The 72,089-nt window shown below is 32.3% G+C and overlaps 2 protein-coding genes across 2 annotated transcripts; one reads left to right on the top strand and one right to left on the bottom strand.

The window, feature by feature from the left end:
• Positions 1-24,175: 24,175 nt before the first annotated feature.
• On the bottom strand, positions 24,176-41,899 carry LOC127734899 (regulator of nonsense transcripts 1-like). Its single transcript, XM_052244930.1, has 23 exons — positions 41,574-41,899; positions 40,570-40,727; positions 39,380-39,469; positions 38,157-38,366; positions 37,470-37,682; positions 36,725-36,897; positions 36,383-36,481; positions 35,319-35,427; positions 34,462-34,669; positions 33,900-34,046; positions 33,277-33,480; positions 32,749-32,892; positions 31,896-32,109; positions 31,394-31,511; positions 30,865-31,021; positions 29,981-30,123; positions 29,527-29,569; positions 28,704-28,835; positions 28,333-28,405; positions 27,606-27,770; positions 26,950-27,077; positions 26,272-26,388; positions 24,176-25,905 (listed from the first exon to the last, which is right to left on the bottom strand). Exons 1-23 carry the CDS (start codon positions 41,745-41,747, stop codon positions 25,786-25,788), a joined length of 3,339 nt encoding a protein of 1,112 aa, XP_052100890.1. The 5' UTR covers positions 41,748-41,899; the 3' UTR covers positions 24,176-25,785.
• A 3,319-nt stretch (positions 41,900-45,218) lies between these two features.
• On the top strand, positions 45,219-69,939 carry LOC127734903 (poly(A) RNA polymerase GLD2-like). The gene is made up of 13 exons (XM_052244934.1): positions 45,219-45,307; positions 47,451-47,910; positions 48,817-48,919; positions 49,206-49,320; positions 49,913-50,004; positions 54,804-54,867; positions 55,655-55,721; positions 56,106-56,182; positions 57,422-57,550; positions 58,681-58,727; positions 62,728-62,858; positions 67,088-67,194; positions 67,785-69,939. Exons 2-13 carry the CDS (start codon positions 47,456-47,458, stop codon positions 67,922-67,924), a joined length of 1,527 nt encoding a protein of 508 aa, XP_052100894.1. The 5' UTR covers positions 45,219-45,307; positions 47,451-47,455; the 3' UTR covers positions 67,925-69,939.
• Positions 69,940-72,089: the final 2,150 nt, after the last annotated feature.

Here is a 72,089-nt window from a genome sequence, read left to right as displayed (position 1 = left end):
GATTTTTTTAGTAAATGCGGTACTACTAAAAAGGGCCTGAAGATAATGTCCACTTTCTCGAATGATTCTTTATATGTCATCAAGTACTGATTATATTGATACCAAAACCGATCCTATATGTAACTACTACGGTAAATTTTGAACAACAGTTTTAAATGAAACCATTTTCGTATAAAAGTACATTTTTGAAACAGACTATAGCATTTCAAAATATGAAAAATGTGTAAATATTGGTGTTTAAACATCGAAAACTATTCGTTAACTACAAAATGTCATGTCTATTCTAATTTTTATAGTTTGTCATTCGAGTGAACATTTCAATGATCGAAGGGGACCATTTCTGTACATTTTCACTAAATTTGGTAATTTCGATAACAGCACTTGGGTCGATACTGTCATGTTTGAAAATCGATTTTTATATCTAAACTCTAGATGTGTACGTGCTTTTTTCAAACAAATCAGCAGAAGTTCAGAAAATGACATATTCTCTACACAGTAAGTCAAAAGTCGAGCCCACCCTTGTTTCCAAGGTAAAACGCAATACAAATATGAAACAGACTATAGCTTAAAAACTAGTTAATCAATAATTCATTTATCACCAAAAAATACGGTTTCACATCAAATTTCAAATAAAACAACTGTTTTTGACACTTTTTGAGCACTATGATTAAGCAATGTCGACTCTTTATAGATTGAAATAAACAATTAATTTCCCCATAGGCGACAATGATAGCCTTTTTTGAGATACAGACTTTAGAAAGTTGATTTTTTTAACGAAACCTTGCTAGAATTACAGAAAAGTTATTCGGACAGTATTTTTTGGTCCAAAAAATATAGGTTCGCGTTGCTTTTCTTAACGTATTTTGTACTTATCTCCCATGCCTATCAATTTTGCACTTAAAAATACGTGTCTCGTCCTAGCGTTAAAAAGACATCTCATTTCCGTTAGGGCTAAGGAAAATAATTTGTTTGGCCTTTGATATAATGCAGAATGCACGAAGTCTCTAATAATAAAAAATAACGGGCGCACATATCAATCAATCAGGATTAGCCATACTCTTAATTCTGAATACCATGTTATGCTCATAAAATGGCTGCGCCCATACAATCTAATGGTGTATTGTAACCTATACGGTATTTAATACTTTCTAGAATCATGCAATTCATAGTGCGTTAGATGCACAAATATATATGCCACATATAAATCAGCTTCAAACCGTTCTGGCATTACTCTCTGAATTTTCACAATTTTTTTTCAGAGGTGACCCCAGTCGAAAAATGTGAGAAAAAAAAATCAGATTTTTTTAGTAAATGCGGTACTACTAAAAAGGGCCTGAAGATAATGTCCACTTTCTCGAATGATTCTTTATATGTCATCAAGTACTGATTATATTGATACCAAAACCGATCCTATATGTAACTACTACGGTAAATTTTGAACAACAGTTTTAAATGAAACCATTTTCGTATAAAAGTACATTTTTGAAACAGACTATAGCATTTCAAAATATGAAAAATGTGTAAATATTGGTGTTTAAACATCGAAAACTATTCGTTAACTACAAAATGTCATGTCTATTCTAATTTTTATAGTTTGTCATTCGAGTGAACATTTCAATGATCGAAGGGGACCATTTCTGTACATTTTCACTAAATTTGGTAATTTCGATAACAGCACTTGGGTCGATACTGTCATGTTTGAAAATCGATTTTTATATCTAAACTCTAGATGTGTACGTGCTTTTTTCAAACAAATCAGCAGAAGTTCAGAAAATGACATATTCTCTACACAGTAAGTCAAAAGTCGAGCCCACCCTTGTTTCCAAGGTAAAACGCAATACAAATATGAAACAGACTATAGCTTAAAAACTAGTTAATCAATAATTCATTTATCACCAAAAAATACGGTTTCACATCAAATTTCAAATAAAACAACTGTTTTTGACACTTTTTGAGCACTATGATTAAGCAATGTCGACTCTTTATAGATTGAAATAAACAATTAATTTCCCCATAGGCGACAATGATAGCCTTTTTTGAGATACAGACTTTAGAAAGTTGATTTTTTTAACGAAACCTTGCTAGAATTACAGAAAAGTTATTCGGACAGTATTTTTTGGTCCAAAAAATATAGGTTCGCGTTGCTTTTCTTAACGTATTTTGTACTTATCTCCCATGCCTATCAATTTTGCACTTAAAAATACGTGTCTCGTCCTAGCGTTAAAAAGACATCTCATTTCCGTTAGGGCTAAGGAAAATAATTTGTTTGGCCTTTGATATAATGCAGAATGCACGAAGTCTCTAATAATAAAAAATAACGGGCGCACATATCAATCAATCAGGATTAGCCATACTCTTAATTCTGAATACCATGTTATGCTCATAAAATGGCTGCGCCCATACAATCTAATGGTGTATTGTAACCTATACGGTATTTAATACTTTCTAGAATCATGCAATTCATAGTGCGTTAGATGCACAAATATATATGCCACATATAAATCAGCTTCAAACCGTTCTGGCATTACTCTCTGAATTTTCACAATTTTTTTTCAGAGGTGACCCCAGTCGAAAAATGTGAGAAAAAAAAATCAGATTTTTTTAGTAAATGCGGTACTACTAAAAAGGGCCTGAAGATAATGTCCACTTTCTCGAATGATTCTTTATATGTCATCAAGTACTGATTATATTGATACCAAAACCGATCCTATATGTAACTACTACGGTAAATTTTGAACAACAGTTTTAAATGAAACCATTTTCGTATAAAAGTACATTTTTGAAACAGACTATAGCATTTCAAAATATGAAAAATGTGTAAATATTGGTGTTTAAACATCGAAAACTATTCGTTAACTACAAAATGTCATGTCTATTCTAATTTTTATAGTTTGTCATTCGAGTGAACATTTCAATGATCGAAGGGGACCATTTCTGTACATTTTCACTAAATTTGGTAATTTCGATAACAGCACTTGGGTCGATACTGTCATGTTTGAAAATCGATTTTTATATCTAAACTCTAGATGTGTACGTGCTTTTTTCAAACAAATCAGCAGAAGTTCAGAAAATGACATATTCTCTACACAGTAAGTCAAAAGTCGAGCCCACCCTTGTTTCCAAGGTAAAACGCAATACAAATATGAAACAGACTATAGCTTAAAAACTAGTTAATCAATAATTCATTTATCACCAAAAAATACGGTTTCACATCAAATTTCAAATAAAACAACTGTTTTTGACACTTTTTGAGCACTATGATTAAGCAATGTCGACTCTTTATAGATTGAAATAAACAATTAATTTCCCCATAGGCGACAATGATAGCCTTTTTTGAGATACAGACTTTAGAAAGTTGATTTTTTTAACGAAACCTTGCTAGAATTACAGAAAAGTTATTCGGACAGTATTTTTTGGTCCAAAAAATATAGGTTCGCGTTGCTTTTCTTAACGTATTTTGTACTTATCTCCCATGCCTATCAATTTTGCACTTAAAAATACGTGTCTCGTCCTAGCGTTAAAAAGACATCTCATTTCCGTTAGGGCTAAGGAAAATAATTTGTTTGGCCTTTGATATAATGCAGAATGCACGAAGTCTCTAATAATAAAAAATAACGGGCGCACATATCAATCAATCAGGATTAGCCATACTCTTAATTCTGAATACCATGTTATGCTCATAAAATGGCTGCGCCCATACAATCTAATGGTGTATTGTAACCTATACGGTATTTAATACTTTCTAGAATCATGCAATTCATAGTGCGTTAGATGCACAAATATATATGCCACATATAAATCAGCTTCAAACCGTTCTGGCATTACTCTCTGAATTTTCACAATTTTTTTTCAGAGGTGACCCCAGTCGAAAAATGTGAGAAAAAAAAATCAGATTTTTTTAGTAAATGCGGTACTACTAAAAAGGGCCTGAAGATAATGTCCACTTTCTCGAATGATTCTTTATATGTCATCAAGTACTGATTATATTGATACCAAAACCGATCCTATATGTAACTACTACGGTAAATTTTGAACAACAGTTTTAAATGAAACCATTTTCGTATAAAAGTACATTTTTGAAACAGACTATAGCATTTCAAAATATGAAAAATGTGTAAATATTGGTGTTTAAACATCGAAAACTATTCGTTAACTACAAAATGTCATGTCTATTCTAATTTTTATAGTTTGTCATTCGAGTGAACATTTCAATGATCGAAGGGGACCATTTCTGTACATTTTCACTAAATTTGGTAATTTCGATAACAGCACTTGGGTCGATACTGTCATGTTTGAAAATCGATTTTTATATCTAAACTCTAGATGTGTACGTGCTTTTTTCAAACAAATCAGCAGAAGTTCAGAAAATGACATATTCTCTACACAGTAAGTCAAAAGTCGAGCCCACCCTTGTTTCCAAGGTAAAACGCAATACAAATATGAAACAGACTATAGCTTAAAAACTAGTTAATCAATAATTCATTTATCACCAAAAAATACGGTTTCACATCAAATTTCAAATAAAACAACTGTTTTTGACACTTTTTGAGCACTATGATTAAGCAATGTCGACTCTTTATAGATTGAAATAAACAATTAATTTCCCCATAGGCGACAATGATAGCCTTTTTTGAGATACAGACTTTAGAAAGTTGATTTTTTTAACGAAACCTTGCTAGAATTACAGAAAAGTTATTCGGACAGTATTTTTTGGTCCAAAAAATATAGGTTCGCGTTGCTTTTCTTAACGTATTTTGTACTTATCTCCCATGCCTATCAATTTTGCACTTAAAAATACGTGTCTCGTCCTAGCGTTAAAAAGACATCTCATTTCCGTTAGGGCTAAGGAAAATAATTTGTTTGGCCTTTGATATAATGCAGAATGCACGAAGTCTCTAATAATAAAAAATAACGGGCGCACATATCAATCAATCAGGATTAGCCATACTCTTAATTCTGAATACCATGTTATGCTCATAAAATGGCTGCGCCCATACAATCTAATGGTGTATTGTAACCTATACGGTATTTAATACTTTCTAGAATCATGCAATTCATAGTGCGTTAGATGCACAAATATATATGCCACATATAAATCAGCTTCAAACCGTTCTGGCATTACTCTCTGAATTTTCACAATTTTTTTTCAGAGGTGACCCCAGTCGAAAAATGTGAGAAAAAAAAATCAGATTTTTTTAGTAAATGCGGTACTACTAAAAAGGGCCTGAAGATAATGTCCACTTTCTCGAATGATTCTTTATATGTCATCAAGTACTGATTATATTGATACCAAAACCGATCCTATATGTAACTACTACGGTAAATTTTGAACAACAGTTTTAAATGAAACCATTTTCGTATAAAAGTACATTTTTGAAACAGACTATAGCATTTCAAAATATGAAAAATGTGTAAATATTGGTGTTTAAACATCGAAAACTATTCGTTAACTACAAAATGTCATGTCTATTCTAATTTTTATAGTTTGTCATTCGAGTGAACATTTCAATGATCGAAGGGGACCATTTCTGTACATTTTCACTAAATTTGGTAATTTCGATAACAGCACTTGGGTCGATACTGTCATGTTTGAAAATCGATTTTTATATCTAAACTCTAGATGTGTACGTGCTTTTTTCAAACAAATCAGCAGAAGTTCAGAAAATGACATATTCTCTACACAGTAAGTCAAAAGTCGAGCCCACCCTTGTTTCCAAGGTAAAACGCAATACAAATATGAAACAGACTATAGCTTAAAAACTAGTTAATCAATAATTCATTTATCACCAAAAAATACGGTTTCACATCAAATTTCAAATAAAACAACTGTTTTTGACACTTTTTGAGCACTATGATTAAGCAATGTCGACTCTTTATAGATTGAAATAAACAATTAATTTCCCCATAGGCGACAATGATAGCCTTTTTTGAGATACAGACTTTAGAAAGTTGATTTTTTTAACGAAACCTTGCTAGAATTACAGAAAAGTTATTCGGACAGTATTTTTTGGTCCAAAAAATATAGGTTCGCGTTGCTTTTCTTAACGTATTTTGTACTTATCTCCCATGCCTATCAATTTTGCACTTAAAAATACGTGTCTCGTCCTAGCGTTAAAAAGACATCTCATTTCCGTTAGGGCTAAGGAAAATAATTTGTTTGGCCTTTGATATAATGCAGAATGCACGAAGTCTCTAATAATAAAAAATAACGGGCGCACATATCAATCAATCAGGATTAGCCATACTCTTAATTCTGAATACCATGTTATGCTCATAAAATGGCTGCGCCCATACAATCTAATGGTGTATTGTAACCTATACGGTATTTAATACTTTCTAGAATCATGCAATTCATAGTGCGTTAGATGCACAAATATATATGCCACATATAAATCAGCTTCAAACCGTTCTGGCATTACTCTCTGAATTTTCACAATTTTTTTTCAGAGGTGACCCCAGTCGAAAAATGTGAGAAAAAAAAATCAGATTTTTTTAGTAAATGCGGTACTACTAAAAAGGGCCTGAAGATAATGTCCACTTTCTCGAATGATTCTTTATATGTCATCAAGTACTGATTATATTGATACCAAAACCGATCCTATATGTAACTACTACGGTAAATTTTGAACAACAGTTTTAAATGAAACCATTTTCGTATAAAAGTACATTTTTGAAACAGACTATAGCATTTCAAAATATGAAAAATGTGTAAATATTGGTGTTTAAACATCGAAAACTATTCGTTAACTACAAAATGTCATGTCTATTCTAATTTTTATAGTTTGTCATTCGAGTGAACATTTCAATGATCGAAGGGGACCATTTCTGTACATTTTCACTAAATTTGGTAATTTCGATAACAGCACTTGGGTCGATACTGTCATGTTTGAAAATCGATTTTTATATCTAAACTCTAGATGTGTACGTGCTTTTTTCAAACAAATCAGCAGAAGTTCAGAAAATGACATATTCTCTACACAGTAAGTCAAAAGTCGAGCCCACCCTTGTTTCCAAGGTAAAACGCAATACAAATATGAAACAGACTATAGCTTAAAAACTAGTTAATCAATAATTCATTTATCACCAAAAAATACGGTTTCACATCAAATTTCAAATAAAACAACTGTTTTTGACACTTTTTGAGCACTATGATTAAGCAATGTCGACTCTTTATAGATTGAAATAAACAATTAATTTCCCCATAGGCGACAATGATAGCCTTTTTTGAGATACAGACTTTAGAAAGTTGATTTTTTTAACGAAACCTTGCTAGAATTACAGAAAAGTTATTCGGACAGTATTTTTTGGTCCAAAAAATATAGGTTCGCGTTGCTTTTCTTAACGTATTTTGTACTTATCTCCCATGCCTATCAATTTTGCACTTAAAAATACGTGTCTCGTCCTAGCGTTAAAAAGACATCTCATTTCCGTTAGGGCTAAGGAAAATAATTTGTTTGGCCTTTGATATAATGCAGAATGCACGAAGTCTCTAATAATAAAAAATAACGGGCGCACATATCAATCAATCAGGATTAGCCATACTCTTAATTCTGAATACCATGTTATGCTCATAAAATGGCTGCGCCCATACAATCTAATGGTGTATTGTAACCTATACGGTATTTAATACTTTCTAGAATCATGCAATTCATAGTGCGTTAGATGCACAAATATATATGCCACATATAAATCAGCTTCAAACCGTTCTGGCATTACTCTCTGAATTTTCACAATTTTTTTTCAGAGGTGACCCCAGTCGAAAAATGTGAGAAAAAAAAATCAGATTTTTTTAGTAAATGCGGTACTACTAAAAAGGGCCTGAAGATAATGTCCACTTTCTCGAATGATTCTTTATATGTCATCAAGTACTGATTATATTGATACCAAAACCGATCCTATATGTAACTACTACGGTAAATTTTGAACAACAGTTTTAAATGAAACCATTTTCGTATAAAAGTACATTTTTGAAACAGACTATAGCATTTCAAAATATGAAAAATGTGTAAATATTGGTGTTTAAACATCGAAAACTATTCGTTAACTACAAAATGTCATGTCTATTCTAATTTTTATAGTTTGTCATTCGAGTGAACATTTCAATGATCGAAGGGGACCATTTCTGTACATTTTCACTAAATTTGGTAATTTCGATAACAGCACTTGGGTCGATACTGTCATGTTTGAAAATCGATTTTTATATCTAAACTCTAGATGTGTACGTGCTTTTTTCAAACAAATCAGCAGAAGTTCAGAAAATGACATATTCTCTACACAGTAAGTCAAAAGTCGAGCCCACCCTTGTTTCCAAGGTAAAACGCAATACAAATATGAAACAGACTATAGCTTAAAAACTAGTTAATCAATAATTCATTTATCACCAAAAAATACGGTTTCACATCAAATTTCAAATAAAACAACTGTTTTTGACACTTTTTGAGCACTATGATTAAGCAATGTCGACTCTTTATAGATTGAAATAAACAATTAATTTCCCCATAGGCGACAATGATAGCCTTTTTTGAGATACAGACTTTAGAAAGTTGATTTTTTTAACGAAACCTTGCTAGAATTACAGAAAAGTTATTCGGACAGTATTTTTTGGTCCAAAAAATATAGGTTCGCGTTGCTTTTCTTAACGTATTTTGTACTTATCTCCCATGCCTATCAATTTTGCACTTAAAAATACGTGTCTCGTCCTAGCGTTAAAAAGACATCTCATTTCCGTTAGGGCTAAGGAAAATAATTTGTTTGGCCTTTGATATAATGCAGAATGCACGAAGTCTCTAATAATAAAAAATAACGGGCGCACATATCAATCAATCAGGATTAGCCATACTCTTAATTCTGAATACCATGTTATGCTCATAAAATGGCTGCGCCCATACAATCTAATGGTGTATTGTAACCTATACGGTATTTAATACTTTCTAGAATCATGCAATTCATAGTGCGTTAGATGCACAAATATATATGCCACATATAAATCAGCTTCAAACCGTTCTGGCATTACTCTCTGAATTTTCACAATTTTTTTTCAGAGGTGACCCCAGTCGAAAAATGTGAGAAAAAAAAATCAGATTTTTTTAGTAAATGCGGTACTACTAAAAAGGGCCTGAAGATAATGTCCACTTTCTCGAATGATTCTTTATATGTCATCAAGTACTGATTATATTGATACCAAAACCGATCCTATATGTAACTACTACGGTAAATTTTGAACAACAGTTTTAAATGAAACCATTTTCGTATAAAAGTACATTTTTGAAACAGACTATAGCATTTCAAAATATGAAAAATGTGTAAATATTGGTGTTTAAACATCGAAAACTATTCGTTAACTACAAAATGTCATGTCTATTCTAATTTTTATAGTTTGTCATTCGAGTGAACATTTCAATGATCGAAGGGGACCATTTCTGTACATTTTCACTAAATTTGGTAATTTCGATAACAGCACTTGGGTCGATACTGTCATGTTTGAAAATCGATTTTTATATCTAAACTCTAGATGTGTACGTGCTTTTTTCAAACAAATCAGCAGAAGTTCAGAAAATGACATATTCTCTACACAGTAAGTCAAAAGTCGAGCCCACCCTTGTTTCCAAGGTAAAACGCAATACAAATATGAAACAGACTATAGCTTAAAAACTAGTTAATCAATAATTCATTTATCACCAAAAAATACGGTTTCACATCAAATTTCAAATAAAACAACTGTTTTTGACACTTTTTGAGCACTATGATTAAGCAATGTCGACTCTTTATAGATTGAAATAAACAATTAATTTCCCCATAGGCGACAATGATAGCCTTTTTTGAGATACAGACTTTAGAAAGTTGATTTTTTTAACGAAACCTTGCTAGAATTACAGAAAAGTTATTCGGACAGTATTTTTTGGTCCAAAAAATATAGGTTCGCGTTGCTTTTCTTAACGTATTTTGTACTTATCTCCCATGCCTATCAATTTTGCACTTAAAAATACGTGTCTCGTCCTAGCGTTAAAAAGACATCTCATTTCCGTTAGGGCTAAGGAAAATAATTTGTTTGGCCTTTGATATAATGCAGAATGCACGAAGTCTCTAATAATAAAAAATAACGGGCGCACATATCAATCAATCAGGATTAGCCATACTCTTAATTCTGAATACCATGTTATGCTCATAAAATGGCTGCGCCCATACAATCTAATGGTGTATTGTAACCTATACGGTATTTAATACTTTCTAGAATCATGCAATTCATAGTGCGTTAGATGCACAAATATATATGCCACATATAAATCAGCTTCAAACCGTTCTGGCATTACTCTCTGAATTTTCACAATTTTTTTTCAGAGGTGACCCCAGTCGAAAAATGTGAGAAAAAAAAATCAGATTTTTTTAGTAAATGCGGTACTACTAAAAAGGGCCTGAAGATAATGTCCACTTTCTCGAATGATTCTTTATATGTCATCAAGTACTGATTATATTGATACCAAAACCGATCCTATATGTAACTACTACGGTAAATTTTGAACAACAGTTTTAAATGAAACCATTTTCGTATAAAAGTACATTTTTGAAACAGACTATAGCATTTCAAAATATGAAAAATGTGTAAATATTGGTGTTTAAACATCGAAAACTATTCGTTAACTACAAAATGTCATGTCTATTCTAATTTTTATAGTTTGTCATTCGAGTGAACATTTCAATGATCGAAGGGGACCATTTCTGTACATTTTCACTAAATTTGGTAATTTCGATAACAGCACTTGGGTCGATACTGTCATGTTTGAAAATCGATTTTTATATCTAAACTCTAGATGTGTACGTGCTTTTTTCAAACAAATCAGCAGAAGTTCAGAAAATGACATATTCTCTACACAGTAAGTCAAAAGTCGAGCCCACCCTTGTTTCCAAGGTAAAACGCAATACAAATATGAAACAGACTATAGCTTAAAAACTAGTTAATCAATAATTCATTTATCACCAAAAAATACGGTTTCACATCAAATTTCAAATAAAACAACTGTTTTTGACACTTTTTGAGCACTATGATTAAGCAATGTCGACTCTTTATAGATTGAAATAAACAATTAATTTCCCCATAGGCGACAATGATAGCCTTTTTTGAGATACAGACTTTAGAAAGTTGATTTTTTTAACGAAACCTTGCTAGAATTACAGAAAAGTTATTCGGACAGTATTTTTTGGTCCAAAAAATATAGGTTCGCGTTGCTTTTCTTAACGTATTTTGTACTTATCTCCCATGCCTATCAATTTTGCACTTAAAAATACGTGTCTCGTCCTAGCGTTAAAAAGACATCTCATTTCCGTTAGGGCTAAGGAAAATAATTTGTTTGGCCTTTGATATAATGCAGAATGCACGAAGTCTCTAATAATAAAAAATAACGGGCGCACATATCAATCAATCAGGATTAGCCATACTCTTAATTCTGAATACCATGTTATGCTCATAAAATGGCTGCGCCCATACAATCTAATGGTGTATTGTAACCTATACGGTATTTAATACTTTCTAGAATCATGCAATTCATAGTGCGTTAGATGCACAAATATATATGCCACATATAAATCAGCTTCAAACCGTTCTGGCATTACTCTCTGAATTTTCACAATTTTTTTTCAGAGGTGACCCCAGTCGAAAAATGTGAGAAAAAAAAATCAGATTTTTTTAGTAAATGCGGTACTACTAAAAAGGGCCTGAAGATAATGTCCACTTTCTCGAATGATTCTTTATATGTCATCAAGTACTGATTATATTGATACCAAAACCGATCCTATATGTAACTACTACGGTAAATTTTGAACAACAGTTTTAAATGAAACCATTTTCGTATAAAAGTACATTTTTGAAACAGACTATAGCATTTCAAAATATGAAAAATGTGTAAATATTGGTGTTTAAACATCGAAAACTATTCGTTAACTACAAAATGTCATGTCTATTCTAATTTTTATAGTTTGTCATTCGAGTGAACATTTCAATGATCGAAGGGGACCATTTCTGTACATTTTCACTAAATTTGGTAATTTCGATAACAGCACTTGGGTCGATACTGTCATGTTTGAAAATCGATTTTTATATCTAAACTCTAGATGTGTACGTGCTTTTTTCAAACAAATCAGCAGAAGTTCAGAAAATGACATATTCTCTACACAGTAAGTCAAAAGTCGAGCCCACCCTTGTTTCCAAGGTAAAACGCAATACAAATATGAAACAGACTATAGCTTAAAAACTAGTTAATCAATAATTCATTTATCACCAAAAAATACGGTTTCACATCAAATTTCAAATAAAACAACTGTTTTTGACACTTTTTGAGCACTATGATTAAGCAATGTCGACTCTTTATAGATTGAAATAAACAATTAATTTCCCCATAGGCGACAATGATAGCCTTTTTTGAGATACAGACTTTAGAAAGTTGATTTTTTTAACGAAACCTTGCTAGAATTACAGAAAAGTTATTCGGACAGTATTTTTTGGTCCAAAAAATATAGGTTCGCGTTGCTTTTCTTAACGTATTTTGTACTTATCTCCCATGCCTATCAATTTTGCACTTAAAAATACGTGTCTCGTCCTAGCGTTAAAAAGACATCTCATTTCCGTTAGGGCTAAGGAAAATAATTTGTTTGGCCTTTGATATAATGCAGAATGCACGAAGTCTCTAATAATAAAAAATAACGGGCGCACATATCAATCAATCAGGATTAGCCATACTCTTAATTCTGAATACCATGTTATGCTCATAAAATGGCTGCGCCCATACAATCTAATGGTGTATTGTAACCTTAAAGAGGCACTAGCTGTCAAATTCATGTTCACCGATTTGACTCAAATTCTCAGATTTGATTTATAACAATGTAAAACATCTATCCAAATTATAAAAAGTCTAAAATGAACAATATACCGGGCATGGACTCGATAATATGTAGCTTCGTTTCGTGTGTAATTTAGTGTAGACGCCATCTAATTAACCGTTGTCGAGTTGACCCCCGGAGACCTCCGATTGCCATATAAGCGATATAAACATAAATATAGATATTAATAGATATCAGCCTCGTTCATTCATATTTTTCTATGTTTGTTTAATTTCACATAATAGATTAAAAATATATGTTAATCAGAATGATTCATGCGGTATCCATCTCTAGCTAAGGGGTTAAGTTCACATGAATACGGATTCAATGAGGTCGAATTATTCACTTGCAAGTGAATAATTCATCATCAATGTTTCTTAGTTTATTTTGACAAAATTGAACTATACTGACTGCTAAAAGCGACATATCATTTCACTATTTCACTTTCATTAATGATTGAACAAAAAAAATCATACTGTACATTTATTATATATCTCGTAGCTAGTGCCCCTTTAAAATACCAAGTTATAAACAAAAAACAAAAATATCATTTGATTCAGTTTTATTGTGTAATATGACAATTAACAATCGACAACGTTTGTTAAAGTCGGAAGAAAGGTCAAAATGCCAGATAGACTAAGTCAGACATGCAGTGCGCAGTTCATCCTTTGTACATTTTATATGCAGTCAAGGTCAGTGGCAAATATACGAGACAAAGATCCTTATAACGTTGATTGAATCAGAGACATATAATACAAAATTGTATTATATATCTCTGATTGAATCCAACAGGTTAACAACTAATGCTTATTTTTATAGTTATGAAAATAGGTACATGTATACAAATTGTTAAGTTGAAACCCCTCTAATCTGGAATCAGAAACTAGTATGTGCACATGTCTGCACTGAGTGAGCAGTGGAAGAAGAGACATGTCTCTGACATAAATTGAAATACAGCAAAATTTTGAAAATAATCTTCATTTTTCCATATTTTACTGATAAAAGGACTGGGTTTTTTGGCAGTTAAAACTCAGATACAATCAGCTTGGGTTAGAGTTATTTTTTTTTCAACTTAAGACATCAACTAATTTGTCAAATTGTCATAGAATTCTATGAAAATTGGCAGAATCTAGCTTTTTCATGAGTAAGAAGTAATGTCTGAATCAAAATTGTGAAATTATTTTTTTCATTTTTCTATTTTTTTGGCAGTTATCATTATTACAGACAGTCTGGGTTTACATTTTTTTAGATATCAATTACAAATGTACTTAAATTTGATTAATCTTCATGAAATGTTTTGAAATTTTGAATTTGCTCCAAGATCAAGAAATAGCATCTGAAGAAAACAGGTTCGATTTTTCTCCTTTATTTTACTTATCCGCAGAACCCTTTACGAATGTTTACTGTTTTGTTTCCATCTATTGATATTTGTTTTCAAACTACAAGGCAAAAATGCTACAATTTGTCAAAGAAAGTCATTTAAGGTACTAGTGCTAGGGGTGTTTAACGACCTTGACTATCCATGAGGGTCTCGCACGGTCGGCCTGGCTTACGCCTTTTGGGACATTTAAATAATTTATTTTTACCTTATGGGATCAAAATTCATTTAAGGCCAACATCTCCTATATATGGTTTCAGTCTTTTGGCAATGTTTGTGTATTTTTGTGTAATATTGTCTTCATATGTAAAAACCATTATTTGCAATGTCTCACAACAGAGCTTGGAATAAATAGAACAACTGGTAATCCTACATATTCTTTAACATCATTTACCAAGGATGAAATTTTACAAAATCACAAATCTGTCCTACTTTCTTTTGGTATCAACATCAAAGAAAACGAAGAAAATTTACCGTCATTATACTGGATACCAAAACTTCACAAAACTCCATATAAATACGATACATAGCTGGGTCATCAACAGGTTCGACTAAACATCTTTCTAAAGTACTGACTACTATTCTTTCTACAGTTAAAAATGGACTTCAAAAGTATTGTGATGATATATATTCTACCAGTGGTGTTAACCAGATGTGGATTCTCAAAAAATCGAAAGATCTACTGCTTGATCTTCGATCACAATCTTTGAAATTTTGCAGCAACATAAAGACTTTTGAATTTACTACGCTTTACACTACTATTCCCCATGCTCAGTTGAAAGATCGACTTCACCATCTCATTAAACAGAGCTTTTTCTATAAAAATGGGAATCGTAGATACAAATTTCTTGTTTTGGGTTACAATAATTCATATTTTGTGAAGAACCACACTGAATCTACAAGAAAATATACTGAAGATGATATTATCAAAATGCTGGACTTTTCGATCGACAATATTTTTGTTGAGTTTGGAGGATTGATATTTCAACAGACAGTCGGTATTCCAATGGGTACTAATTGTGCACCCCTACTGACCGATTTGTTTCTGTACTCGTATGAAGCAGAATTCATTCAGAGCCTTCTAAAAGACAAAAAGCAAAAGCACCTTGTGAAATTCTTTAATTTTACTTTCAGATATATTGATGATGTCCTATCATTGAATAACCCATATTTCAGCCAATACTTACATCTCATATATCCCAGTGAACTTGAAATTAAGGATACTACTGATACTAGAAGGACTGCTTCATACCTTGATCTTTTCCTCAATATTGACACAGATGGACGACTTCACGCGAAAATCTATGATAAACTGGACGATTTCAACTTCCCAATTATCAATTTCCCATTTCTCAGCAGTAACATACCCGCTGCCCCTTCGTATGGTGTTTACATATCTCAGTTTACACGTTATGCTCGTGCATGTTCACACTATACGGACTTCATATACAGGAGTGTGCTCCTAACGCAGAAACTGCTCCAACAAAGTTATGAGTGGACACATTAAAAATGACACTCCGTAAATTTTATGGACACCATCACGAATTGGTTGATTCATACGATGTGTCTTTGTCCAAACTATCAAAGGACATTTTACCACGTGTTAGATTGTGGTTTGCCATTACGTCGTCTGATCTTTTAAGTACCAAACGTGACTTATTCCCGATTGTGACTGTTTTGCTGAGTGTGAATTCTCATTGCTATAAGACGTGTCACGGTATTTTTCTATCCAAAATCCATGTATTTAGTTTTGATGTTATATTTGTTATTCTCATCGGATTTTGTCAAATGTCTTATCGTTTGTAGTTGTAAATTTTATTTTTTGCTGTTCTATTCGTGTGTTACGGTAAAGATAATTAATGACCCAGTTCATTTATAAGATTTTAGTTTGGGTCAATTAAATTTATACGATGTATTTGGTTTACAGTTTGATTTAGAAGAAATACCGACATAGCTTGTTAATACAATTAATTATCTAATTACTACCACAATTTTATATTAATAAGTATTGTAATTTTCATTGTTATTAATACATGTTATATCAGTATTACAAACCTAATATTGAATTCTATCCTATTTTTTGGAAATTTATAGAAATTTAAATGTGACGTCACATTGTGCGTCGATCTCTTCGGCTAACATATAATACGTTGTTCGGCTGTGCCTTTTTTATGTGCTGATTTAGGTTGTTTTACGTATTCGTTTTTATTCTGTAGTTAGTCACCACATCTGTGTTAACATGTATATCTATTATATAGTCATTTTTATAAATTTAATGTTTGTAAAAGTATGAATTATTCTAAATACTAAGGATTTTCTTATCCCAGACATATAACCTTAGCCGTATTTGGCACAACTTTTTGGAACTTTTGGCCCTCTATGCTCTTCAACTTTGTACTTGTTTTGGCTTTCGAACTTTTTTTATCTGAGCGTCACTGATGGGTCTTATGTAGACAAAACGCACGTCTGGTGTATTAAATTATAAGCCTGGTACCTTTTGATAGCTATTATTTGTGTTTGTCTCTGTCCTGTATGTTCTCCCATTTATTTGTATTGTAGTCCTGTCATGTAATCTTGTCATTTTAATGTTATATTTAACATTGCCATAAAAGCGGGAGGTTTGGCTAGCCACAAAACCAGGTTCAACCCACCATTTTTTTCTTAAAATGTCCTGTACCAAGTCAGGAAAATGGCCATTGTTATATTATAGTTTGTTTCTGTGTGTGTTGCATTTTAGTGTTTCTGTTGTGTCGTTGTTCTCCTCTTATATTTGATGTGTTTCCCTCAGTTTTAGTTTGTAACCCGGACTTGTTTTTTTTTCTCAATCGATTTATGAATATGGAATAGCGGTATACTACTGTTGCCTTTATTTGTATTGCTGATTAGTTTTTGTTGATCTATCATGACTTTCAAGATAATATGAACTAAAGCTAAAATTCGTTAAAAAGGTCTATTAAGGGCAATAATTCCTCTAAGAGTTAATTTACAGGTACTGCAATCCTATTGTCTGTTTTGTATATCTTGTGTCGATGTTAAAATTCAGCTGGTTACAGCTTCCGTCCAATGCATTAAAGTTTTCTAATAAATATGCAAAAATACTAAAATTGGTTAAAAATCTTCATGTAAGAGCAATAACTCATATAAGGAATCCTCTGGTAATTTTCGTAGATATTAGGCAAATCTTGACATTGAATCTGAAAATTTTGCACATGTCAGATTTTCTCTATATCTATAAGTATTCTGGTTTTCAAGGTATAAGACAACTAATTGCATTTAATTTACCCCTATGCTCTATTTCTAACCTGGCTTCCGTGTTGGTTAATGGATCGTAACATACTTCACAAACTATAGACTATTTAGACACCTGAGAGTTTTATATTGAATTAATTCAGGAGTTGCGGAGGAAAAGACCTTTGAAAAAGTTTATGACTGAAGACGGAGAAAAATGAAGACAAAATATAACTAGAGGCTCTAAAGAGCATGTGTCGCTGACCTTGGTCTATGTGCATATTCAACAAAGGACACTCTCCAACATTGTAGACAGGAATAGAATTCATGACAAAAATCTCTGTTTTGTTGATCTTGTACTGCTGATCATTTAGTCTGTTTAGTTTCTCTCTATCTTCTTTAGTTTTTGCTCAAAACACAAAAGAGGGTACAAAACATATCCCAATTTATGGGCAATCACTCCTATAAAGAGTGACAGTATACTAACTATATTGGCAAAATTTGACTTGTTAGTAGATCTAGACTTGCTGATCATTTTTGTGAATTAAAGTGTCTATTTATCTAATATAATTTCTATTACATAGAGCAAAAAAAGTGGTAAAAATCGTCATAAAAGGGTAATTCTAATAAGGAGATGTCGGACCATTTCCTCCATATTGTCTTACATGTAGATCTTGTCTTGTTCATCATTTCTGCTGATTTAAGTTTCTATCTATCTATTATAATTTTAAAGATATAAGGCAAAAACGCAAAAAGTTGGTAAGAATCGAAGGGCAATAACTCTAATAAGGAGTCGTTTGATGATTTTGACTATGCAGACTTATTTGTAGAACTTGTCTTGCTGATCATTTTTGCAATTTAGAGTTTCTCTCTATCTATTATAGTATTCAAGATAAAAGGTAAAAATGAAGAAAAAAAAAGGGTAAAATTTGGCATTTAAGGGCAATTACTCCTATATGAAGTCGTCTGACAGTTTTGACATATATTAACATTTGGTAGAGCTCAACATTCTGAACATTTCTGCTACTGTCAGATTATCTCTATTTATGACGGTTTTCAAAATAATAGACAAAACTTGCATTTTACCCTTATGTTTTATGTTTAGCCATGTCGGCCATCTTAGTTGGCGGGCGGGGTCATTGGACACATTTTTTTAAACTAGATACCCTAATGATGATTGTGACCAAGTTTGGTTAAATTTGGTCCAGTAGTTTCAGAGGAGAAGATTGTTGTTGAAGTTAACGGACGGCGACGGACGCCAAGTTATGAGAAAATTTCAAATAAGAAGATGTGGTATGATTGCCAATGAGATAACTCTCCACCAGAGACGGACTGACGTAGAATTAGCAACTATAGGTAACCGTACGGCCTTCAGCAATGAGCAAAACCCATACCGCATAGCAAGCTATAATAGGCTCCGAGACGAAACATGTAAAACAATTCAAAGTAGAAAACTAACAAACGAATCTGATTAAAATACACAGGAACTGTATTTTAATCAGATCACTAACGGCCGGATTTATGTACAAAACAATTAACGAAAAACAAATATGATATACAACAACAAACGACAACCACTACATAAGACATTCCTAACTTAAGACAGGCACATATAGAGGGGTTACACATGTTAATAGGCGTCCAACCCTCCCCTAAAACATTGGACAGTGTTATAACAGAACAACACGCAAAGAACAAAACTGTACAAAACAATAAAAGAAAAACAAATATGATGAACAGCAACAAGCGATAATCACTCAATGACAGGTTCCTGACTTTTGACAGGCATAGAATGTGGCGGGGTCAAACATGTTAGCGGGAACCCTACCATCCCCTTAAACCCGGGACAGAACAACACGTCAAGAACCAACTATACAAAACAATGAACGAAAAACAAATACCTTATATATGATAAACTTGCCTTGAGACAGGCACAAATAAAATGTGAGGAAGTTAAACATGTTTTCGAGTGCCCAACCCTCCCCTATCCTGAGATAGTGGCGTAACAGAACAACATAAGAACAAACTATAACACAATGGTTGAAAAGAGCTTAACTTATCTGATCGATACAAAGCACAAAAACAACTAACATAAACACAAAAGACACAAAGTAAGGATCTGAGAGTACTGAAAAGATCTGAAAACAGTCCGAAAAAAACATGATAATGCAAAAATGAATGTTAAAATATAGGTATCGACATAATGTAGAACCGTGAATGTAAATATGTGTAAAGAGATAATAATTAGTTGAATTTATTGATAACAAATCGATATTCATACCGATAAAAACAATATTAAAAGATCTAATTATAGTGTTACCATGGGTTTTTGTACCAGATGGACCAAATATGTAGAAGATACCAGAGGAGTAATCAAAACCCTAAGTAGAAGAAAACCATGACCAAAAACGACGAAGAAAAGCCATGACCAAAAACGACGAAGACAAAATAGTCTACAAAACACCACACAGAAAACTGAATCTTAAAGAATCATCCAATGGTTTCGGTCATATTGAAATTTTTGTAGATCTAATATTGTATTGCTGATTTTTATTGTTGCTATAAACAGTTTCTACCCATTTATCGTCATTTAAGGGCAATAACTCGTAAAAAGTTATCTGATAATTTTGGTAAACATAGGAATTAGGTAGATCTTGCAATACTGATCATTTTTGTCTTATCAGATTTAAAAATTTTTTAAAGATATAAGACAACTAATCCATTTACCCTTAATTTTTTTTTTTATTTAGGCCACGGGGATATGTTGGTTGGCTGACAGTTATTAAAAATATGAACTTTATACTAGGGTACCATAAGGATCATTCGCCCACAGTTTGGTTGGAATTGATTCATTAGTTTCAGTGGAGATCTTTTAAACGGTATAGGACGGACTCCAAAGTTAGTCAAAAATTGTCATCTAAGCAAAGTAACTCCCTAAGGAGTCATCCAGTTGTTTCGGTTGTATTAGCATTAATGTAGATATTGTATTGCTGATCATTTTTGCTGTTCTGCATATCGGTTTCGAGATAATGGACAAAATCAATAAGATCAGTCTAAAATCGTCATTTAAGGACAATAACTCCATAAATAGAAAGAAGGCAAATCTTGACATTCAGACAATTTTTGTTCTGTCAGATTTTCTCTATCTATAATGGTTTTTAAGATATTAGATAATTGATGCATTTAACCCTATGTTCTATGACCGTGTTTGTTGAATGGCCGAAATAAAAAACACATTTTATACTAAATAACCTAAGGATCATCGGGCCAAGTTTGGTTAAAATTGATTCATTAGTTTGAGCGAAAAAGATATGTGTAAAAATTCACGACGGACAACGGACACCGGACGTCAAGTGCCAGCAAAAGCTAACATGACATTTTATGCAAAAAGCCTAGTAAACAAGTCAGCCAAATGAGTACTAGGTAATTTACCAAGTGATAATTCACAATTAAAATTATATAAAAAATTGATGCCAGGAATTTAATAAATTCCTCATTGCGTTAGGCTGTAGATTTAGGCATAGGCGCTTGGATTTTGACTTCCCATGTTGGCTCATGGAAATGGTAGGTTATATCCTCGAAAGGAATATGTTAGGAACCTTTGTTAAAGTGTCAGACCGTTTGTGGTCGGAGCGATTTAATTTTATTGAAACAGAGAAATTCATCCGAGAGCCACCAAAAATTTCAGTAGGAATGCTGAAGACATCAGGACATGGCAAGTGTTTTTTTTCATTAAAATTGTTTCTGTGGTGCTGTAGAGCATTTTTGGAAATAATTCAAATTTTACTTTTCACCTTTCCGAGTTGTTTAAATATGTTTGTTTGCAAACTGAAGCTTGAAAGCGAGCATGGTGATCTATAATTTTTATTATATTTTTGAAAAATAACATGTTAAAAACATCTTACTGGCAAAGTATAAAATAATTCTGTCACTTTTGTGTATACCCCATACAACCTTAACATACATAGTCCTGAAGAACATCTTAACACTGTATCATGAAATTTAGGTCAAGTTCGTATGACAAATTTCAGCCGCCAGTGGCGGATCCAGAACTTTTCATAAAGGGGGGGGGGACTGACTGACCTAAGGGGAGGGGGGCCCGCTCCAGTCATGCTTCAGTGATCCCCTATATTATCAACCAAATTTTTCCCACAAAAGGGGGGCCCCCTGGATCCGCCTATGGCCGCTCATGTACATCTAACCAATCCACACTCCAAATATTGCTGACATAATGTATAATTATGGAAGAACAGACACCAATCCAGAAAACTTGAATTAATCACTCGAACATTAATGAGTTCAAGGTCAGGTGACAAAAATGTTTGACAAGATCACATTATAAACCATATCCATAAAATGTATTCAAGAACAAAATGAACCAGGTTAACTAACAACCGACCGATGAACCATGAAAATGAGGTAAATGTAGTTTGAAACCAGACCAGATGGACATGAACACCTTACAAACATTCCCTACACCACATGTAGATGACCTTTTGCTTATAGTATCTGAGAAAAAATACAATTATGAAAACTTAACCTTGATCACTGATCAATGAAATGAGGTCAAGGTCAAGTGAACCCGGTCTGAGGGACATATAGATCTTGCAAAGGATCCCAAATACCATATATAGTTATCCTATTACTCATAATAACTGAGAAACACATATGACAAAGAAATATAGTTTTTTTATCAGTCCCTGAACAATGTCAATGAGGTCAAGGACAATGGACATGTGGCAGACAGAAACTTCGTAATATAAGGCATCTGTAAAAAAAGTATGAAGCATCCAGGTCGTCCAACTTCTGCAGCCATGTTGATGTTATATGATGCAACCCTGCTCTAAGAGGGAGGACTGAGTTGAGGGAGATAACTCAATAAAATAAATCAATTTCGTCAATTTTTAATCATTCATGTGATACAGAATTAAAACTAGAATTAGATGATCTGGTGATCACAGAAATCCCTTTCCTTGCAGGAAAACTCTTTAAAACGGTTGATGCCAAAACCGAAATTCAAATTGAATGTGGCCTGCATATTATGTTTCATAACAATGTTAAATTCTAAAAAGATTTCATTAAATAGTACTTTCATTATAGCATGGAAACCATGATTTTTTTAAGGTAACTAAGGGGAATAACTCACATAAATTTCAAAATCAAACTTAATATGTAGTTTATGATCCATGGAAATCATGTTCAAAGTTCTAAAGATTTGGTTGAGCAATCCTTTATCATACCGAATAAAAAATCGAATTTTTAAGAAATGTAACCATCATAATCATATTTGACATATAATAATTTATGATCCAGGATATTGTGTTACAATTTCAATTGATTTTGTCATGTGGGACTTTTATTACCATCCAGACACCAAAATACCAATTTTGAAGGTAACCAAGAGAATAATTCTTGAACGGTAAATGTAAGAACCTTCAAAGTTGAACTTGATCTGCAGTGTATAATCCATTACGTTGTGTATAAATTTCAGTCAAGTATTACTTTAATAAGGGACAGTCTATACTAAGTATAGAAAGTCCCTGCTTTAATTTTCATTAATAAACAACAACAAAATTTGTTAAAGGCAACTAAAGGACATTACTCTAACAGAAAATATCAAAATTACCATAATCATACTAGACATGTAATGTATGGTCCACAATATTGTGTTAATATGTCAAAAGATTTGGTCAAGTGGTACTTTAAGTATCATCCTGAAACCAAACTTGTGATTGATTGACTAGTGAAATATGAATAACTATATTCCTGGTTAAATAATCTGTGCTAAATAGATGACTGATTGTTGTTTAATGTCACTGTCAGCACTATAGGCCACATAGTGTTTTTATTGGTGGAGGAAAGCTGGAGAGATCTATGGACTTCAGCAGGTAAAGTGACTATCCTAGTCAAATAAGATTGGAGTCGAATGACTATCCTAGTCAAATGAGATTGGAGTCGAATGACTTTCCTAGTCAAATAAGATTAGAGTCGAATGACTCTCCTAGTCAAATAAGATTAGAGTCGAATGACTTTCCTAGTCAAATAAGATTGGAGTTGAATGACTATCCTAGTCAAATAATATTGAAGTCGAATGCACCTACTACATGCTAGGTTCAAACTCACCTCAGCATAGACAGGCTAATGATACAGTAGATCAACTACTTAGACACTCCACCACCAAGGCCCTGTGTTAGAGGCTTAGAATATATTTTTGAAACAGATGTTCCAGTGATTTTAAAGACTTTATATCCTTTAACCTAGATCCACCTCCTTAAACTGTACTATACTGCAGGCAATCCAACACTTTTCAATATTTATGTTAATTTCCCAATGTCTTCTTTGAACATTGCTAAGACCTAAAACCAGCATTGTGTAATTTTTTGACCTGTTAAATTCAATTGGTTCTTATTTTCAATTTTGATGATAAAAGTATGTTTCCAAGACAATGCTGCTTACTTCAAAATTAATTCCTTCTGTCTAATTACCATGGTTCCTATGCAGTACAAAATAAGTGAAAATTTACAGGATATAAAATTGTGATTACTTTCTTTAATGTAAAATATCTGAACAAGTCATTGCTCATGCTGTATTTGGTTTCAATTGACTAGGACTTAAACCCAAGATCTACCCATCTCAAGGTGAGCATATTACCATGAGAATACAGTGGCAGTTTTCTACAAAAAGAAATTACACAATAAATTTTTCCGTTAATTTTTATTAAGCAAGCTCATTCAGTGTTCCATAATAATTTCCTCAAATTACAATAACATTTTTAAACTAAAGTTACACATTTAATAAAGGAATTAATACCATTAAAAACCACAGAGTTTGTCTTTATTTTCAAGAATGTTTTCAAACAAGTGTCAACTATCTTGATCAAATAATATACATATAAGTAACCTTTATGAGAAAGTGAAACAGCCTATTTTACAGGAGTTTTGTGTACAAGCCTAAACACATCTATATTAACAGAGTTATTTCCCTTAGATCAACCAACTACAACTTTCCAGAAAAATTATTGCAATGTATTACTACTGTGTAGAAATTTAATTGGGAATTTTGAATGGATAATAAAGAAATAAAATAAGAATTTCAATTCATATGAAAATTTCGTCAAACAGTTTATATGACAAGTTAAAACATGTTTTAATAGTGATAAGGTGCAAGACATACAATTCATCATTTCTACTTTACATAAATAACTTTAAGGTCAAGATTGTATATGACACTATATATAACATCATTACTCAACAAGTTTAAACACTGTGCATCAACTTAAGTGCGAAAGATCTTCAAATTGGTGAAACACACAATAGATAAATACAAATATTTTTCTTTTTTTTATATTTGTTTATAACCCACTTCACAAATCGTAACAAACTTTACAATAACAACTGTCCTTATACAACATGTCAATCATTATCACATTTCGCTTTCAAAAACACCTATCATAGTTATTGGAATCAGTTGTTTGAATTATGGGCAAGTCCTCTTCAATTTCAAAATAAGCCAGTTTCTGTTTCTCTTATAACTTTCTGATCTGATATCAAATGAATTTATTATATAAATTTATAATTTCATATCTAGTTTTCAGTTCCTTATAAATGTCTGTCCTTGTGAAATATATTTTGAATAGGCTGAATTTTCTTCTTAATACTCTAGCTCAGATGAGCTGAATCTTCAGTTAATCTCCTGTCTTTCTATTTTCCTTTTGAATTTTATCACCATAAAAGAAAAATAAGCAAATATATACGTTAGAATCTTTTTCTATTCCAAATCTTTTATCTTTTTTTTACACCATAGGATGAAAAAAACTGATTTACACAAAAAAAATAAAACCAATTACAATTACATGCACATTAAAATAATTGAAACCAAGCAAACAAATATGTAACCATATAATGATACAAGGGGGATACGGAAAAAAAATATACATACTAGTACTAACTATAGATTATTTCAAACATTGGATCTGGTAGCAAAAATGTTCCAGATAGAAAAAAAAATCATGGTAAACAAAATGATTCGTAAAATAAGTAATCATCATCGGTTTCCACAGTTCACTGTTCTGCAGTGTCCGTTGTCTTCGTCAGAGTCGATTCGAGCACCACCTGTTGACAAACATGGCTGGCAGCTTATGTGCCTCGTGTTTGGAGGTTTCTCAGCACATTGTTGTTATGCCAGTGAAGGCGGCTGGGTTTGTTTCAGGTAGGCCCCATACATACAGACACTACTCCACACCGTATCATTTATTTATGTTATTTGTCCATTGTTTTGCTCCAGTGTTACTGCTGTGCTGCAGTTCTCACCTAGTTAAATGGACCCTGGGATAGCTGAGAAGCATAGAACATACGATCTCCCTGGTATGTAGAATCCTGGGAAAGCATGCCATCTGCTTGAGACTTGAAGTCATCAGCTAAGTAGCTATCCTGTTAAGACAAAAAGAAAATGTTAATCTTTTAATATTCTATGTTGAGAGTTTTCTTTAAGATTTCTTTTCTATTCTTTCTTTTTTTTTTTTTTTTTTTGCTTTTCTCTGCCTTTTCTGCTTTTATGATTTCCATTTTCTCAAGTGTCATAATTTGCTTTCTTATTTTGTTACAAAAATACTTTTATATAAAGCCATTCAAATTTTGGAGTTAAAAAAGTTAATTATTCCACTGATTAAAAATTACTTAAATTTTCTATTTTATTGGCCTTTGTCAAATACTTGAAAGATGTACAATCAATTACAGTGCTAACAATAACAGGAAACTTTCAACTAATAAATATTTGTAAAATATTGGGAAACATACCTGTGACAGTTCAGGTTGTGAGAGACCTGAGAGTCCAGGCTGACTCATCTGGAAAGGCTGACTCATCGACAATTGTCCTTGGGTCAGAGGACCCTGAGAGAACGACTGGCCCATCTCCTGAAATATTAGATTGTGTTACATTTCATCATTAAAAAACATATAACTTTCATTTTCACATACAGTATAGGATGTTTAGTAATTATGACTTATTTCTATATCTGTCCATATGTTTGGCTTGCTTATATACTATTAAATATTAAGATTCAAACATATGACCTGGATTCAAACATGATCTTGTATAAATCAGTTACAAAAAAAGTAATAAATGCTACATGATTTAACCAAAACTGGAAATATTAAGGCACATGTCTATTTCAACATTATTGAAAAACCATTAAAATTAAATCATCAACACATATTAAAGTTTTATCCTATTTTTTTGGAAATTTCTTTACACTCTAAATCAAATGCTTTGCTAAACGTTTTCCCCCTCTATCTTGTAAAAGAAAGAACACAGGACAATCTCATAAAATACTGGTAAGAAGCCCTATACCCAAGGAATATCACAATTCTGTTGTTCTTGATCTGGACTGTGGCTGGAAGCCTTTACCTATGAAATGCAGTGTTCATACCTTACAGCTAAATCCAGCTATCACTCTCCATTTAAGGTGTACATACCTGACTAGCTTGACTCTGACTCATATTCTGACTCAGGGGCTGTTGTACTTGTGTGTTACTGTAACGAGGAGGTTTCTGTCGACCACCTCTACCTTTGTTGTTGAAACGACCTGGCATCACCTTGTTACCTATAATTACAATAATAGAAGTTAAATACACAAGTATACATAACTTTTTTATCACATACAAAGATCAAAAAGGTCAACTTAAAATTAAATCATTGAAAAATATTGTATTTTTCCATGAAATTTTATTTGCTGAATTTTGCATAAAATGAAGATAAATGTTATAGTGATTTCAGTGTGCATCACACATGATTTTGGAATAACCATCACTAGGCAACCTCAAGACAAACTATTGGGAAATCCAAATATATAAAACATCTAAGTTAGAAAGAGGGCCTAAAAAGAACACCAAAAGCAATCCAAGGTCATCTTTGCTTGAGGGAGTTAAAACTTTAGTATTTGTACAATTATGTAATTTATGTAACAAGAAATTTACACACAAAATGTATCATTTAAATCATGCCAATGCACTTAAGTACTGGTTACTGGGCAGATGGTACCCCTAGGGATCGAGAGTCCACCAAATGGGGTACAATCCAAGTGGTAGTAAATAAAACAATGTGTGATACTGTAAAAGAATCAAGGACTGACCCATATGCATTGGTGGTTGTCCATTGAAGTTCTGTGGCATGGCTGGTGGTATAAACATGTTAACTGGTACTGGCAGATTAACTGCTGGTCCAGCATAGGCTCTCTCTGGTCCAATATAACTCATCTGGTCATGGGTACGTACAACTGGTTCCCTGTAAGCTTGACCTAAAAGATCAATGTAACAATAGTCATTTTATTACTGTCTACATATACAGAAGAAACAAAAAAGCCTGAAATCTTTAAACATAATATTTGTTTGCTGGTTTATGCTCTAAGTTATAAGTATTGCATGTCAGGTTAACCAAGGCTAAATTATAAGTCATACTTTTAAGTCATTTTGAAGTCAATGGAGGAAATTACCAGAAACAACAATGGCTCCCTTAGAGAAAAAATATGCATCCAGAATGTGATTCCTCCCCTTAACAAAGAAAATGAGACATAATATCAACAGTTTAATAAAGTAACATATTTATTTCTATAAACATTGGAATCATGTGCAAAACAAATAGTATTTGAGACATTGTCAATAATTATCTACAATAACTTTACTGAAAATAATGGGCAACACAAACTTTGAAAAAACAAATTGAAAATGCAAGGGCTAGAATCACACTCACTTTGCCTAGTGTGGTGAGCCCTGGATTATGGGTTGCAGTATATCAAGCACAAATTACTAAAGTTATTCTCCTGATACAAGACTTACATGCTGTTATTAAACACAACTTACTTCTATCATACACACTTCCTGGTATCAAGACTTCTCTGGCATCAAACATGATGTTACTCATAAATCTTCCTCCCTGTAAAAAAAAAACAAATTACATAAACAGGACATTCTCTTATGCATGTTAACTTGAGTTTTCCTAGTTGGAAATTGTGAAGTATTGTTTGACTTTTCATCACTTTTTTTCTGGCCATGGGAACTGCCACCAATCTTCGACTTAATTTTTGATTGACCACTGGCTTTATTCTTAATTTTTTATTGTGTACGGTTTTTCATTACTCTTTAAATTTTCATCTCTTTTGAAATGCTGCACAAATGAAGAAAAAAAAAATGAATGAATAATGTGATTTAAACAATATCATTATGCTACTAACTGGGTTTGAGGTGTTGACCAATTTCCTTGGCTTGCTGAACTGTATCATGCTCTCCTTCAAGTTGTTTAATGGTCCCTCTACTAAACATTTTTGCTCTTTAAAGTAGGTCAGTAAATGGTTCCATAGAGGTTGCTGTAAAAATAACAAAAAGTTAAACCAATCATTATAAACTATATAGTAGGACTTTAATAACTGGATATAAAACAGTTAGATGCATGGTGATACCCTTCAATTTAACTTTACTTGTCCAAGTTTGTTCAACAATAAAATAAATGCAGTTATATTTTCTAAAACAATTTGCACTGATTTCTTTTATTTCAATGATATGCATGCATTCAAGCTTTGTGAATCACAAATAACAATAAAAATTGTTTTGGGCAATGGCTGATCTCAATTCTAATTGGCCAAATTCTCAATGTAAACTTCTATAAAATGTAAATAATTTGCAGTACAAAATATAATAAGGGGCTATTTTTTAAAAGGGCAAAATACCCTCCAAAATGTTTCCGTTTTAATATATAGCAATGAATGACAGGTATTGAAAAAAAGTTATTTCTTTTTTAAATATATTAAGCTTTGACACAACAAATAAAGAAATACTGCTTAGTTCAGCAGCTCTGTGATATAAGAATGGTGTAACCTTATTCAACTATCTGTTCTCAAAGTGAATAGATGTAGAGAAGTATTTACATTGGCATGTGGTTCTGTGATCATCTTGCATGTAATTCTCATATTTTCACATAAATAAGACTTGTATATCATACTGTTATGATTACATTCAGATCTTACAATGTCAAATAAATTTCTCTATACAGAAACTTACCTTGGAAAGAACCTTTGGGTTTCCAACTATGATTATTCCAAATCTAAAAAAGAAAACAATACAAGTATTTGAATATATCAGGACACTCATTTATTAATTCAGCACTGATGAACAAGTTCAAAACTATAACAAAATTCTGAATAAAGTCCCCTAACTCTCGACTCAAAGAAGGATGTCAAGCAATAAGAAGTTAACGGAGTTGGAATAACCATGTGCATGTTAAAACCTTTTTTCGTGTCTGAGCAACTATTATCTAGCCAGGCTATCTGCTAACCTATTGTTATTGTACGTCTGTTTTCTCAAAGGAGTTGGCAGTTCGTGTGGTATGTTGTACTATCTTATTTTGGGTAATTTCTGTTACACAATACATCGTTATCAGTTTATTTTACAGGCTTTATTGAATAAGAACCTCATTTTGGCGACTTAATTTATTCAGAAATCCCAATAAACTTACCTTGCTCTAGTAAGAGCGACATTAAGACGTCTTGGGTCGTTAAGAAATCCTATTCCTTGATGTTCATTAGATCTTACACAGGAGAGTATAATGTAATCTTTTTCTCTTCCTTGGAAAGCATCTACACTAGCAACCTCTATTTCCTGTTAATAGAAATTTGATATGCACAAAAAGGTAGTAATATTGTAAATATAAATACCACAAAAAAGACAACCTATTATCCATGAGAATTAATTTTTGTGAGTTTTAAGCCATATACATCTGATATTGAAAGATCAAGGTTTTCTTCTTATTTTACTTCCCTTTGGTTTTTGTTGGGGTTTTTGTGGGGGATGGGGACATTTCCCCGTAATAGAATGCAAAAGCTTAAGGAATGTTTAAGTCATGTTGCATATAGATACATTAAACCTTTGAATTCCTTCTATAGATAGTCTGCTTCTGCCAAAAACAAATCATCAGAAACTTTTAATAAATGGCAGTAAAACCTCCATGTAAAAACATGAAGATAAGTAATAAATTTATATTTCATTGCGGAATGTGATCATTAGAATCTTTGAAATCGTTAAATGTAATTTTCGTCAGACAACTAATTACAGTAGCTACAGATAAACTTTCCCAGTTTGTTTACTAGTATATCATTCAATGACTATTTCCACATAAGTATCATCCCCGAACATGTGGTGGTAATTAATGAATATCAAGAAATGCTGAAGTAGATATTAGGGGCTGTAAGATGTAAGACCCTCTGCTCATCAATGAAGAAATTTCAGCAACTGTCAAGATGGAGAACAGAGATAAAATCACTGTTCCTCTAATACATAACTTCCTAGTATTTAATGAGACATTCTACATATATATTATTTTCAACTTCTAATTTTACCTACCTGATACAGTTTCTTGTTTAGAGATCCACTGTACTGCATGTACTGGACAATATAAGCTCTCTGTCCTTCATATGGTGTTATAATACCTATCTGTTCTGGCTTGATGTTTGATCGAAGAAATCTAGTAGCTATCTTTTCTACATTTGCTGTTTCAGTCCTGTTAGAATGGTAAACATTTTGAAAGATATATACATTATCTAGTGCAAAAAGAAAATCATTAGAAGGTAAATTTCTTTGAAAAAAAAAGGATTAAGATTTAGGTTAAGTGAAAATTGATGTTAAATACAAGTTTTAAATGTATATACAGTCTCCAAAATTGCTTCTATGGATGGTTCTTAATTCTCAAAATGCCTTCCCTGGGTACCATGTATGTTTTACTGGAAAAACCCTAGCAATAAAGAAACGATTGTTTTTATATTTATTTCCTACAATTTATTGAGATTTTTGTTTAATGTACATATATTTACACACCATTATAATACTTCTTTACAAATGAAATTTAATTTTTACAATGCAAAACAATGAATACCTGTTTAGGTATGAAGTACCCGAGCTTGAAATCTCCTCCTGTCCAGAAGTTGTATAAAAGAACATAGGTTTGTCTGGCTGGGGATATGGAATATCCAAATTCTTCCTGGTACGATCAGCTGAAAAAGAATAAATATTATATTTCACAGATGAATGTATGAAAAATAATATTTCAATTAATGTACAGATGTGTGGACACCTAAAAAGGCTCAAAGACAGTTTAATCACATCTGAGAAAGGATTGAGTTTCAAATTTTTGTTCACCCTAAAAAAATCAAAATTAAAGAAAAAGTCTTGAAAAATCATTGAACAATTAGGTACTGTGCAAATAATGTGACTACATGAGTAAGGCAATCATGAGTATTCCAATTATGATATCAGTACATATATCTGTATCCAGATTTTCCTGAAATTGCAGTAATTAACCTCACATTTGTGTCCTTTCTTAAAAAAATTGCAATAATAAATGCATGCAATAATTTTTGAATAATCAGGTAGTTTACCTGGAGAGACACCATTCTGTAGAGATCCCTCATAAAAGATGTTGGAAGGGAAGGAACTCAGTGCTGGGTGCATTCTGTATTGGACTTGTAGACGTATTGGTCTTATACCCAGAACAACAAGACGTTCAAACAGTGACTGGGACAGACCAGCTCTGGCTGCCTTTTTACACATTACTACAGGTCCTAACTGACAATGGTCTCCAACAAGAATTAACTAAAAATAAAAAAAAAAAAAAATTTTATAAATAAGACATCAATTGTAAGCAACTGGTATAAAAATTAAGTGACTTGTATTTTGTTGTCAATACAATGGAATTCTATATGACTGTCATACAAGTGAGAGGTTTAATAGCTATAAAACCAGGTTTAATCCACCATTTTCTACATAAGGAAATGCCTGTACCAAGTCAGGAATATGACATTTGTTTTCCATTCGTTAGATGTGTTTGAGCTTTTGATTTTGCCATTTTATAAAGGACTTTGGGTTATGAATTTCCCTTGGAGTTCGGTATTTTTGTTATTTTACTTTGCATTGATTAAACAGCTGAACTTTTCGACAGTGTACAAAGGACAATGAATGAGGTTTGCTTGTTCAATAGGTGAACCACAAAATCAAAATCATATCATTTTTGTTTTATTTTTAGAGTTATAATTGTCAATGTCAGACAATCAAATAATGAAGCAGGTAACAAAAAAATGTGTATAATGCAAATTTTCAATTAAATCATGTAAATTTTGTTAAAGTTAAAAAAACTATTGCATATAGAACCAATTTAACCAGGTACAATGCCTATAACTAAAACAGCTTATAAAGAATTCATGTTTGAGTGAAACTGTTGATTGTGAAACATACCTGTCTACATCCAAGGACAACTGGGATCATACACTCAGGTTCTGTAGCCTGTGTACTCTCATCAATCAACACAGACCTGAACTGCATCTTAGACAGACGTGGATCTCCACAACCAACACATGTAGCACAGATCACATCAGCATGCTGTATCAAAGAAATCAAAGTTAATTTTCAATTTGATATGCCAATCTTATTCTTTTTTTAATTTTTAAAACACATATAAAACAATTCCAGTTTACATTAAACGATTCTTTTAAAACATTTTATTTACAAGTTCCAGTAAAATTTTCCTTTTACTTTGTTTCTTGAGAGCACTGTTCCATTTTTTAAACAAAAAGAACATTCCCTTTTCATTTCAATTGATTATTTAATTTACAATTTATTTAAGATCTGTCACAATTTTCACAAAAATATCTTGTTAAAATACATGCGCATTCAGTCATGAACATTTCAGTAACTAAAAATCAATTTTTAACACCAGATATTTTGTGAATGGAGCCACAAAACATTAAAGGAGTTAGTATTTACCTGTAGAAGTTCCCTTTCACACTGTTTCTTGAGAGCTCTGTATCTCTTCTCGTCAGCAGAAGACAGTTCTCCTGTCTCATCCTTCAGCTGCTGTAGCTTGGCTAACTCTGGTACACTGTCCATGTTTCTGATCTGGTTGTGTAGAGCCAGGAAGGAAACAGGAGAGTCAATGGCCTCCCTACTCTTAGCACATAATCTTACTACCTGAAATTTAAAGCACCATATTGCTATAAAAAATCTGAATAGAGTATTTATAAATGTCAATATCCAACAGCCAGCAATAATGTTCAATTTCTGCAAATTTTATACAAGTTGCATGGGAGTATTACTGATAATCTGAAATCTGAATCCTAAATTTTAATATTTCAAATTAAACTTTATAATCTTTCTTACTTCTTTTGATTTATCTTGTATTTCTTGTTGTATTCATTATTCATACCAATAATTTATTCTTCAGAATGAAGCTCCTTTAAAATAAATGAAATAACAACATATTTCTTTTAAAACATGCAATCCCAATACTTTTTAGAGAATGATCAGTCCAGTCAGTGGTTCACAAACTACACAAAAAGCCCTATTATCAATCAGCACATGAGGTGTCAATAATTGACTCCATTCCTTACTTTCAGTCCAGTTTTATGAATCTTTTCAGTGAGTTGATCTACAGCAATGTTTGATGGAGCACACACTAAGACCTGTCCTTGGTTCTGTTTGGCCAGATGATACACTATGGTGGCTGAAGTGACTGTCTTCCCTGTTCCTGGTGGTCCCTGTAATAGAAAAAAGAGGCTCAAACTAAAACTTTTTTTTCCATCATTGCAGAGTACAACTGTTCTCAAAAAGCCTTTTAGCTCATTTCAAATATTTACCAGTGCAAATTTTTATTAAAAAATATGAAATGATGAAATTAAAGCCAGTAGATATCATAATTTATCAAATTTAAATGCTCTCCAATGAAAATCTCTTGCATATTATATCCCATTTTGCAAGGACCCAATAACAAACCATTCAATCATTTAAAGTGCGTCATTCTCATAGCTGTAGCTGATTTTTAATCCCCCCTTCATCTTTTAGTGTTTATTTCTAAAGTAATTTAATGACAACACCAGATTCCAAAATAATCTATCGAAATCTACATTTACAGAGAGTAGCTCACATAATTCTATGAAAGTCTAAGAAATATACCTGAATCAAGCTGAGTGGTCTCTGGAGAACTGTCTTGACAGCATAAACTTGTGAGTGGTTTAACTCTGCCAAACTTGGTGCACTGAACCTCTTTGGTAACTGACACTTAATGACGACATCCTCTACCTCATGTCCCAATAACTTGTGATAGATATATCCCCACACTGAGGTCTCATCTACAGCAAAGGTCTTCAAACCAGCCTGCATCCTACAGTGAGATTAAGAAAATAGATTTACAGTTTGGAGGCAAACCATGTGACTCAGTTGCTTCTAAATCTGTACAATGAATAATATTTCCTTATATTGAGGTTAAGGATCATAGTTAAGACTGCCAATGGTAAATCTACATTATGAATTTATTTATAAATTAGATCAAATGTACACAAAGACACCATTGTTTTCAAAGATACAACTACTGTGGATTCGTTTATTTTCGTGGGTACCAATTTTTTGTGATTGAGGAATATTTCTATTTGTTTTCATGGTTTTGACACATTCTGCAAACAAGCCTATAGAATTTGTGGTTCTACACCAACAAAATCAGCTAAAACAGGAATCCCAGGAATAATAATGAATCCATAGTATTGTGTAATGATAGTAAGTTGATTTTTCATTTGATATCTTTGACCTCTTCCATTTGAAGATCAAACTTTGTGGTACAAAAATCTCAGTCAAAATCTTATCTTAAACAAACATGCCTTCAATGGTACTTGTACCCATTATCAAATGATCTTGAATTAACAGTTTATTAGTAATATCTACAATATCCTTGTATTTTGTGGGGGAAAAAAACCAACCACACAACTGCTTTAAAACTCTTAAAAAGTTGACACCTATGCTTTATCAACAAGACTTACCTATCAAATGAAGTAGATTTCCAGACAAAGTCAACAACAAAGTTATGTGTACATTCTGTAGGTACACCAGCATTACTCTTCAGCTCTATAGCTACTTCATCACTGTGATCTGGTAACTGGTTAAGGATCATTTTTAAAACAGTATACAGTGACTCTTTATAATACATTGTGCAGCCAATCCTATTGTACATTTTCATATCCTTTATATTCTAAGATTCCATTTTCAGGGAAATTTTGTATTCAAGCCATTCCAGTATTTTTATTGCTATTTTCCTTTTAAAAATCTTTTTATGTGAAATTTTCATATCATGATACTCGCCTAAGAAAGAGAAAATTATGGCGCACGTGACTTTGTAAATGTAAACATCAACAATGTCATATGCAAAATAGTGTTAAACAGATTATCAATGGTATTTCAAACTCAAGGATGTTTCTCAGCCACATCTCATCTCAGGGATGTCCCCTTTCGATGAGATTGCAGCTTAGAAACACCCTCTGGTTTGAAATACCATCTATAACCTATAAATATTTACTAATGTTTCACCTGTTACTGTGCTTTTTGCAGTACTGTATGTCATACAAACATTACTGAGTTAAGTGCTTACCCTAAATTGACTTTCATAGTGCAGTCTTCCTTTTACCTTTCAATATTTTGCTGATTGAAATAAAAAAAAGGGGGGCTACGTACTCCAAAAACCAGTTCAACCAAACTGCATGTCATAGTCAAGAATCTAATCAGTGTTTGTCTCTGCTTTTTATCGTACTGTTCTTATCTGTAATGGAAATTGTTGACCTAAAGATGTTCAGCGACTCAAATATTTTTGACAGCAGATGTCAAAACAGGATTTACAAGATATGGGAACAAATGAAATGAATAAACACTATCTGCTCTTTGGTTGGGTTGTTGTCGCTTTGACATATTCTCCATTTCCATTCTCAATTTCATCCCTTTAACTACAAGGTTTTATCAACAAGATTAAATATAAGAGATTATAAGACATTCATACAAAGATTGATTTCCCTTTATAACAAATATCAACTTAGTAATCATTTAGAAAGGATACTATCTGGAATCTTAATGACATGTCCTACACCAGACCATGGCTTGTGTAGTTCTCCCTGGTATCTCAGTCTCAATTCATCTCCATGCATCAATTTCATCTCTGAAATGTATCATAATTATTATTGCAGAAATAATCAACTTCATCACTGCAAAGTATATAATTATTATTGCACAAAAATTATACTTGACCTCTGCAATGTATTATAAATATTGCACTTTCTTTACTCAAATCTCTCTCTTATTTCGTATATTTTTCTGCCTCATTGTCTAAAATGTAATTTATCTCGTTTTTGTCAAAGAAAAACAAAACTCCAAGAAATAATAAATAAAAGGGTAAAAGTACCATCATTAGCTTTGGGAAGGTGGAAGAAAGCAATTCTTTTCTTATTGAGACCAACATCCCATCTCACGACAATGTTGTCCTGGGTTTGGGACTCCTTCAACTTCTTATCATAGTCAGCTTCTAACTTGACCAAAGGACCAAATATATTCTGGTACTGGTATGCATCATCATACCTAAAAAACAAACAATCATTAAATAACAATAACAATGTAATAATGTATGATGGGAACCAACTATTTGCATTTATTTAAATTTACAGACATACAAGTTAAGTCTGCTATGGGATATCTGAACTCAACATAAATAGCAAACATGTTCACAAAACAGGTTAGTTTTAATTCTTGGTAGCAATATACAGTTTAAATCGACTCACAGATATAACAGAAATAAAAATTAAATGTTTCCCCAACTACCCAACTATTTGAGATGACAGCATACAAATCAACTTGATGTATTATACCTTCTGACAATCTATGGTCTTATAATTATAGTTAGGTGTTAGACTCAAGTCATTCCTGTTTCAGTTGTTGCTATTGTCCTTTTCCTTGTGTTCATATTTGTAATATTGTGATAATATAGGGCTCTTTGATAACTTTTTGTGAACATCACTAGCTTATTTAGTAGACAATTTATTATATATATAATGGCATTTACTATAATTCAGTTGCTTTTTCATTTTTATCCACCCAACATCCTTTTTATTCATATGTTTTCATCTGAGAATTTCAAATAACGTTTTCATTACCTCAGTAGAACTTGTTGTGGCTCCTCATCAACTCCTGGCTTTTCCAGATCCTCTAGAGTAGCGTCAGGGTTATCTTTCCATAGTTCTTCTAATTTGTTGATCTGCTGGGCTGTAATCTGACGACTTCTCATCTGTTCTTGGTCTGATGGCACCTTAACTAGCCATGACAAGAACTGGCGGTCCTGTATCAAAGGCTGCCACTGGTTTGGATCCCTGTAATAAAAACGGAAAATTTTTAATGATTTTTTTATAGCCTGCTATGCATCATAAAAATCCCTTGAAGATAATTCTGCCCTCTAACAATACTGTTTGTAATGTTGAAAAGTCTTATTTTATTTTTTGTCAGAAATCAGGTCTGAAAAATTTTGTATTTTTTTTTTTCAAAACCATATCGATCTTAATAGAGCAGATCTGTTAGTCAGTACGGCATAATTGAGGCACAAGAACTTTGTCTTAATAAATTGTAATTTACTAGAAAAGATAAAACTGTGAGGAAATGTAGTCTTCTAATGATCGCTTGAAAAGTAGTATCTGGTATCCATTTTTCATGATGTAAACTTACCGAGCTTACATCTTCTGACTATGGATAATCACATACTCAACTTGGACAGCATATCACATGGTTGACTATAAACCACCACACAAGTGCAAGAAAAAAACTTTTTCAAAAGTAACAGTTTTACTTACCAGTTCATATCCTTAAGATTGGACAGAGTAGCACAAGGTTGTCTACACAACAAGACCACAACAGAATCGGCCTTGGCTGGTATAAAACCCAACAAGAAGACATTCCTACATCCACAGTTGTAACATTCCAGTATTGTCTCTCCAAGGGGTCCATCCTTATGCAGTGTCACTTCCTTTGCTTTGGCCCTGACTAAATGGTTGATAATGTGGCTGCAATTACACACATATATCATTTATCACATTATTATTGGTTAGATATTGACAATAAAACAGATACAACCAATTGCAAATTTCTATAGATTAAACAAGAGGACTTTAGTTGGTTTACCCATCAAAAATTCTGAAATCTTACTGGACGAATAGCGTAGAAATTATACCATGGTTTTTATTAATGCCAATAATGTAGATGGTTGAGTATCGCAATAATAAGAACTCACATTCTGATATCTGACACAAAAAAATATGTATGAAGATTTTTCAAAAATTGAAATAATTAATTGTGTATTAATTTCTGAATTTAGAGTACATGAATAACTTATCAACTCAAATGTTGAAGACAAATCTTTTTTACAGTTTGAGTGGGTAAACAGTTAGCAAAACTTCTACATTTTGCTTCTCCCCCTTTCTCATCAATCTAATGATGTTAAAGACTATAAAATCATTATTTGAATATGCAGGTACTATTTTCTGTTTAACATTATGACGCTTTTCATGAATCAATCTAATGTGGTTAATGATAACCTTGGATCAATATTGATTAATGAATAATTGTTTCAAAATTTAAAAACTTTTCGCTGAGCTCTAAATGTAATAAATCTATCACCCTCCTCCCCTATTTGTAGAGATTTCCCAAAGTCATTTTTTTGCTGTAGACATATCCACTTAAAACACTTGGATCAAAAACAAGAAAAACATGTGGACAATGCCATTAAGCTTTCATTGAAATCTAGCCACTGTGCACAATACCATTACATATAAAATTTCATTGAAATACAGCCACTGGTTTAGGAGAAGAAGGGGATATCAAGTGCAGATGAACAAAAGAATGAAACAAATTCCTGACCAAACCAGCGGATCATTATAATACTACCCTGCTTCAGGAAAAAAAGTGTGTAAAACTTTTTCTAGCATTTCTCATTTAATTTTAAACTGTATATCTATATTTCAAGTAAAATCTTGATAATTACATCACTTTTAATTTCATAAATGACTAAAATACAAACCTTCCAGAAGTGTTACCACGGCCATTACAGAACCATTTCTTTGTACTGTTACAAAATACTACACAGCTTGGATCATGAATTCCACAGTATCTATAATAAAAAATCTTGTTTAAATATGAACAATCAACAGAGCAGCAGTTGTAACTTGTACATTCATCTGAAATCAGGTTGGCAAATAGTCCCCAATACATGAAGCTGGTGCACAACTTCAACATACAGTCAAACCTGCCTTAATGGTCAATTTCAGACCACTCCAAACATTTTCTTTATATAATCTAACTGTTTTTAGCTGTCACCTATTTTCTGCACGAATTCATCATTTCAACTTTTAATTACGGCCATTTGAATGTTTTAAATAACAAAATAATTATGATGAAATCAGTATCGAAGTCAAAAGGAAGGTCGAAACCCACTTGCAAAGGAGATCGCGCTATAGAAAATGTATTTCTGAATTCCCCGTGTTTCACTTCTGTCAAATTCCATTGAAAACCGTATCAACGACATTTCTTCACAAATATTAAAATATTTCAAATTTTTCTTTAAATTTACATTACCGGAATCCACCATTTTTTATTTTGCTGCTCGCAAGTACGATAACTCTGCCGATTGAAAACACTAAAATAATTTACCGGAACCCCCGCACAGGTGATGTCGAAATCGGAACTTTTTCGAACCTCATTTAAGAGGTCACTTCTCTTGAGCGGTCACTTTTGATATTTCCCACGTGTGACTGCTTAATACATATACTGGTTTGACTGTATATGTGTAATCTTCCTGTTAAATCTCAGGGATCTGGGTTGAAATCTGTAGGAGGAAATGATTACAAAAAACTTGTACCCTCTTTTATGTTTTGTTTACATTTTTTTTGTACTGTTTGTCTTTTTGGTCTTTTACTTTTTTTGTTTTTTGCCATGAAGTTGTCAGATTTTCACCTTATGAGTTTGAATGTTCCTTTGGTATCTTTCGCCTCTCTTTTACAAATATTTTATCTCTGCAGGTTTTTAGAGAAAAGAATTGCCCTGGAAGATATCATTACATTGTATATATGTTAAATAAAACTGCACTGTTTCTCCCTAGTCCCCCCCCCCCCCCCCCCAAAAAAAAACAAACTACTAAATCATAATAATTCTTTGTATTAAAGCTAAATGCTTCAAATATCTACATCTTTTAATAATGTTAAGAGAACTTACGAGCATGCATGTTTGGGGAGATCTTTCATACAAAACTGTTCCTCTTCATCTTCCTCAAAGTTCAGCTCACCTACTCCCTGTGCAACATTATTAACTTTCACATCAATGGTACCTTTAGCATCCACATCATTAGGGATACTGCCATCTATACCATTCACCTGATAAATATTATAAACAAACACATCTCAAACAGATAAACTTAATTTCTTGTTTATAAGAAAAACATAGGTCTCAATCTTCTCAAAAACATAAATCAGTAAACTCCGTGAAAATGGAAGATATCAAACAGCTGATACCAAACAATCCTTGTCCTTGCAGAAAGGTGCACTGTACAAAACAATAGAAAATCTGTGTGGTCTAAAATTTTAAGTTTAACAAGGGTCCTAGTTCTAAGCTTTGAATTACAAAAAATTACGTGGGAAATATAAAATAAACTAGATAAAAGGCAATTACTAATAAGAGAAACTTTACTGGATTGAGACTTTCAGTTTCAAGAATCTAATAAATTCTGGGTCATATTTTCAAAAGTGTACACCCTAACGATGCGATTGACTTCCAACGTCTCAATCAATTGAAATAAAACCAATGATGTGGCACAGTTTTCATTTTGTACCAACAATAAAATTACCCATGGTCCTTAAATTCTGCAACGGCTATTAAATTTACCAACATCTCCTTACTCTTTTAACAGTTATAATGTTTCTTTTTCTGGATTTTAATTTCATGTTTACACATTAAGTTAATGATGAGCAGTGATATTTTAATGACTATAGGTGTTAGTTGAGACAGCTCAGTGCTGGAAGGATGTTTCAGTTTTTGAAAGTGCTGGATAGAATGAATATAATATTAATGAATGTAATACTTTGTATATTTGAATTATCATATACACTTCAACGCATGAATGAAACTCGTTGAAACTGAAAGTTAATCAAGTTTGCACACGTGTTGCATACTTTCGTTCCATGACGAGTTAAACTGATAAGAAAACTGACATGCTTATTTACCTGGCTTTGATTAGAGTCAAGCTGTGATGCTTGAGTTTGAGATTGTGTCTGAGACGGGAGCGTAAAATCGGTGAAATCAAAATCAGTTCCTTGCGTGTCGGCCCCAAGGAGATCCTCCTCAGTTTCGAGGAATGTCAACGTTTGGGAATTCGGGGCGTAAGCGTCAACACTCATTCTGGCATCGTTAGATTAAAAACGGTTCTTTGTTGTATCTGTTAGGCTTGTTGACTTTTAATTCATGTCAATAACGGGAAATAATTGGTCGGAATGTGTTTCCTCCTAACTCATGCCATTTGTGTCCAAGGCCGTTGACGTCACTACCACAACAAATTTTGATGACGTTCCGGTGTGAATAAAAGAGAAAAACAAATTGGAGAATCAGAGGACTGAGCCTATATTGGCCGTATTCGGCCTCTGAATAACTCAAAATGAAAAAAATAGATACTACTAACTATGCAAACAATTGGTGCCAAACATATGAATTATGATAATGTGTTAGTCGTTTCATAAACATATTTCTTCAATGATGTACGAGACAAATATATGGATTTTTATCATGACTGTGGATAAATTTCTTTAATCTTACATGTTGTATATATATATCTGAATCTTATAATTAGCTAATTCGTTTTTTAAATTCAAGTAACTTTTACTTTGTTTGAAATATTCAATCCAGGCATAGTGCGCGATATGTAATTGAAAAATTGCAATAAATCTAACGGTTAAAGTCTCCTAACTCTAGAATGAAAAATCTCAAAACCTAAATGAGCACAGTATCTGTCGTGAAATAGACGATTTTCTAATTCGTGCACTTTCTCTTAAATTTCCTATGTCACAATGCTTATTTTATTAGGCCACAGCAAGGAATTGTATATTTAAAAGGAATGGAAACGCGGCCGACTTCAAAGAAAATTGTATGATGCATCTCTGACTTGGGTGGTGTGTTAATTACATCCCGTTGCTCTAACTGGCTCATTACTTATCTGGCAGTAGTTATTGAACTTGGTCATTTAATCATGAAATGAAACAAGGAATTGTCTATTTAGATATACAATTCCTTAAATGAAATAAACAAAAAAAAACAACCTTAAACAAAGTTGCTTCTGAAAAACATTTTTTTTCTTGTACCTCCTCTTGATATTTCACGAAGGTATGCAACAATTAAGATCAATTAATAGATGAAATCTGACATTATACGAGTTTTTAAAAAGATTTAAGGTAATGCAAAAAGTTAAAAAAAAATAACTTTTCAATTTTGGAATATGACTGGTACAGAAAAGTATAAAAGAAGAAGTACGTGAACAGATGTAGTATTTTGTCTAGATAAACGAACTTAGATAATAGGTGTTATAATAAACACCGGTATGGGATATCCAATTTGCAGGTATAATCTATCATGTATCATTGATAAGCTAATTTTTGTCGTATATATATTTAAGCAGGAACCGTGTATACTAACTATAGGCTGTCCCTGATTTAAGGTGTCAAAAAGAAATCACGCCGAGCTCACCTGTTAATAAATGCTAAATTATGCCGTGGTGCAATAAATTTTTTTAATTAGAAACAGTTAAAACTTTCCGATATTCGCATATTATTTATTTTAACACCGAAGGAATATTTTGCGACCTCTAGATTACTGCTCTTCTAGAAAAAAGGAAGGAACTGTGTTGCTTTGAGCTTGTGGTATTTTGCTGCAAAGCTTAATAATGGCAAACTGCAATACTAAGCAACGATTTAGTATAAAAATAGTATTTGACAAAAAAATAAATGATTAAAATCGTGTATAAAACGGCACAATAAATCCCAATCGGAAGTCTTATATACATTTCTTGCCTGTAATTTCCGACTTCGTCGGTGTGGAACTTGACTGAACAAAATGGCGTCAATGTGAACTATAAACATGGGATTTTGAAAAATCATAGCAAATTCGTATTTATCACCATTTTCATAAAACCAACACTATGTGATAGAAAAAGGATTAAGCTTTTAAGTTGTATGTCAATGTCACATCTATTTCAAGTAGTTATTTAACCCTTACCAAAATACGAAGTGTCGATGTATTTATTGACGCACTACTTCAAATTTTCAACATGTTTCGAAATAAAATCATTTACATTGTACCAATTACATTTAGCATTCGTAATTTAGACCAAACTGTAGGAAAATATCCCTTCTTTAAAATGATATCTCATTTTCTCACTTTGTTCTTTCTACTTTCCAATATTTAAAAGAAATCGTAGTACACTCCCAGATTGATAGACATATTTTGACAGAATAATGAAATTCAAAACTGAAATTTCGAAAAATCGTAGAAAATTCAGAAAGTTTACCAGAAACTTAAAAAAAAGGCAAAATGATAGAATAAGGTTTCAGCTTCATAATGATATCAACTGTTTTGTTTTGCACTTCGTAGTTGTAGAGCTTTTAGAAAAAAATCAAAACACAGTATTTTTTGTTTTGTAATCCGGATGAAACTCGCTCAAGTTTCAAGACCAAGGTCTATTTTAATGAGAATGTACATAATACAATATTACAAACGTATGTTTGATGAGGCATTAAAATGATACCTAAGGCCTTGTCTTTTTCATGGAATAAAAGTTTATTCTTGATTTTGGGGTTCTCTCTCCTTTATATCTTCTCAAGCAAGATGACCCCGTGAATTAAAAGACCGATCTATATGACAGGAAATGGACCTCTGTCATGATTCTTTATATTATTCATCATACTTCCGACTGAGACAAACATGGATTATAGCTCTGCGTGTGCTCTGCGGGTATCCCGATTGATCTCGAGCCGCGTTTCCATTCCTTTTAAATATACAATTCCTTGGCCACAGTTAGAACCAATTGTTCGATGGTGTCGTTTACTCTGATTGACTTAGTCAACCGGTGTTAAATTACATGATAATTTGTTAAAGAAAATCTTAGTAATCATACGAAGTGTTGACAGACGGATTGGTGGACAATGGTGTACTATAATAGTCCTGTCTTAGTTGGGGCGAATAAAATATTAAAGAACCTTGAAATTCTGAAGCGTATGGGGAGATTGTTATTGTACTATCTGATGTTAGGCTCTTTAAAAAAAAGTATTTCTTATCATTTAATTATATATCATATTGTTTGTTTCACATAGCGTTCGAAAATACCATTGAATGATGACCGTCTGATTAAAGATTAACTCAATCAATTGTCCTATTGGAATTTCTATATTAAACAAAATTGATTGAAATTATGTTTTACCAAGTCAGAATATTATTTCAAGATAAGTTTTACCAAGCTTCATCTGCATGGGGACATAATGCTTTTATACACTTATCGTCAGATCATATGTTTTCGTACATCATATGAATTAGTACTATGCATGCTTTTTCAATGGAAATTGTGGCGTCACAATGCATTCTTAATAGCACGAAAACCTATTATGCGAGGATTAGTCCCAGATCGAGCCATGTAAACTGATTTGAAATAACATCCTTCAGTCAACAACCGACAATGCAAAATCGTTCAATAGACCATTAAAATGAGTAGTAACAGTTACTTCCATCATTTCTCTATTATTAAGTAATAAATTTTGATAGTGGTATTTTTAAACGCGTTGTAACAACGTTTCATTAACTTGTGAAATCTTGCTTTTATTCAAATTTGTGTTGCCTCAATATCGGTGACGTAGTCCACAGGTCCCTAAACCACGTTGAACTGTGTTTACAAAATCAGCTCAGTTACGCCGAAACTGAAGTAAGATAAGCTGATAAGAGAAGGGTCATTTAACCGATTGAGTAAAAAAAATTACAAGCAATGGCTTATAATAACAAAAATATACATGCAAATTATCAATTCTGAAAACTGACTGTCAAAGGAAAATTTTTTAAGATTTTCATTGACCAATAATGGCAATATCATGGACCCTCAAGGTCCACTAGAGGCCAAGGGGCATATACTCAAAATATAACAATTTCACAATGATTATAGCATAACCTGTCCCTCTCACAACTGACTGTCACTACTGAAATTTGTTTTAGAAACTGCATTTTAGCTTTAACAGGTTTGGGATGTCATGGAAATTAAAAGTCTTCATAATACTTTATAAGTTCCAAGTAGAAGAAATATTCTGTCAGTCTGATTAAAATCAAATCTCTCAGAGCTGGCATTTTCTAATATGTCATGTGGGACAATAACAATAGCAAGCTAGAAGTATGATTTTAACCAGACTGATGTTCTATTATACAGTTGTATTATTTCCACTGAAAAAAATATTACAGTATTAGTTTCTAACGGAATAAAGGGTATAGAATATTTGTTGCAACTGGAACAGACATTATGGCATTGTTTATATTAAAGGTTCCAGGGGAACTTCTGTTAGGCAGAGTAAATATACGTTTACATGGGATAGACCTTTTCATTGTTTTTGCAGCCTTATTGAATAGGGGGCAGATTTTCATAATGGAGGAATAATGCTTTGAAAAATACGGTAAAACTTCATTGAAACAGAATGGATGTTTGGAAATGTACTTTCGTACTATTTCATCCTCCATCCAAAAAATAAGCCCCCTATTCAACATGGCTGAAATAACCATGAAGTTTCCTGTTGCCTCCCAAATGGGTCATAAATAATCATTTGGGTTATTATAACTCTAATTTTTTTAATTTAGCAAAAATATTGAAAAGTGCATTTGTCTTGGTCAATAGTAGCAACTTTTGGTTAGCGACTTTACCAGTAAACATGGTAAATGAACAAGTTGGTAGATTGATCCTTCAGAAAATCTACATCTTCCAAGGGATCCAACTCATAAACAATCCAGTATTGAGAAAAGTTACTAATCAACAGTTGTTGCCTTTAATTTAATAATATTCACTTTGCAATATTTTCCCTTAAATCCCCCAAAAATTTGTTTTGTACAGTAAAATTGTATTCCATTTGGAGGTAATCCCCAATCTGTTCAACATCCATCATCATCATCATTCATCTAACCATACTAGCCTCATTTTCCTGCTACAATGATCATCTAAATATTTAAAGATTTTTTAATTTAATATGTGTATTATTAAGTAGCTGCATGAAATTTACATGTACAAATGTAAAAGAATATTTGGTATGGACTTTTCATTGTTACACGTTTATGTTTATCTGATGTTTAACTTTTGACCTAATTTTCATGCTCCACTGGACAGGTTAAGATTTTTTCTCAAGTTCAACAATATTTAGTGCATGTATGTGGATTTGTTGTAAGGATTATATGTTGGTCTGACTTAATTTGACTTGGACCTCATTTCACAATCGGTAAAGATTGTAGGATTAGCCTATTCCTCTGTAACTATAACCATGGCAAAGCATGCATTCTTATTTCCAACAATCTTGAAAAATACTGTAAATTCAGAAATTATTGCGTGCATTTATTATTGCGATTTTGTCATTTTAAGGTAAAATGCGATTTTAATTTTTGCGATATTGAGAAAAATCCTGTTTAATTCATATAAAAATTTCAAAATGCAAGTTTAAATTATTGCAATTATAACCCTATCGCATTTTTCGCAATAATAAAAACATCGCAATAATTTCTGAATTTACAGTATTGGGAGGCTTCCAATGATATCTCAAAAGCTGTACTCAACAATATTTGATATCTAAAAAAAAAGCCATGCTGACATTTGTCATTTGGTGTTGACTTTATTTTCATGTATAAGTAGTAGACTTACACATGTAGTATTTAGATTTGGTCTATATAAAATAAATTGAAAGAAATTTCATGTTCAACATGAAATCCAAATAAATCAACTGTATTGTTCAAAAGTGGGATTCTATAATATAAAAATCAAGCAGCATTTATTTGGAAATCCCCTTCATCTTTTTCCATTTAAATTATGTTTTTTTTTCCTTCAGATTGTATGGCATGCAGTGTTTTGGGTCAAGTACAGTTTTCTCGTAAACAGTCAGTAGTAGCTAGACTTCTTCAATGGATTGCTGTACTAAAATCTGAATGGACTTGTGCAACAGATAAATACCTTGATAACTCACAGACAATGTATCACCAAGGTTTCAATCCTCAGTTTGAGGACCAAAATTATATGTATTATGTGCAGCAGCAATATCCGGCTTACATGCAAAACTACAACATGAATATGCCAATGCAACAAAATTTTAGACCACGCCCACGTTTTCAGGGACGTCCGCCTTTTCCTGTTGGGCGTCGACCTGAACAGAGGCATTGGCAGCAACAGGACAATTATTCAAGTGTTCGTGACCATATAAGACAAGATATAATTAATCAGCTAAATATTGAAATAGGGGATGATGACCTGCATAATAATTCAAACTACACAGCTTTAAATTCCTCTAAAAAGTAAGTGACACAATGGATTTAAGTAGACCTCTTTCATATTACCAACTTTTGACTCTGGAGTATGTTATTTTTCTATAGGGTACTTCTCTGTCAATGTCTGAGGTAGGACATTCTGATACTTGGCTAAGTAAGAACAACTAATAGAAGTAAAATCAAGCTTACAATCAGTGCAATTTGAAGAAACAAATAACTGTTTTCCTGTGATTTTGTGGTGTATAGAAAACATGTTTTAATGTGAGAGTACTTTTCCAATCTGTCAGGTATCTTCTTTCTGTTTGCAGATACTTATTTTGCATTTTTTTTAGAAAAAATGTACATCTGAAAATTTTGCTTCACATATTTCTCAGACACTACTGTTTACTTCCTATGCCTCCCCCCCCCCCCCCCCCCCCCCCCCCCGGTTTCCGTTCTCTAACTTTAGTTTGCCTCAACCAAATGTTATGAAACTTATACACAATGCTTATTACATGTACCACAAAACACAGATCAAGTTTGAATTTTGGTGGAGTCACTTTTACCGTTCTAGAGTTATGCCCCTTTACAAATGGAAAAATTCCTGAAATATTTGTTTCTGTTCTCTAACTTTAATTTGCCTCAACCAAATGTTATGAAACTTATGCACAATGCTTATTACCACAAAACTCAGATCAAGTACAAATTTTGGTAGCGTCACTTTTACAGTTCTTGAGTTATACATGTATCACTTTATAACGTATGCAAGCAGGGGCATCATCTGTGTCCCATGGACACATTCCCCATTTATTTGATACTTTGAATTACTAGTGGGGGCATGGTGACCATGACAAAGCATGCAATCTTATTTCCCACAATCTTGATAAATATTGGGAGGCTCCGTTGATATCTCAAAAGCTGTACTCACTAATTTAAACAAATTTATCATTTTAGGAGAAAATCAGATGATGATGACTCACCAAGTAAAAGTAAGAGATCTAAACAAGATTACGTACTCAGGATACCACCAACTCCTAAGTCTTCATCAAACTCACAGGTAAATTTTACTCACTTTGGATTCACCACCTTAAAGATGTTTCAAAAATTAAAATGCTCAGAGCAAGGACAAACGGAATACTGTAAACAGGATTTTTCAGGAACACATCTAAAATGGACTGTGTGTGAAATTGAAATTGTATTAGATACTATAATGGTTTACAGCAGTTCTGTAAAACTTAAACCTTTAAATTACGAGGGGAAAACATATTATGAAAAAAAAAGATAAGCCTCAATATACATGTACATGTATGCACATTTACAAAATTCATCAATTCTGTTCACAGATAACACAAGCTATGATAGAATACTTTGTTGAGAATCATCAAACAGAGGAAATGTACATGAAGAAAGTCAAATTAAGAGATGCTCTCTACAGTATATTAAATGGAGTGTTACCACGTAAGTATTTTTGTCATGCCTACATTTGATTTTAGAGATATAGTTGTAGTCTTAAATATCTGAAATGATAATACCTGCATATATATACACAATTGTAGGCTGATTATCAATCATCATAAAGTGCATTTTAATCTTATTATTTGGGCCGATGTTTTGAATAGTGACTGTTGAAATATAAAATGGTAATAAATGAAACATATAGAAATAAACTCTGTCGCAGTAATAGATCTATTTCTCTGTTATGACAGTTTCTATGGCAATATTCCAAACATTGGTGTTGCAGTTTTCACTATGACTTGAATTTTGACATACATTCATTTACTGATGAAATTCAACACACTTTGCTAGAATGTTAACTTAAATTATTTCTAAAATATTGGCAGCCCACAAAACAAATGTTTTTTTCTGTCATTGCAGTTAATGTCAAATTGTCTCTGAAAACAACTTCAGAAAAAATAAAATTGAGAATGGAAATGGGGAATGTGTCAAAGAGACAACAACCCGACCATAGAACAGACAAGTATAGTTCAAAATAAGGATATTGATTTACAAAATATTAAAAATAAGAAATCAATTCATTTTGCATTTTCAGATTGTGGTTTATATATTGTTGGTTCCTCTATGAGTGGCTGTGGGACAATGACATCAGATATGGATCTATGTCTTATGATCACAGACCAACCAGTATGTATTGAATTAATCAAACAAATGTCTATCTATTGTACAAACATTTTAGATGTGCATAATTGCAGATGAACCAGTACAAATTATTCTTGAATACTTAGTCAGTATATATCTTGTAAGAAAATGATTTTGATTTGTGAATTTGTAGAAATTGTGATTTTTGGACTTGTTTAGTTTTTAATGAAAATTTAACCATGGAGGAACTTTCTTCAGATCAAAACCTTGTGTGCCACAATCAGAATTATTTCATTTCTCATAGGAATAATGAATAGACTGATAGATATTGATTATTATATAAATTTCATTATGAATAACCAATGTTATCATTCATGTTATTAATTGTCATCTGCTCCAATACCAATATGAAGCTTGGCATCTATTTATAAACAAAGATGACCACAATCCAACTGTCCTGTTAACATCAAGGTCTTCCTGTCATGGTATCCCTTTGTTTGTACAATCAAGAGATTGCTCATCATCTAGTCTGTGACAATCTGTTCCAATTCTTGGTTCTTACCTATATTCAGTACACCAAGTTCTTTTTGAGGTGGTACCAAACACCTTGACTAAAATTAAATTTCGCTTGTTTAAATTTCATAAAATTTTGAGAAAATATTTACTTTGACCCTTTGACAAAAATATAAAAAATACAAAAAACTTGAACCACACACTTAATCAGAAAAATTTCATTGGATATATAGCAGTTTGACAAACACTAATTTTGATCATTGAGAAGCTTAATATTTCCTTAACAATAGAACGTGATTATAAATGGTCAGCTGATTTTTAGAGAGTTATCTCCCTGTAGTGTTATGTACCTTTTTCAACATTAAATACAATAAGAACCAGAGCTCCAGATGTTTATTTCTACTTTTTCTGTTAATTTTTAGGACTGAAAAAATCTTGGGACATTTTTCAGACTGCCAACTTCAAATCAGAAGTCATGTCATATTGAACTATCTCAAATCAACAGTTTGCAGCATGAACAACAAGAAATTTCATATCACGTTTTTTGTAACACATTAATTAAGATTTGTTGAGGGCAAAAACAAAAACCAATTTGCTTACACTTTTCAACTATTACACAGATACTTGAGGAGTAATACCACCGAATCATAGTATGTCACACAGGGTTAAAGCTAGGATTTTGAGGGCTTTAGTCACTTTTGCGCGGGATGAAAATCAACTTTATTTTGGTTAGCAGCAAGGGACCTAGGATGTATATTACTGTCTATACATCTTTGTCAGACTTTGAAGGACTTAGGCATACTAGGCAGTTACTGCATGATTTGACTGATGTGGCACTTTAATACGAAGATTAGGATATAAGATCTAGAAATCTAATTCACCATTTCACTTCAGTTAGTTTCAAGGTACATTCCTAATCAGCAAAAGTTGGGATCCATTTTTTTTAAAACCAGGAATCACAGCATAAATGAACTTGTAAGGACTATTTCACTGCATTATTCATACTCATTATCCTTAAAAACGTTTTAAAGCGATATTTAGAATTAATTCTATAAAGTTGGAACCAATTCTAATGACTTTAAATTGTAAATTTATCATGAATAGATCACGTTTACTTTCGATTTCCAAATGAGATGAAAACGGGAAGTGGCAAGTGGATAATAAATTCGGAATGATTCCGGATTCATCTACGGATTGGTTCGTGTTTAAAAAAGGCAGGAAATTATCATTTTTTAAATTAAATTTGCTAAATAAGAACTATATTTGTCTCTCTCGTTTAGTTTGATACTTAATTATTTCGTATTTTACGTTTTAGTGTCTTTAAATTCATTAGAATACTTTCGCGCATGCACAGTTCATAGGTCAGGAAGCACCTGTTAGACTCATGAAAACATTTCTGAATGTTATGAATAAAGTTCTATCTTTATAATCGAAATTGTCGAAAGTTTTTGATTAAAAGTTATATCAAATATGACGAATTTGACGAAACTACGACAAGCGAACGTTGAGAAATATTGAAATTAGAATGCAAACTGTCCGAGGGAAAACTCAAATGACAAAACTACGACAAACGAACTGCAAATTGTGCTCGTTTGATAAATAATGAAATTGAAATGCCGACTGACTGATTTTACTGGGGAAAATAATTATGATGATCAATTATGAGGTTGATAAATAATTAACGGATTAGTGACCCATCCGATGGCGATAAGCGGATTATCTGTAATCACAACTTGTAACACCTGTTGTAAATGTTTATTAGCTGAGGGTCATAAACTTGTCAGAAACAATAAGATAGGTAGAATTATAGTATTTTCATGCGAAAATATTTTTACTCTTTCTAAATTTAAGTGACGAAATTGATTTGGAATACTTTCGTCATTTTGAAAACCGTTTTGTAAATGACAAATATGACAAGTGCTAGCAAAATCACTGTCACAGTCACATCCGGTTTCATACGAAAAAGGGTAGAAAAAAAACATTCCCTTGATTTTGAGAGTTGTAGGAGATTAACCCTGCATTTCATTGCAGAAAAATATTTCTGAGTCATAAACATATATCTTGGGTGTTTAAAAGCATCATTCTTTTTTTATACGACCGCAAAAAAATTTTGCAGTCGTCTATTGGTATGACATTGGCGTCGTCGTCGTCCGAAGACACATTGGTTTTTGCACAATAACTTTAGTTTAAGTGAATGGATCTCTATGAAATTTTACAACAAGGTTCAATACCACAAAAGAAAATTTGGGATTGATTTTGGGGGTAATGGTACCAACAGTTAAGGAATTAGGGGCAAAAAAGGGGCAAAAAATAAGCATTTTTGTAACTTCCAGACAATAACTTGTGTGTTAGTGTATGGATCTCTCTGACATTGTACCACAAGGTTCCATATCACAAAGGGAATGATGGGATTGATTTTGGGGGTAATTGCCTTAAAATTTTAGGAATTAGGGGCCAAAAAGGGGCAAAAAACAAGCATTTTTCTAGTTTCATGACAATAACTTGTGTGTTATTGTCTGGATCTTTCTGAAATTGTACTACAAGGTTCCATATCACAAAGAGAAAGCTGGAATTGAGTTTGGGGGTAATTGCCCAAAACGTTTAGGAATAAGGGGCCAAAAATAAGCATTTTTCTAGTTTCCAGACAATAACTTGTGTTCAAGAGTATGGATCTCTCTGAAATTGTACTGCAAGGTACCATACCACAAAGGGAAGGCTGGGATTGATTTTGGGGGTAATTGCCTCAAAATTTTAGGAATTAGAGGCCAAAAAGGGGCAAAAAACAAGCATTTTTCTAGTTTCAGGACAATAACTTGTGTGTAAGTGTATGGATCTTTATGAAATCGTACTACAAGGTTCCATATCACAAAGGGAAAGCTGGGTTTGAGTTTGGGGGTAATTGCCCAAAACGTTTAGGAATTTGGGGGTAATTTCCCTAAACATTTAGGAATTTGGGGCCAAAAAGGGGCCAAAAACAAGCATTTTTACAGTTTCCAGACAATAACTTGTGTTCAAGTGTATGGATCTCTCTGAAATTGTACTGCAAGCTACCATACCAAAAAGGGAAGGCTGGGATTGAGTTTGGGGTGATGAATCATAAGGGGGTTCAAAAAATTGGGGGGGGGGGGGATTTTTTTTTTTCTTTTTTTTCCCCTTTTTCTTTTTCTTTAAAATTTTCCATTTTAAGTTGGTTATTTTTGATTTATATATAAAAGCAAATAATAATGATAAGGTTTGATTTCATCAAAATTGAAATATTGGGGTTCTTTGATATGCTGAATCTAACCGTGTATTTGGATTCTTAATTTTTGGTTCCGTTTTCAAATTGGTCTACATTAAGGTCCAAAGGGTCCAAAATTAAACTTAGTTTGATTTTAACAAAAATTGAATTCTTAGGGTTCTTTGATATGCTGAATCTAAACATGTATGTAGATTTTTGATTATGGGCCCAGTTTTCAAGTTTGTCCAAGTTGGGGTCCAAAATTAAACTTTGTTTGATTTCAACAAAAATTGAATATATGGGGTTCTTTGATATGCTGAATCTAACCGTGGATGTATTTAGATTTTGGATATTGGACCATAAAAAAAATTTTAAGTTCTTAGACCACATTCATTCTGTGTCAGAAACTTATGCTGTGTCAAATATTTAATCACAATCCAAATTTAGAGCTGTATCAAGCTTGAATGTTGTGTTCATACTTGCCCCAACTGTTCAGGGTTCGAACTCTGCGGTTGTATCAAGCTGCGCCCAGCGGAGCATTTTATTATTTGCTGTTTCTTTAAAATATTTTGGAAACTCCAAGTGACATGGTTACTAAAGCTTGTAAACAGGAAAAAAAGTGTTTAAAATTTAATTGGTTTACTTCCAGTGATGCTTTATATTATCATATATACAATGAAATGTTATGTGAAATTTTCACTGTAGTACTGTACAAGATAAAACTTTACTCATGCCAAGTATTTCTTTATTTGAGACAAAGATAAATTCTGCACAATTTTTTGATTTTTGAAAAGTGCCAATTTTACAAAGACTAATAGGGGAAAATCAATGGTGGTATTACTCCTTGACTATGGCAGGTTGCAAATTTAACCATGGTTGTGATTATGTGTTATTGGTGGAAGATAATCTAACGATAAAGGGGCAGCATCATCAAATAGGATCCCTGACCTGACAATGCAATTTGAAAATACATTTAGAGGTTAAAATCAATTTTGCAAAAAATAAATGAAAATCTTAGGGTTTTTTAGGTTATTTTTTTCAAAAGCTAGATTTCATTTCATTTTTTTTTTTGGACCAGTGGTACAGACATTACTGTGTTATTTCTTTTCAGATAGAACAAGCCAAAGAGGCACCAGAATTATTATATCTCATCCAGAGGTCTTTCAGTAAATGTTGTAAGTATATCACAATCTGTAACAGTCTTCATCGTTATCCAGTAGTCCGATGTCCCAGACTAGTAAAACTTTGTTCGGACTAGTAGGTATTTTCAAAATTTTGTTTGGACACATAAGAAAAATATAAGAATAGTGGTCTTCAGACTCAAAGTTGGAAAAGATTTTGGTGAATGCTGCTGTATTCTAATTCATTAATACAGTATACAAACAATGATTTAGGTAAAAATTTCTTTTGGTGGAAATATTTCACAGTGACTAGTGTATTGTGGTGAGTCAATAATAAATATCTCTGTAAATGATGTATGATACATGATAAGGTTGTAAATTGAAGTGACGGTAGTTTACAGATGTTCAAACCTCATAAATCAATTGAAAAGAGACAAATCAAGGTAACATAAGAAAAACTGAGGGGATTGCATGAACTCCAGAAGGAAATAGATCTGTTGCAAGGGGAAGAAACTGCTGATATGCATGCATCACCCACCATGGGAATTCACACTCATTCAAAATGTTACAACTGGGAACAGGACACAGTCAGTTAATTTTTAATCAGAGTGTGAAATAGAGGGTGACTTTCAAGTAATTACATTGTGTGTGCTTGTACTTGAAGGTTAAATCATAGGGTAGGTCTATATTTAGAATACTGAAATTAACACATTAGACAGTTTAAAAATATGTTTTCCATCAAAATTAGTTCAAATTTCATAGTACTTACAAATATTTAGTATTTTTGAAAGGAAAAAGATGAAGTACTCTAATTGGTGTCATTTTGTTTTAAATTTTTCAGCATTCCTAAACAGATCTATGGTGATAAGAGCCAAAGTTCCCATTCTCAGGTTTACTGACACAATAAGGTATTTTCTTACACTGAAAAGTAAAGTAGATTTGTACAGATTTTTATTATCATGTGAAAAAGAAAGAAATTAATTTAATTTAAAAAATTCTATTTTGAATTTCATTTATGATTTTTAGAAGATTGTCAGTTAAATTTTTTTTAATTTTCAATCTTCAGATGAAGACAAATTTTGTATTTCAATAGAAAAAAATGTAGAAAAGTAAAAAATCATTAGTGAAGAACTTAAAAACTCATGAATATATTTTTAAAGATAAAAACTACAGTAAAATATGCTTAAAAGGGAGATAATTCCTGAAATTTTGTGTGCAATGTTCTTTATGACATATAGGATTAGTATATACATTGGTGACTTATTATAATTTACATTTTTTGTTTTTTACAGTCAAGTAGAATGTGATTTAAATGTAAACAATAGTGTAGGAATCAGGAATACACATCTTATCAAGTATTATTGTATGTGTAAGTATGTTATTTATTGTAGGTGCTTTACAACTGCATTGGTAGACTCTTGATTGCATGCTTGCCTTCAATTCCGGAGGTTGGGGTTTCAATTCAATTCAAAAATCACTTTAAATATAGAATTTGCTAATTCTCTGCCAAAGAACACCACATATCCATATGTAATGTTTTGCTTCTGGTTTGTTTCCTTTAATGGCAATAAACATGAAGAAGGGATTATGCTACACGAAATTTTTACACCAAAGACTGTAAAATAAGTATTTAATATTTAAAATTACCTGTTGACGTTGCTTTACATCCCCCCTTTTTTTTTTAATATTGTATTTATATTTTGTCATAGATCAAATTTATTCACTCAGTGTATGTTTACTTGTTTTTGTTAATATGTCTTTTTGATTGAGTTAAGCCATTTTAATTGATATTTTATAGTGTGTCTTTCTATGTTGTAATGCTACACTACTATTCAGATTAGGGTGAAGGTTGGCACCTGTTAAAACATTTAAACCCACTGCATTTGTTTGCACCTGTCCTAAGTAAGGAACCTGTTTCAGTGATTGACGTTTGTTGATGTGGTTTTTGAGTGTTTCTCGTTTCTCATTTTTTATATAGATTAGACAGTTGGTTTTCCTGTTTGAATTGTTTTACACTAGTCATTTTGGAGCCCTTTATAGCTTGCTGTTTGGTGTGAGCCAAGGCTACGTGTTGAAGGCAGTACTTTGACCTATAATTGTGTACTTTTTACACATTGTGATATGGATGGATAGTTGTCTCATTGGCACTCATACCACATCTTCTTATTACTATTTGCCTCATGACTGAAAGGTAATAGATCCAGTTGTATTTTGTTTCAGTTGACAGACTTTTTGCGTATATTTGGCTTTTTGACTTCGAACATTTCATGAAAATCATACTTGTCTGGACTGTTTTGGTAATGCCGCCAATCTTGAACTGATTTTTTGTGTAAATTAATGTATAACCATGACTTACAGATCTTGTTTATGTTTCATTTCATAGAATTGTCCCTGCCATGCCTCACATTTTTCTAATGAATTCCAAGACATGTACATTTAAAACAGTATGGGTCTGGTACAAAGCAGGGTTTATATTCATATCACATAAAAATGTTCTTGTACTGATATGCATGTAATATTTGCCACTAGAATTTAAACAAAAATCTGTCAGTGTCACCAATTTATTTATACATGAATTTTATTTTTTTTTCCTTTTTTAAATTTTTAGTGGATTGGCGAATACGTCCATTAATGCTATACATTAAGATGTGGTCTCGTTTCCATGACATTAATGATGCCAGGAAGATGACAATATCTAGTTATTCTCTCTGTCTCATGGTTATTCACTACTTACAATGTAAGTATATAAGTGCATCATAGAATAGGTAAATATACAGAAATTTCATAAATTTTCCACATATTATTTGCCAAGTTATATTTAAGAAGACCTCATGTACTAGTTGTTCTTTGATCAGTCATGACACCCTAGAAAGTGAAAAGCAGTAAATGGGAATCTCCGCTTTCATTGGATAATAATTTTACATACGTATGACGTCAGGAACATATTTATTTTTTACTACAAACTAGACATCCCCAGAAAAAACGCAAAAAGTCGTACACGTAAGTTTTATTCTGACTCGATTAATTACAAACGAAACGATGTTTAGTAAAAACAACAATATGAAAATAAATGTTAATAATTTATTACAAAAGGAAAGCTACATATGAAGGATAACAGATTAATAAAAGGAGGAAATCTGACAATAACAATGGGCATTTTCCAGTGATATCAGTCACCAGAAAACAAAATGGCGGCCAATATAACGTTTAACTGGCATCTCTAGAAAAGGACACTCCCAGGATGTACAAAATATATAAACTTGCAGAACTTGGGTCCATCAAATAGGACTCTTGGGAGACTCACTATCTATAATAGCTACAGATTCTATTTACTATCTAGTATAGCTTTGAATTAATATATGAAGCATGTTGAATTGCCATATGAAAAGTTGCAGGAAGCATAGGGCATGGAAAATAATTATCCTGAAATACTATATTAGAGTATAAGACATAACAACTGTGTTTGAAATCAAGATTTTTCATTTCATAGCTGTATTATTCTGTGATACTTAACCTTTAGGGATCATAAAGTGAATGAAACTGTCACCTGTAAATGTAACTTCAACTTTCTTTGCATCTGTCATCAAAATTTATTACACTGGACGTTAAGCAACTAACAATCAATCAATCAATCAAAATTTATTGAACCTTTCAAATACTTGTGGACACTCAGGCGCTTTATAATGGGGCAAGCAGATCCTTCTTTAGTTGGCATTGCTGCTTACGTTTAGAAATCAAGTGATGAGTGATAAATGTGAAAAGAAAAATGGTATAGTTGCTAAAGATAACACATTTATAATCATAATTGTCTCAGATATTATGTAGTTTGCAAGCTATTACAGTTATCTTTAACTCAATTTTTTTTAGTTGGATGTAAACCACAAGTTCTGCCATCACTACAAAAACTTTATCCTGTAAGTATGTCATGTATTGTTGTTTCTGATTAACCTTACTATGTTTTTTGGTTTTGGTTTTTGGATCGAAAACAATGATTTTTTTTAAACCGTCATGGAATGTTATAAAACATGGACAGAAGCTTCTTCAAGATACGGAAATGATATCTGAAAAAAATTGATCTTCCTGATAAATAGACTTATTTTTTGGCAGTCAACATTATACTTTAAGATTGACAGCAGCAATCATAAATGAGCACATGGTTTGTGAAATCCTTTATAAATATTTCCATCCGAATTTTGCATAAGAATACAAGTTTTTGTTTTTTGTTTTTTACGTTCATTCCATAATCAGAATGCATGACTTGTAAGAATGTCACCCTTTAATTATTATCACACACATACACTATATATATATATATGTGTTACAGACACATTCTATCTAGTTTTTTTTTATACGACCGCAAAAAAATTTTGTGGTCGTATATTGGTATGACGTTGGCGTCGTCGTCGTCGTCCGGCGTCGTTGTCCGAATACATATTGGTTTTCGCACTCTAACTTTAGTTTAAGTGAATGGATCTTTTTGAAATTTGACCATAAGGTTAAATACCACAAAAGGAAGGTTGGGATTGATTTTGGGGGTTATGGTACCAACAGTTAAGGAATAAGGGGCCAAAAGGGGGCCAAAAATGAGCATTTTCTAGTTTCCAGACAATAACTGTGGAACGGTGTATGGATCTCTCTGAAATTATACTACAAGTTTCCATACCACAAAGGGATGGTTAGGATATGCTTTGGGGGTTATGGCTCAAACCGTTTAGGAATTAGGGGCAAAAAAGGGGGAAAAACAAGGTTGTCCTGGTTAATGGACAAATACTTTAGTACAAAACATAATTTAAAGCAGTGTAAGGGAGATAAATCAAATACATCATTGAAATTATCTCCCTTACACTGCTTTTAAATTATGTATAAAGTAATGGTTAATGAACAATAAAGATAATCTAAAACAGTGTAAGGGAGGTAATCCAAATACAACGATTTGGTTACTTCCCTTACACTGCTTTGAAATTATGTTTAAAGAAATGCATATTTATAAAGGAAGACCAGTAAAAATATCTGCAAATGTTTTCATAAAATAGATTAAGTTAGCACTATGGTAAATTTAAATGGGTAATTATGGTTGCCAACTCCATTGGAAATTTGAATTGAGATTATGACCATATCTTGAGGGAAAGAATTTTTTTGGGGGAAAAAGGGGGGGGGGATAAAAAGAAATTGTGGGGGGCCAATTTTTTCTCATTTCAGATTTCAGAAATTAAAAAGAATTATTCTTCAAATATTATTTTTTTTTCAAATTTCAAATATTGAAAAATTTCAAGAAGTAATCTTTAATTGCACAGTATGGCGCATTAGATTTGTAAAATCTTTGATCACATTTATTTATTTGTTATGCCGAATCTAACAGTGTATTTAGATTTTTAATTTTGGGTCCAGTTTTCAAATTGGTCTACATTAATGTCCAAAGGGTCCAAAATTAAACTTTGTTTGATTTTAGCAAAAATTGAATATATGAGGTTCTTTGATATGCTGAATCTAAACATGTATTTAGATTTTTGATTTTTGGCCCAGTTTTCAAGTTGGTCCAAATTGGGGTCCAAAATTAAACTTTGTTTGATTTCAACAAAAATTGAATATATGGGGTTCTTTGATATGCTGAATCTAACCATGTATTTAGATTTTTTATTTGTGGACCCCGTTATCTAATTGGTTCATATTGAGGTCAAAAGGGTCCAAAATTAAACTTTGTTTGATTTCATCTAAAATTGAATTATTGGGGTTCTTTGATATGCCAAATCTAACCGTGTATTTAGGTTTTTAATTTTGGGTCCTGTTTTTTAAATTGATCTACATTGAGGTCCAAAGGGTCCAAAATTAAACTTAGTTTGATTTTGACAAAAATTGAATTCTTGGGGTTCTTTGATTTGCTGAATCTAAACATGTGTTTAGATTTTTGATTATGGGCCCAGTTTTCAAGTTGGTCCAAGATAGGGTCCAGTATTTAAACTTTGTTTGATTTCAACAAAAATTGAATATATGGGGTTCTTTGATATGCTGAATCTAAACATGTATGTAGATTTTTGATTATGGGCCCAGTTTTCAAGTTGGTCCAAATTGGGGTCCAAAATTAAACTTTGTTTGATTTCAACAAAAATTGAATATATGAGGTTCTTTGATATGCTGAATCTAACCATGTATTTAGATTTTTTATTTGTAGGCCCCGCTATCAAATTGGTTCATATTGAGGTCAAAAGGGTCCAAAATTAAACTTTGTTTGATTTCATCGAAAATTGAATTATTGGGGTTCTTTGATATGCCAAATCTAACCGTGTTTTTAGATTTTTAATTTGGGTCCCGTTTTTTAAATTGGTCTTCATTGAGTTCCAAAGGGTCCAAAATTAAACTTAGTTTGATTTTGACAAAAATTTAATTCTTGGGGTTCTTTGATTTGCTGAATCTAAACATGTGTTTAGATTTTTGATTATGGGCCCAGTTTTCAAGTTGGTCCAAGATAGGGTCCAGTATTTAAACTTTGTTTGATTTCAACAAAAATTGAATATATGGGGTTCTTTGATATGCTGAATCTAAACATGTATGTAGATTTTTGATTATGGGCCCAGTTTTCAAGTTGGTCCAAATTGGGGTCCAAAATTAAACTTTGTTTGATTTCAACAAAAATTGAATATATGAGGTTCTTTGATATGCTGAATCTAACCATGTATTTAGATTTTTTATTTGTAGGCCCCGCTATCAAATTGGTTCATATTGAGGTCAAAAGGGTCCAAAATTAAACTTTGTTTGATTTCATCGAAAATTGAATTATTGGGGTTCTTTGATATGCCAAATCTAACCGTGTTTTTAGATTTTTAATTTGGGTCCCGTTTTTTAAATTGGTCTTCATTGAGTTCCAAAGGGTCCAAAATTAAACTTAGTTTGATTTTAACAAAAATTGAATTCTTGGGGTTCTTTGATATGCTGAATCTAAACATGTGTTTAGATTTTTGATTATGGGCCCAGTTTTCAAGTTGGTCCAAGTTGGGGTCCAAAATTAAACTTTTTTTGATTTCAACAAAAATTGAATATATGGGGTTCTTTGATATGCTGAATCTAACCATGAATTTAGATTTTTTATTTGTGGGCCCCGCTATCAAATTGGTTCATATTGAGGTCAAAAGGGTCCAAAATTAAACTTTGTTTGATTTCATCAAAAATTGAATTATTGGGGTTCTTTGATATTCCAAATCTAACTGTGTATTTAGATTTTTAATTTTAAGTCCCGTTTTTTAAATTGGTCTACATTAAGGTCCAAAGGGTCCAAAATTAAACTTAGTTTGATTTTAGCAAAAATTGAATTCTTGGGGTTCTTTGATATGCTGAATCTAAACATGTGTTTAGATTTTTGATTATGGGCCCAGTTTTCAAGTTTGTCCAAGTTGGGGTCCAAAATTAAACTTTGTTTGATTTTAACAAAAATTGAATATATGGGGTTCTTTGATATGCTGAATCTAACCATGTATTTTGATTTTGGACATTGGACCATAATAGGTAAATTAAAAAAATTCAAGTTCTTAGACCACATTCTTTCTGTGTCAGAAACCTATGCTGTGTCAAATATTTAATAACAATCCAAATTCAGAGCTGTATCAAGCTTGAATGTTGTGTCCATACTTGCCCCAACTGTTCAGGGTTCGACCTCTGCGGTCGTATCAAGCTGCGCCCCAGCGAAGCATTTTATTTAAATTCTAAAAAGATTTCTGTTGCTTTTGGGACTAATATTGGTTAATTTAAAATCAGAAAGATATTCAATGAAATTGAAAATATGACCTGAAAATGAAGTTGATTTTAAATTCTGATTATATGGGAATATGAAATTGGGGAAAATCCTACTATTTAGTACTTATAGTATATTTTAACCATCTTTAAGACTGATTGTATGAATGTTATTTTTTACTTTTCTTCCAGGATATTTTCCATTCAGAGTCTGATATAACAGCATTAAGATTTGATCACCAGCTGAAGTATAAAAGTAAAAATGACCAGACTCTAGGAGATCTTTTTTTAGGGTTTCTGGAATATTACACAAATAATTTTGCGTAAGTATAAGATTTTCAATAACAACACTATATATATGGTTATTTCATCATTGCAAATTTTATTTTTGCTTCAGAATAAAAATAATCTCAATATCGACTTCTTTAGACAAAAAAATGTAGATTCTTTGATAAGGCCACACCAATTTAATCTTAATTTTCAGTTGTTACAAATAATAATGATTTTAAGAATATACATGTATCTATATTACTGCTTGTAAAATTAAAATAGATTTTAGATCAAGAATGTGTGAAGAACAGCAGATTTCTGAGACTAAAGCCTGTAAAAAAATCTGTGGTGACAGCCATTTTTATTGAAAAAGAAAATAAGTAAATAAGATTTTTCAACCCTACCCAATTCTTTTGAACCTGTCCCAAGTCAGGAGCCTGTTTTGATGTTGTTGTCTTGTGTCTGCCACAATTGTTTTCATTTATTGTTTTAGTTTAAACCAGGCTGTTGGTTTCTCTTTTTATACGACCGCAAAAAAATTTTGTGGTCGTATATTGGTATGACGTTGTCGTCGTCGTCGTCGTCGTCGTCGTCGTCGTCCGGCGTCGTCGTCCGAATACATATTGGTTTTCGCACTCTAACTTTAGTTTAAGTGAATGGATCTTTTTGAAATTTGACCATAAGGTTAAATACCACAAAAGGAAGGTTGGGATTGATTTTGGGGGTTATGGTACCAACAGTTAAGGAATTAGGGGCCAAAAATGGGCCAAAAATGAGCATTTTCTAGTTTCCAAACAATAACTGGAACGGTGTATGGATCTCTCTGAAATTATACTACAAGTTTCCATACCACAAAGGGATGGTTAGGATTTGCTTTGGGGGGTTATGGCTCAAACCGTTTAGGAATTAGGGGCAAAAAAGGGGGAAAAACAAGGTTGTCCTGGTTAATGGACAAATACTTTAGTACAAAACATAATTTAAAGCAGTGTAAGGGAGATAAATCAAATACATCATTGAAATTATCTCCCTTACACTGCTTTTAAATTATGTATAAAGTAATGGTTAATAAACAATAAAGATAATCTAAAACAGTGTAAGGGAGGTAATCCAAATACAACGTTTTGGTTACTTCCCTTACACTGCTTTTAAATTATGTTTAAAGAAATGCATATTTATAAAGGAAGACCAGTAAAAATATCTGCAAATGTTTTCATCTTTTTTTTTTACAAAAAAATCCATATGAAAGATTTGACACTATATTTTTATTAATTCTATTATAAAATAGATTAAGTTAGCACTATGGTAAATTTAAATGGGTAATTATGGTTGCCAACTCCATTGGAAATTTGAATTGAGATTATGACCATATCTTGAGGGAAAAAATTTTTTTGGGGGAAAAAGGGGGGGGGATAAAAAGAAATTGTGGGGGGCCAATTCTTTCTCATTTCAGATTTCAGAAATTAAAAAGAATTATTCTTCAAATATTATTTTTTTTTCAAATTTCAAATATTGAAAAATTTCAAGAAGTAATCTTTAATTGCACAGTATGGCGCATTAGATTTGTAAAATCTTTGATCACATTTATTTATTTGTTATGCCGAATCTAACAGTGTATTTAGATTTTTAATTTTGGGTCCAGTTTTCAAATTGGTCTACATTAATGTCCAAAGGGTCCAAAATTAAACTTTGTTTGATTTTAGCAAAAATTGAATATATGAGGTTCTTTGATATGCTGAATCTAAACATGTATTTAGATTTTTGATTTTTGGCCCAGTTTTCAAGTTGGTCCAAATTGGGGTCCAAAATTAAACTTTGTTTGATTTCAACAAAAATTGAATATATGGGGTTCTTTGATATGCTGAATCTAACCATGTATTTAGATTTTTTATTTGTGGACCCCGTTATCTAATTGGTTCATATTGAGGTCAAAAGGGTCCAAAATTAAACTTTGTTTGATTTCATCTAAAATTGAATTATTGGGGTTCTTTGATATTCCAAATCTAACCGTGTATTTAGGTTTTTAATTTTGGGTCCTGTTTTTTAAATTGGTCTACATTGAGGTCCAAAGGGTCCAAAATTAAACTTAGTTTGATTTTAACAAAAATTGAATTCTTGGGGTTCTTTGATTTGCTGAATCTAAACATGTCTTTAGATTTTTGATTATGGGCCCAGTTTTCAAGTTGGTCCAAGATAGGGTCCAGTATTTAAACTTTGTTTGATTTCAACAAAAATTGAATGTATGGGGTTCTTATATATGCTGAATCTTAACATGTATTTAGATTTTTGATTATGGGCCCAGTTTTCAAGTTGGTCCAAATTGGGGTCCAAAATTAAACTTTGTTTGATTTCAACAAAAATTGAATATATGAGGTTCTTTGATATGCTGAATCTAACCATGTATTTAGATTTTTTATTTGTAGGCCCCGCTATCAAATTGGTTCATATTGAGGTCAAAAGGGTCCAAAATTAAACTTTGTTTGATTTCATCAAAAATTGAATTATTGGGGTTTTTTGATATTCCAAATCTAACCGTGTATTTAGATTTTTAATTTTAAGTCCCGTTTTTTAAATTGGTCTACATTAAGGTCCAAAGGGTCCAAAATTAAACTTAGTTTGATTTTAGCAAAAATTGAATTCTTGGGGTTCTTTGATATGCTGAATCTAAACATGTGTTTAGATTTTTGATTATTGGCCCAGTTTTCAAGTTTGTCCAAGTTGGGGTCCAAAATTAAACTTTGTTTGATTTTAACAAAAATTGAATATATGGGGTTCTTTGATATGCTGAATCTAACCATGTATTTTGATTTTGGACATTGGACCATAATAGGTAAATTAAAAAAATTCAAGTTCTTAGACCACATTCTTTCTGTGTCAGAAACCTATGCTGTGTCAAATATTTAATAACAATCCAAATTCAGAGCTGTATCAAGCTTGAATGTTGTGTCCATACTTGCCCCAACTGTTCAGGGTTCGACCTCTGCGGTCGTATCAAGCTGCGCCCCAGCGAAGCATTTTATTTCCTTTTTTTATGCCCCCATCATAGCGGAGATGGCATTAAGTTTTACCCTTGTCCGTCTGTACGTACGTACATACGTCTGTCCATACATCAGTACGTCCCAATGTTGGTTTCCATTCTCTAACTTTAGTTTGCCTCAACCAAATGTTATGAAACTTATACACAATGCTTATTACCACATAATACAGATCAAGTTTGAAATTGGGTGGCGTCACTTTAACCGTTCTTGAGTTATGCCCCTTTATAAACATAAAAATTGCTGAATTTTTTGTTTCCGTTCTCTAACTTTGGTTTGCCTCAACCAAATGTTATGAAACTTATACACAATGCTTATTACCACATTATACAGATCAAGTACGAAATTTGTTGGCGTCACTTTTACCGTCACTTTTACCCCTTTATAAACATAAAAATTTCTGAATTTTTCATTTCCTTTCTCTAAACTTAAGTTTGCCTCAACTAATTGTTATGAAACTTTTACACAATGCTTATTACCACTTAATACAGATAAGTGTGAAATTGGTTGGTGTCACTTTTACCGTTCTTAAGTTATGCCTCTTTATAAACATAAAAATTGCTGAATTTTTCGTTTTTGTTCTCTAACTTTAGTTTGCTTCAACCAAATGTTATGAAACTTATACACAATGCGTATTACCACAAAACTCAGATCAAGTACAAGTTTGGGTAGCTTCACTTTTACCGTTCTTCAGTTATGTCCCTTTATATCTTAATATGACATGCAAGCGGGGGCATCATCTGTGTCCCATGGACACGTTCCACATTTATTTTTTACATTTGTCATGCCAGGGCCTTTGATAGCTTACTATATGGTATGGGATTTGCTTTGGTGGATAGTTATCTCTTTGGCAATCATACCACATCTCATTATCTCTATATTAATCATTGTTATCACAATTTCTTAACATTCAGAGTGAAACATGTCGACTTCATCCGTTCAAAATGCTTTTCTTGTTTTAGAATGTTGAGAAGTAAAAGTTCCTAAAGCAAATGCGTGAAAAGAAAAGCCAAAACTATGCTTAAAGCAGTTGCAACCTTATATTATTTCAAATAAAAAAATGTATTAAATGACAGTCTATCATGATTCAATTTGTATATATTATCGCCACTCTGGAACCAATAACTTCTAATTGTCTGATACCCCCTTGGGACTCTTAAGTCCACCAGCAAATTTAGTCTAGAAAGTTCAGAATTGTCCATTAAAGGCAATATGTACCTTATTTGTGAACCTATCCATATCTGTTTCAGTTTTGATACTCAATTGATGAGCGTGAGAACAGGAACAAGAATGCAGAAATACATGGCCATAGGCCAGACAAACGATAAAAACCAATGGAAGTGCCTAAATATAGAAGGTAAGGATGCAGAAATACATGGCCATGGCCAGATGGATGACAAAAAATAATGAAAATTTCTAAATGTAGTAGGTAAGGATGCAGAAATATATGGCCATAGATCAGACAAGATAATACCAATAAAAGTTTCCAAATACTGAAGGTGAGGGCATGTTTGAATGCATTGGATACCCGTTAGTATCCTTAGGGAGAGAGAGAAGATACCAATGGGATGTTGAAACTCATGAGTCAATGACAAACTAACAATGCCATGGCAAAAAATGACCAAAGACGGAACAACAGTACAAAACACAACATAGAAAACTAAAGACTGAGCAACACAAACCCCAACAAAAACCAAAGGGTAAGCAGATCCTGATCCACATGTTTCCACACAACTTTCGATTTATAATGAAATATGGTTTTGTACCTATGTGCAAGTAAGGCATGGTCATTCACTCCCATTAAAAACAAGTGACATTTTAGCATTATAGATCTTTGATAAGCATTTGTTTACCTGTTATGGATCTTATATTAGAAAGGGACACAATTTGAATTTATAGTTCTGTGCTTTTCTTGACTTGACAAATTATATATGTTTATATTTTTAGAACCTTTTGATCTCACTAATACTGCCAGAAGTTGTTATGATGAACACACATTTGAGAGGATTAAGAGAGTGATCAGACTTAGCTATCAAAGACTTTCAAGGTCACGAGATGTCAAGGTCATCCTAACAAGTCCCTTCTAATTGGTCAAGATAACAGTAACTTTTAAAGCTATTGGCCAACAGATTGTGGATAGGACTGTTCAAGACAAAAGGAAGTTTTAATGTTATTTGGCAGCAGATTGTGGATAGGATCTATCTATTGACTACCAAACACAGATGGTGATACTTTGAAGAAAGAATAGAATGTGCAGAACATGTTTTCATTGAGAGATTGTCTCATCCACGCTAACTTGTCATTCTGTAAACAGGATATGTGATTAAACAAACAAATACTTATACAACAAGAGATTGTACAAGGAGCTTTATTCAAAAGTCAGATAGATGTAAAACATGTTACTTAAAGAAAGAACAACGTAATATTGTCTTTAAAATCTAGTGATTATATTAATGAATAAGTGTTAAAAGTATAACTGAATATTTGATTGACACATGTTGATGGCTGATGCATTTAGTTGAAAAGATACATTTGAAAATTTGATGTTAAAATATGTAGTCATTATATATTAGCTGACCCGGCTCAACGGGCTAGTATGAGTTATTGCACACACTTAACATCTGTCGTCTGTTATGTTTTACAAAACTGTTCTCTGAAATTAGTAGGCCAATGGCAACCAAACTTTGCACAATCGTCCATTGTGTCTTGTTTTAAAAATTGTGTCTGCTGAACCCACAATCCATCCAACATAGCCATCATTTCTAAATTTTAAACATACAGGTATAATGCAAATAATCATTTACCGCTGGTATCTTGAAAACTATAGATAAAAATCTGACCAAAAATGTAAGACAACTCCCATCGTGAGTTACTGCCCTTAAATGACAATTTTTCTTTTGATAGAAAATTTGAATTGCAAAAATTAGTAAAATAGATGTTCAAATAAGTCAACATGGCAGAATTGGGCGGTTGACTTCTTGTCTTTAAATGATGTATTTTACAATTTTTTCCATTTTTGTGTAAAATCTTGAAGACTAATAGATAAAGGGTTATCTTTATAGCTATTAAAATTGTTCACCAAGAAAAATCTACTGTAACCTCAACATGGCTGTAATTAAGTTGATAATATATAGGAGTTATTGCCTTTCGATTTCAAATTTGACCCATTTTCTGCATTTTTGGCTTTAATCTGGAAAATTATAATAGACGGAGAGAAACTTTAAATGGCAAAAATGACCAACTGAAAATAGGTCAACAAGGCAAAAATTGTCAGTTGTCTCCTTTAGTTTAATATAGAAGTTATTGCCCTTCAATAAAGATTTTAATCATTTTTTTCAACTTTGTCAAATCTAATGCTGTCAAAAAGAAATTGTAAACAATAAAAATTACCAGCAAAACAAGATCTACAAATAAAGTCAACATGGTTAAATTCCATAGTTGACTCATTTTAAGGCTAATCACCCTTAGATAAAGAGGTTAACACAGTTTTGTGTTTTAGATGTAAACTATTAGGAGATGAAGCAAAATTGTTAACAGCAAAAATTCTTCCTCATTCCTAAATCACAGTGTTCACACATTTTTAATTTTTTGCCTTTTTTCTTGAAAAATAATAATGGTTAGACAAAACCTTTATCTGGCCCAAAAAAAATAACAAGACGATATTTTGGACTGCATGAGTTTATGTTCTAGACAAAAATTCTTAATGCACTGTATCATTGTATCAGTTTTATGGAAAAGTTCCAGGGAAGCAATACAGACTCTATGGAGCCCTTACTTAAATTCTACTTAAGCAGTTAAATGATATAAATTCCAATCAAGTAAATAATATGTATATTTATCAATAGAATAGTACATTAATGATACTGAAAGCTATATCGTTTGAAAATTTTGGTGGAGTCCAAATTTTGTCCTTGAAAAAGATTTTATGAAAGCTCATAAGCTTAGAAAATTTTTACTTAGCAATGGTAAAAAAGTATTGTTCTGCATTTGGTGTGATATTTATTGGTTATATACATGATAATATTACAGTTGTGATAATGTGTTTTGATATGTACAGAGAGCATTTGATAAAAATAAACTTATTTTCTAAAAACAGTACAAATATGTGTTTAAATTTGTTGGTTGTGAATTAAAGGAGAAAAGGGTTATATGTCAATGAGACATCAACTGAACAACATAACAGAAGACATTTAGAGATCGATATATAGTTTTCAGCAATATATAAGCGTCTGTACAGTAAGGCAAAATCTATATTTTTAGTATTCATCTTTCAATATTGGAAATAGTTTAGTATACAGTTGCCTTTAAGGGCTATTCCATTAAAATGTATGTGGGAGGGTAGGAAGGGACTTTCAAAATATCCCTACAACCAAGAACCATTTTTTAGATAATTTTGCATAATGGTGATAGACACATACTGAAAAAAGACCCATGACCCACATTCAATAATTTAACTTCCCTTCCTACCCTCCCACATACATTTTAATGGAATAGCCCTAATTTGTGTTCATCATTCCATACATGTCTCACCTATATCAAATTAGCTATTTAGATCTTTAAGAAATTCACTCTTTTCTATAACAAATAATTTCTTATTGTATTTATGCCCCACCTATCCTTGTACTATGGACCCATTCTTGTTTATGATTTTTATACGACCGCAAAAATTAAAATTTTTTTGGTCGTATATTGGTATGACGTTGGCGTCGTCGTCGTCCGAAGACACATTGGTTTTCGCACTCTAACTTTAGTTTAAGTAAATGGATCTCCTTGAAATTTTACCATAAGGTTCAATACCACGAATGGAAGGTTGGGATTGATTTTGGGGGTTATGGTACCAACAGTTAAGGAATTAGGGGCCAAAAAGGGGCCAAAAATAAGCATTTTTGTAACTTCCAGACAATTACTTGTGTGTAAGTGTATGAATCTCTCTGACATTGTACCACAAGGTTCCATATCACAAAGGGAAGGCTGTAATTGATTTTGGGGGTAATTGCCTCAAAATTTTAGGAATTAGGGGCCAAAAAAGGGGCAAAAAACAAGCATTTTTCTAGTTTCATGACAATTACTTGTGTGTAAGTGTTTGGATATTTCTGAAATTGTACTACAAGGTTCCATATCACAAAGGGAAAGCTGGAATTGAGTTTGGGGGTAATTACCCGAAACGTTTAGGAATTGGGGGCCAAAAATAAGCATTTTTCTAGTTTCCAGGCAATAACTTGTGTTCAAGTGTATGGATCTCTCTGAAATTGTACTGCAAGGTACCATACTACAAAGGGAAGGCTGGGATTGAGTTTGGGGGTGATGAATCATAAGGGGGTTCAAAAAATTTGGGGGGGGGGATTTTTTTTTTTTCTTTTTTTTTCTTTTTTTCTTTTTTTTTTTCTTTTAAAATTTTTCATTTTAAGTTGGTTATTTCTGATTTATATTTAAAAGCAAATAATAATAATATGGTAGGAGATACACACCAAACAGGATGTGTAAATTATTATATAATAAGTATTGTGCAATAGCAAGAAATTTTCAATTGCACAGTATTGCACAATAGCAAGAAATCTTCAATTGCACAGTATTGCGCAATAGCAAGAAATCTTCAATTGCACAGTATTGCGCAATAGCAAGAAATATCCAATAGCACAATATTGCGCAATAGCAAGAAATTGTCAATTGTACAGTATTGCGCAATAGCAAGAAATATTCAATTGCACAGTATTGTGCAAAAGAAGATACTTCATATAAATTGCTTATTTCTTGATCAATTTCAATGGGGTTTTATTCTTGAATTCTTGGGGTTCTTTAATCTGCTGAATCTAACCATGTATTAAGTTTTTGGATTTTGGGCCCCGTTTTTAAATTGGTCCACATTGAGGTCCAAAGGGTCCAAAATTTAACTTATTTGATTTCATCAAAAATTGAATTATTGGGGTTCTTTGATATGCCGAATCTAACCGTGTATTTAGATTCTTAATTTTTGGTTCCGTTTTCAAATTGGTCTACATTAAGGTCCAAAGGGTCCAAAATTAAAGTTAGTTTGATTTTAACAAAAATTGAATTTTTAGGGTTCTTTGATATGCTGAATCTAAACATGTATTTAGATTTTTGATTATGGGCCTAGTTTTCAAGTTGGTCCAAATCGGGGTCCAAAATTAAACTTTGTTTGATTTCAACAAAAATTGAATATATGGGGTTCTTTGATATGCTGAATCTAACCATGTATTTAGATTTTTGATTTTTGGGCCCCGTTATCAACTT

This window comes from Mytilus californianus, unplaced genomic scaffold, assembly GCF_021869535.1.
Source record: "Mytilus californianus isolate M0D057914Y unplaced genomic scaffold, xbMytCali1.0.p SCAF_3, whole genome shotgun sequence".
NCBI lineage: Eukaryota > Metazoa > Mollusca > Bivalvia > Mytilida > Mytilidae > Mytilus > Mytilus californianus.
Note: the sequence above shows the minus strand (reverse complement) of the source record. Positions and strands in the feature narration are given on the sequence as shown.

Excerpts from the sequence above, each read along its gene's own strand:
- LOC127734899 (XM_052244930.1), bottom strand. The coding sequence starts at position 41,747 with ATGAGTGTTGACGCTTACGCCCCGAATTCCCAAACGTTGACATTCCTC. Across the intron at positions 39,470-40,569 it reads CTCCCCAAACATGCATGCTC|ATACTGTGGAATTCATGATC; the intron begins GTAAGTTCTCTT and ends TTTTTATTATAG. Across the intron at positions 36,898-37,469 it reads CCACAACAAGTTCTACTGAG|GTATGATGATGCATACCAGT; the intron begins GTAATGAAAACG and ends TTTGTTTTTTAG.
- LOC127734903 (XM_052244934.1), top strand. The coding sequence starts at position 47,456 with ATGGCATGCAGTGTTTTGGGTCAAGTACAGTTTTCTCGTAAACAGTCA. Across the intron at positions 54,868-55,654 it reads GAGGTCTTTCAGTAAATGTT|CATTCCTAAACAGATCTATG; the intron begins GTAAGTATATCA and ends TAAATTTTTCAG. Across the intron at positions 67,195-67,784 it reads GAAGTGCCTAAATATAGAAG|AACCTTTTGATCTCACTAAT; the intron begins GTAAGGATGCAG and ends TTATATTTTTAG.